Here is a 60,948-nt window from a genome sequence, read left to right on the forward strand (position 1 = left end):
GAGAAACAAATCCAAAAGGTGGTGAACGCACATAACATCTCAGGAGACCCATTGCATGGTGCAACTGTGCAGATGCTGATGGGACGGGGTCTCTATGGGGACGCCGCCACACAGCTAACCTACTCGATGCTCATGTATAATGCTTCACGGAAGCAGGCGCTGTTTTTAGCGCCGTCAGAACGAGAGACCCCATCATTTACGATGGTGAAGCAGGGATTGTGGAAGTCCTACGGAAATTTGGTGAATAGGCTCGTGCAATCCCTGGAGCAAGCTACTGATGAACAGACCCTCTGCAAGCTTTCGATCTGGTGCAGAGAGAATGGGTTCAAAGCCGAGCCCCACCTAGTATTCAAATCCGATGTGAAAGCCAAAAGCAAAGTGGCCGTCGGAGCCACGGCAGCCTTTGCGAGCACTTCAGGACCGGGACCGCCACGCCACCGAAAACCGCTGGTGTTCGGAAGATCCATCGCCAACCCCCCCACTCGTGCCTGCCTCTGTGCCAGCACCTGCGGCGCCTACACCGTCTGTGCCCCCGCTTCCGGACCCCGCCCCGTCACGCCAGAAGAACGTCCCGGCTGGGTCCAGGACTTGTTAGATTGCCTTGAAAAAAAAAAAAAAAAGAAGGGGGCGAAGAGAAGGCGAATGAGATCAAGGAGACTTACGTTGCTGAGGGCTTGACAACAGCCAGGGGGAAGGTGCAGGGGAATTTGATCTGTCTTGTAAAGTGGGGGTTGAAGAATTGTAATGCTTTGAGTGAGGACAGAAACCGTTATCGGGGCTATTATTTCTATTTGCTATGTTCATCTCTATTATGTGTTGTATCCTTTGTATATTGATGCTTACGCAAGGTATGGTTGAAAGGTGGAAATTTATATGATCCGTAGAGTCATAAAAATATTGTGCGAAGTAGAATCCAGACCCTGAGAAAGAAGATGTTTGCCTGCCCGGGCTGAGTGATAAGGAGCATGGAGGCGGCTGCTCAGCCAGGCTCACAGCCGACCTCCTCCAAAAGCAGTTGCAGGCGGCTGCTCGACTGGGCTTGTAGCCAACTTAACTGCAAACATCCTCTAAACTAGTTTGAAGGTCAAACACCCAAGAGGGAGGAAGATGAGAAAGGCAGGACCCTCAGACTGAGGGCTGGGACCCCTTACTGGTATGCGCACCTGCGCAGCCAGGAGGGAAGGTTATGCGACTGAAGGTGGAGTTTGTCCGCCCCCTGGTCTGCCTGTACTGGCCCTACGTGGCAGGATGCACCGGGCATAAACAGAGAGTGCAGAGAGAGGGGGGGGGGGGGCGAGACATCTAACCCTGAGGCCCACGTTGTCTCTGCGGGGACGCCCGCCAAGTTGGGAGCCTATCAGCAACCCTCTAATCCACCAACTTGAGAGAATGTTCAGTCTCAGTGTCCTGCCGACAACCAGTGGAACTCACTAGCGGAGTGCACAGCTATGTGAGGTTGTGCCACCGGATAGAAACTGTGTTTGTGCTGTTTGTGTGTGTGGTCTTTAGATCTTTATTGTGTAATATATATCAGCAGAGAGGGCTAAATAAGCACAAGAAAGTGCAGAATGTGAAAGCGGGAAAGCCAGGAACAACTCAGACTAGGGCGTTCCCCTCACCTCCCCCGCCCACCCCCCCCACCGATGGAGGACTGGGAGCTGTACTCCGACTTGTATCCTTGGACAGAGCTTAGGGGAATACTTAATAATTGATTTAAAAGATTGTTTTGTCACCATACCATTGCATCCTGAGGACCATGACATAGTGGAACATATGAACCAAATGCTGCAAGAGCAGTATATCTTTTAAATTTTTGAGGTTACCCTAGGACGGCCTAGTCCCTCTGATGGTCAAACACAGGGTTGGGCTAAAGGGAGCCCTGACAGAAGTCAAATTGGGTCCGTGTAAGGTGATGCTGAGAGACTGGAACACGGGAAAATGGACGGGACCTTTGGACTTGATAACCTGGGGAAAAGGGTATGTTTGTGTCGTTACAGATACTGGAACCAGATGGGTGCCAGCGAAGTGGGTAAGACCTTGGCTGGAAGCAAACTCGCATACATCAGACGTAGCAGGCAAGCAGCCGCTACCCTAGCAGTGGAAAGTGTGAGCCTGCAGAAGAACAACATGGGAGGACAAAGTGCTACTGTCATTATTAGCTGTATATTGTGGCTTTTAGGAGGTAATGTTGCTTTTAACGCTATTATAGAAGCTGATGCTACTTTTAACATTAATGGATATGTTATGCTTCTTAGGCGTATTGTTAATTATACCCAAATTAAGAGTTGTTGACTTTGTGGGACAGCAGATCAATTTGATGCACTGATGTTAGGTATTCCTCTAAGCAACTGGACAGACCTGAATCCATATAGCCTACTCAATACATCATATCAGTGCACACAGGAGAATGTCGCAATGGAAGGAATGCCCTGAACTCCCGATACACCTCATGGTCGTGTCCAACCCAATCTCGGTGTTTGCCCTCATCATGCAGTGGCTAAAGAAAAAAGGAGGAGAAGACTCCCTTGGGGTTTTAGAATGGATCTTCTCCTCAGTTCAACCGCGCAAGAACGTGACCCCTCGATTGGAAGCGGTGGCTCACATGGTCTGCCGTGGGAGAACTCGGGTGCTGGCAATCTCGGGGGGTGAGCCGGCGGCAATCCACCTTCCCCTGCAGGAGGCAGATTTGGAATGGGCCTTGTGGCACTCCACTGCGCTGCAGCTAGCGCTCTTGGAGTTCCCTGGGGAGGTGACTTCGGAAAGGCCTGCAAGAAAGCTTGGCCACTTCCTCACCAGCTATTCGTGGGTAGGAAGACCAAAGTGTGTAGAAAGACCTCTGCGCGATGGCCTCAGGGTATTCACGGACGCAGGGAAAGCCTCCAGAAGGGCAGCCATCACCTGGAAGGAGAAGGACCTATGGAAAGCCCACACCCTACAAGCGGTGGAAGGTGACTCATTGCAGACCTTAGAAATGGCGGCTGTCGCATGGGCGTTGATGCACTGGAAGGACATGCCGTTGAATATTGTATCGGACTCCCTGTACGTCGTCGGAGTAGTACAGCGAATTGAGGATGCTCTTTTGAAAGAAACTCATAACCAGCAATTGTTCCAGCTGTTTCTACAAATCAAAGGAGCCATGAGGTGGTTCTCGACGGTGTTCTGTGTCATCCACGTCCGGAGCCATCAATGGACACTAGGTTTGGGGGAGGGTAATGATCGGGCTGACCGGTTAGTGAGCTTGGCACGTGAGCATGGGCCACTGAGTCGTTTTGAAATCGCCCGTATTGCTCATGAACAGTTCCACACTAATGCCAAGGGCCTGACCCGGATGTATGATATAACTATATTCGATGCCCACGGAATTGTGCAGGCCTGTCCCCATGGGGACATCATGGGCAAGGTCTGGGCATTGGTGTGAACCCCAGGGGCCTGAAGGCATTAGAGATGTGACAAATGGACATCACACATGTACCTGAATTTGGACGCCTCAAGTATGTCCACGTGTCCATAGACACCTACTCTAAGTTTGCGTGGGCCACAGCGCAGACCGGCGAAAGGGCCCTACATGTCTGCAGGCATCTAACCACATGTTTTGCGGTCATGGGCTCGCCCAAGCACATCAAGACTGATAACGGTCCGGCCTATGTCAGTGAGTCTGTCCGACGCTTTCTGATGAGCTGGGGAGTAAGCATACCACCGGGCTCCCAAACTCTCCAATTGGTCAGGCTATAGTGGAGCGCACAAACAGGACACTCAAGGACTATTTGCAAAAGTTCAATTCAATAGTGGACCCAAGAGAGTGTTTGGTTAAGGTTCTATTTGTATTAAATCATCTCTGTGTCTTCGGGGACAATGTTGATCCGCCTGTTGTAATCCATGCCACCTGTGTTAATGCAGGCACTCCCACTAAAGAAATGATGGTTAATTATTGTAACCCTAGAACGGGGATCTGGGAGGGCCCTGCCACTGTCATATTCAATGGTCGAGGGCATATGTGTGTTTCTACACCCACAGGTCCACTATGGGTTCCCAGCAGATGGACTCGCCCTGCAAAAGGAGTCGCGGATGTAAGGGAGCGTCCTGTTGAAAGGAACATGCAGGAGAGTGGTGGACAGCAGCGTTGCTGATGTTCTGGGTACTGGGCTCTGGGACGGAAGGGGCTCCAGGATACCATCCACGGTTGTTTGATCCTCGACAGAACATCTGGGTGACCTTAGATCGAGAGCTAAATACCACACGTTTCTGCACTAGTCTGGCCACCCCTAGTACCCCCTTTGTAACATGTCTAGTTGGGGTACCTGTAAACGAGACCACGTGGAAGTATTTCTGGAATGCAGTAAAGGTAATGCCATCATTGGGGAATCCCCAAACTTTGAAAAGATTGACAGCACTCGAGAACTTGGCAACGGGAATCAACCGTTTCGATCTTTGGAGCCACAACCTGCCTGTAGGGCCTGAACCACAGGAGATAGAGTTATTAGACTCCCTTAATGTTGCGAAAGAATGGACTCAGTTTGGGATGTAGAGTGAGACAACTTTATTCTCAAACCAACTTCTTTTATACTCTCTTAACACAAGTGTTGCTAAAATTACAATCAATCAGCATCTTGCCAGCCGTGCAGTTGTGGTTATCTTCTTTTCCTTGCTTTGTTCCTCATCTGCTGACAAGACATTCCACATGCGGTTGTTGTCCTCCTCCTTTTCCTGCTTTGCTCCTTGCTGATAAGACATTCGTCCTTGTGGTCAACCGTCCACTACCAAGGCATTCAGCACTTCCGTCTCCAAAGCAGGCCTCCACATCTCCCCCTTCTTTATTTGTTTGTTGTATTGCCATAGCTGTTTTTAGCTGAACAGCCATAACTTGGTTAAAGGATCAATCAATCAATCGTTGAACACATAATAAGAAACAAAGCAGATAGATACACTAACAATAAGCAAAATACAGTTAGTACAAAATACAGGTAGTACAACAATTAGAAACTTTGTGTTAATATAGCTAAGCAAAAGATTGTTTAGTTTGTTGCATTTACTCCCATGGTTTGATTCCAACAACCATACCAGTGTCCTTTTCCCAAGGTCTCTCCACCAACACTCTCGAGTCTGTCCTTGAGATCCCCCGATCTCCCCCTTCTTTATTTATGAAGAATGCTTGTTTCAAGGCACGGTCTATTAAACACTGAATTTTTTTTAACAAACATGGGATACAAATTAAAAGGCAAACAAAGATTATCAAGCACATCAAACCTATTTGCAATGTTCCCTTAATCCACGCAGCTAATCCTAAATTCCCCAAAAGATTCCCAAAAGTTTTTGAAGACCATTTAAAGTTTTTATGTCTGTCTTTAGAGTCAATAATTGTGGTCGAATTTGATGATCAGAAATTCAGTTTCCTGTACTTTATCTTCTGCAATTTTTAATCCTGCAGCCGATGCTGCTCGCGTAATCTGACGCAGAGCCTCTTGTGCCGTTTCCTTTTGCTCTGCAGCAATCAATATGTCATCCATATAGTGATAGATGAGGACGTTGTCGAAATACTTCCGTACTGGACTTAAGACTGCTGCCACAAATTGTTGACATAATGTAGGACTATTTTTCATGCCTTGTGGCAAAACTTTCCAATGATATTTGTTATGGGGTACCATAGCATTGATGGAAGGTACAGAAAATGCAAACCAAGGTGCATCCTGTGGTGCAAGTGGAATGGTAAAGAAACAGTCTTTCAAATCTATTACGATCAAAGTCCATGTTTGAGGTAACATTGCTGGAGAAGGGAGTCCAGGCTGTAAGGCTCCCATATCTTCAATGACCTCATTGATTTTTCTAAGGTCATGTAGCAATCTCCAGGAATTATTTTTCTTTTGAATTACAAAAACTGGTGTATTCCAGGGGCTTGTAGTAGGAACTATATGTCCAGCTTGCAATTGTTCCTCTACTAACTTGTGTAACTGCAGCAGTTTATTTCATGGAAGGGGCCACTGATCCACCCATACCGGCTTGTCTGTTTTCCAGATCAAGGGTTGGACCTGCTGCTGGATAGTAGCCCCTAAGAAAAATCCGTACTTAACTGCATGCCCCATTGACTCAGTCTCTCCCCCACAGGGTAACGGATCCAGGCAATATAAACGGTCTAATGGTTGCGGTTCTCCCTTCCGGACCAATAATATTTATCAAGCTTTCGCTTTGCATTGGGGTACTCTGCCCACCAATTCCCAAAAGCAATGTATGCGCATTCACTAGGGGTAAACTGTTTGGCCATTGCGAGGCAGCGATGACTGTAACATCCGCTCCGCTATCTAAAATTCCTTGTGCATTAAACTTTATCGCTCCTGATTGTAGTGTACAGGATATCTGTGGGCAATTCATAGTTATCTGTTGAGTCCAGAAAATCTCTGGTTGTCCCGTGAACCCAAAAGAGCCTATGCCGCATTTAGTTTTTGCAGCATTTGGTGTCTGTGGTAAAAAGTATACTAATTGTGCTATTCGGCTCCCGGCTCCCCGCTGGCACAGTACAGGGTGGTATCGGACTCCATACCATTATCTTTATTTCTCCTTTGAAATCTGCATTGATAACTGCAGGTAACACAAACAGCCCTTGTCTCGTTGTTGAAGATCGCCCAATCAATAGTGCTGCCATTCCTCGCCCCAGGGGGCCATGGACACCAGTTGGAATTAGCACAACTGATGTATCAGTAATTAGCACTTCTATTGTGGTGGCCAGGTCCACCCCTGCGCTGCCGCTTGTGCTGGCGCACAGGTGGCGGCTGCTTCCCGGTGAGGCCGCTCTGAGGGGTGATTTGTTGTCACAGCGCGACCCCTTGTCACGCTGCGCTTGAAGTTTCCCGAAGGGGCTAGCGGTCGACCTTCCTTATCAAATTTTGATCGACACTGATTAACATAGCATCGTCCTTTGTGACAGCGCAGACATATTCCAGGCGCTCCTCTGTTTGCTTGCGTTTTTGGACAGTATTTACGGATATGACCAAATTGGCCACAAGCAAAGCATGGATTTTTCATAGACATTGTTGCAAACACCTCGGCCATCAGAGAGCATTCATACAGTTTAGAGCCAACGTTAATGCACGCCTTCAGCATGTCATCAATAGTAGGATCCTTTAGTGTTCGCAAAACTCTCTGGCAATCAGGGTTAGCATTCTCAATTGCTAGTTGTTTAAAAATGTAGCTTCGTGCTTGTTCATTATCAATTTGCTTCTCCAGAGCCTCATTAAGCCGATCTAAAAACTTCATGTAAGGCTCATCCGCATCTTGTCTTATGCTAACAAAAGGCTGTCGTTGTTTACCAGCCTCCAGGACGGGACGGCCTTAAGGGCGCGGAGAGCAAGTGCCTTAACTTGCTGCAGGCCCTCAGGGGGAATTCCTGCTTGTGCCGTTGTGGCACTGTGGTCACCCTCCCCCATTAGCATGTCCACAGTAACAGCCCGTAATGGACCTTTTTTCGACAGCCGCTGGTTTTCCTCCCCCTGTGCTCGAGCAAGCTGTCTCCATTTTTGACTCCCACATCGTACATTGCATATCAGTCATAATCAGGTGAAACAAATTTTTAAAATCGTGAGGAGTAAAAACCAAAGAATCACAAAGAGATTGTATAAGGTGGGTGTATATGGTGCGCCAAGGCCATGATCTGTCACCGTGCGCCGCACATCCTTAATAAGATTGTATGATAATCCTTCCCAGCGCGGATTCTGGTCTGGCGCATAGATAACGGGGAAGGCTTTCAGCATGCCCACATCCCCCGCCTGTTTTGCTCCTCGTTCTACTGAAGCCCATTTATCATGCAGATCCAGGGAGTATAGGTCTGGCTCCTTCTCAGGGTTAATAGGACCCGGGTCAAAAGGATCATCGTCCTGGTCATCAGGTGGCTGTACCGTGAAGGCTTTTGCAGCGCATTTTGTTTTCTGATTCTCATCAGGACATGATTGAGGTAATGGAGGCGCGGAGGGGATGTCAGGAGGCTCGACTCCGTCATTTGTGTTCAACTGCGACCCACTGTGAGATTTCAGCGTTTCGAATACAACTCGCCATTGTGGCAACAGGCCAGCAGCAGCCTTATCACCGCGAGTGGCACAGTCCCATAATCGGACCCCAATTTGGTCCCACTTCTCCATATCAAATACATTCTTACTCTTCACGGAGGGATCGTTTTTAGAAGCCCATGCAAGAACCTTTTGTAGAACTTCCTCATCTAATTTCTTGCCCTGTTGTTTTAAAATCTTAAGAAAGACTTCTAAAACATCTTTTTGTTCCTTCGTTAAGTGTAACCCCATAGTCCCCAGCTGCTTACCTCTTTCCTTTCAAGAGGTGTTGGTGTGCACGCAAAGGACACTTCCTTTCAGCGTGATCCTTACGCTTCCTTTCAGCGTGAATCCTGGGAGTTCAGCTAGGCGGTGCAACCGGAGAGACAGCTAGTCTTCGAGCCCCACGTTGGGCGCCATTTGTTGCACCTTGCAAAAGAACGGACTCAGTCTGGGATGCAGAGTGAGACAACTTTATTCTCAAACCAACTTCTTTTATACTCTCTTAACACAAGTGTTGCAAAGATTACAATCAATCAGCATCTTACCAGCCATGCAGTTGTGTTTATCTTCTTTTCCTTGCTTTGTTCCTCATCTGCTGACAAGACATTCCACATGCGGTTGTTGTCCTCCTCCTTTTCCTGCTTTGCTCCTTGCTGATAAGACATTCGTCCTTGTGGTCAACCGTCCACTACCAAGGCATTCAGCACTTCTGTCTCCAAAGTGGGCCTCCACACCTTAATGCTTCTATTTGCCTTTATCTTAATGCATCGCATAAGGGTTGCGCCTCGGGTTATAGTAATAATTGTCGCAGTAGCTCTCAGGCGCCCACCTGGTTGTATCCAATCGGCAACGGGAGTAGCTGGGATCAACGGTGTGGCAAGATGTCCCACAATTCCTCACATTCAGGATCCAGCCCTGTAACCCCTCAGACATTGCCTACAGGATACTTCCTCATATGCGGCAACCGGGCTTGGTCCGGAATTCCATCAAAGCCCATAGGGGGTCCATGTACGGTAGGCCAAGTAAGTATGGCTTTGCCCTGGGTCCATCCTAATAGCACCAGTGTCAAAAGAAGAACTCGACGAATGGCGCGTAGCATAACCCAGACGGAGGACTGTAACAACGAAGTCTGCCTCTGGTCCAAGTGGGAGGTAATTTTCGCATCCCTCTTCATACAGAGGGCGGCTGCGGCGTGAGCTCACAAAGTCTTAGACACCCTGTCCTGCTGGGTGGTTAAACAAGCAAATGTCACCAGTCATGTCCTCTCTAATCTTGCGCTAGATTTATCACAGGTGCAACACGCGGTGCTACAAAACAGAGCGGCCATCGACTTCCTGCTGCTAGCCCATGGGCACGGATGTGAAGACTTTGAAGGAATGTGCTGCATGGATCTGCAGGACCATTCCAGAGCAATCCACCAGCGAATCCAACAGCTGATGGAACACACCCAGAAGATACAGAAAGATGTGGGCTTCTTTGGGCTGGATGGGTTAGCTGATTTATTGAGTATTGGTGGGTGGCTAAAATCCTTGTTTAAGACAGGATTGATGCTTTTGATTGTTATGCTTTTTGTCCTATGCTTATTCAGCTGTGCCTTTGCATGCTTAAGGCAAATGCTATCCTCCCTTACTAATAAAGCCTGGCCATTGCAAAAGAAAAAAGGAGGACTTACAGAGGAAAGGCTTGGAGACCGGGGACACCTTACGGCTCCAGGCGGTGAGCACAACCCCGGCGTTGAAATGATCGAGAGTCCTTGAACTGCCCATCAGCAGATCAATAAACAACTGACGCTGCTCCGCAAGACGTCGGACTCTTCGGCTGGGAAGACTTTGCAGACCAACATGGACTTGGGAATGGGTGCATGTATTAGTAAAATCGAGGCTAACGTTGCTAGTTGTTTTATTGTTTATGCTTTGTATTTTTAGCTGTGCTTTTGCATGTATTAGACGTAAGGTATTTTCGCTTACCAGCAAGGCTCGATTAGTGCAAAAGAAAAAAGGGGGAATTGTAGAGAAATGCTGTGCTGAGGATCTGCACCACCTGCGCCTTGCTGATAATGTACAGTGGAGTGTTAGCGAATTGTCCTTGGCCAGCTGGGAATGAGGAGCTAGCTGGGAATGAGGAGCTAGCCGTTTCGGGTAAACAACTTTGCAGAGCTGAGAAGAGCCTATGCGGCCGGGACCTAGCAACCCCCCTAGCAACCAATCATAGCTAGCCTGGAAATCCCTCAGATGCTTGCAGGTATAAATATACGTGCACTTCGGCTAATAAACGGAGCAAGACCTAACCTCATATTGAGTCCGTGTCTTGTAATCCGGCTCAGCTCCCGGAAGGCCTGTGCAGTTGTCCTGCGCTGGTTCCAACAATCAAGGACACTCACACAAGGCATGTGATGGAACACGGGTAACAGGGCACTAGTCCAGGCTCTGGGCTAATCTGGGAGCCCCATGGGGACAAAATATATCTTAGCTGGCTAGGAAAGGCAGACAGCATACCTGGAAAGCACAGCTCTGGGCCAGAGCCAGCCCAGAAGGCCCGTGCAAGCCTTGCCATCAATAGAGACACCCAGCTTGCCGGCCTGGGGAGCAGCCAGCTGGAGATGCGGAGCCCACCCAGGGTTACTCATCAGCCCACGCCAGGGACAGGACGGCAAAGCAGCCCCTTCGGGGAAGGGACCGGTGCTTGTCCTGCTCCTCCACGAGCACCAGTCATGTGCAATGGCACCGGGCAGCAGGGTTAGGTGCCTGCTGTCTCTCTCCATTCGCAGAGCACTGGTATGGGTAGGAAAGGACGAGGCCCTTAATATTCAGTGCTGGGCACTTCGCTATGCAGAAGGCAGTCAGAGACCAGCAGCAAACCAAGACAGGGGCTGGTGCGATCGCTTCCCGAGGTGCTGCTATATCTGTCTAGCCTGGCTGAGCAATGACTAAGGGAAGGACATGAGAGCAGTCTGCAAATACAGCACCTGCAAACAGCCAGGCAGAGGAGAAACTATTTAGGCTGGAGTGTGGGGGTGACGAGAGGGGGATCAGGAGATGGGAAAAGGGAAGGTGAAGGCTGGGTGGGCTGGTTTGGCAGCTCCCCCTGTCAATGCATGGACACCAGATACTGGACAAGGAAAAGAGGTCTGGGAACTGCAGGACTGCTCCCCACACACCTTTACCAAGGTAGGGAGAGACTTCCAGCCATAAGCGCTGCAGAACAGCCAGCATCTCTGTCCAAAAATCCCAGCCAAAGGGACCATCCCACTACATGCAGCATGTCCCGAGCAGGTCTGTGTTGGAGGATGGAACCCAGTGCTGAGGTGTAAAAGGGCCACAGCATGGCCTAGAACAGAGAAAGCCTCAGGCAGGAGAGCCCTGCTGTATTGGGGGGTCCCCAGGCTGCTCTGAAGGGACCCAAATGGGCAAAACTGCCCCACCGCTGTCTGCCAGGGGCAGGCCCATGCACAGTCTGAGCGCTGTCCCGCATGACATGCAGGCAGCCAGACAGCAGGGCATTTGCAGCAGCTATTTCTGCTCTCTGTGGGGCTGTGCCACTCGCACTGCAGCCAGCTGGGTGCCTGCAGACAGACCACGTTGCTGTGAGAGGACAGTGGACTCCCAAGAATTCGCCTCAGTGCCTACAAAGCTCTTCTGGCAAAAGGGAGAGGAAGGTGCTAAAATACCCCCACTGTGCAGTGCCTCTCCCATGCCCCTACCTGACCCAGCAGCGCTGTTGCTTGAGCAGACGGTGCATAATAGAAATCCAAGGCAGGAGAGAGGGATGTTGAAATCTAGGTGCTCAGCCTCCTCCAGGGATGGATCCTATTCCCCAGGAAGGAAGGGACCCCCCAGGCTGAGCCACTCAGCCAGCTGGGACAGCTGGCAAGTACCAAGCCCAATCCCCTGGGGTCACCTCCTGCTTGGAGGAGCAACAGCAGGATGGGGAAAAGTACGTTGAGCACCAGTAGCCAGGGCCGTGTACTTCAGATGTCCATTCTGCCTCTTTGGCCTGCAGGTTGCAACTTTTCCCTGCTCTGCAAAGGTTTTGTAACACAGCTCAGGCAAAAACACTCCAAACCAGCAGCTGTCCCAAGCTGTGTGAACCTGCAAGCTGCTCTGCACATGGGGAGCCCAACACCACCTTGCTAAGGAACACGTGCTCTCTATCCTGTACAGCCTGGGAGGATGTTTGCTAAAGGGAGGATCATTTTTAACCCATTTTTTAAATAACTTGCATCCACAAGTCCACAAAGTGGTTATCAAGGATGTCTCTAGCTCGCAGATAAGTGACAGAGCTGAAATGCTTTAATTATGGTCAAAGAGATGGGATGAGGTAAGGTGCATGCCCATCAGCCCAACACCTACAGGCTACAGGGACAGGAATGTGGTCCAAGACCTTGCAGAAAAGGAGCTTAAGGAGGGGCAGATAACTCAGCCCCAGCTAGGGGGAATTCGGCGCCAGGGCATCGCCCCAGCCTCCTCTCCCAGATGCTCATCCTCCAAACAAGCAAACATCCTCTCCTGACACCCTCAGCGTAGCCTGGAAACAGCAGGGATGCCATGGCAACAGCAGCAGCTACAGGAGAGTGAAAATGTCAGGCAGATCACCCCAAGCACCACCAGCCTCTGGGCTGGGGCTTGTGCCAGCACCAAGGTGCTCCATTTCCCCTGGGTACTGGTGCTACCCCTGGAGGGCCGCTCCTGGGGTCCCTGGGCATGGTGCAGCCTGTGGGCCTGGGCACTCATCTCTGCTATTGCATGAGATAAGCTGGGGGAATCTCAGCCCAAGTGGCTGCATGCTGAGGCAGGGCGCTGGGGCTGGTGGCAGGCTGGACATGCCCACACTACTCCCGAGGATGCACCCGGGTTTAGCCACTGAGTGGGTCCAAGCCCCAAGGGCGAAGCTGCCCACTCGCTGCAAGGGGAGCTCCCTGGAGCCCCCAGCCCTGCCCTGCCTCCCACCGCTGGAGGAGACGGTCCGGGGCTCGGAGGGGACTCCAGGAGCAGAGCTCTTCCCCCAGCACCGCCCCCCGCCCCCCCCCCCCCCCCCCCCCCCCCCCCGTCCTGCCCAGCCTGCCCCAGGCTCTGCAAGGGGCTGCATGTGCAGACCCCGCCCCATTTTCTCCCCATCATCTCCTGCAGCAAGCACATCTGCCCAGAGAAGCACTAATTCAGCATTCCGGTTGCTCTGTTCCACTGGAGCAGGGGGGGCATCACCCCAGCGCCAGGAGCAGCCCCTTTCCCAGGGGAGGGGATGCGGCGGGGGAGTCGGAAGTTACACAACACTGCGCAGAGCCGCCGCAGTAGCAAGCACAACAGGGGCGCGTGGGTCCCCCGGAGTGAATCCCCTGACGTGGCAAACATCTCCTGAAGCCCCCCTCGACGCCCATGCACACATGCAGGCCCAAGCCCACTCGCTGGCACACGGCTGCCGCTAAAGGAAAAGCCTCGCCGGAGCCAGGGCTGGAATAGTGAATTGCCTCATTCATTCTGGCGCTCCAGAAGCTTTGCCTCTACTTGTACATGCAGGCATTCGCGCGGGGAGGCATGTGTGCCGGGCATGCGTGCATCCCCTGGAGCCCCCTGCACCTCCACCTTCACCACTGCCTTCTCCCCTGGGGGTGCAGGGTCTTGCACACTGCACAGGAGCATCTGGTCACGCACGTCCGTGTCCTGCAGCCGATAACCTGCCCTGGGTGCCACCGTCACAAGGGGCTCAGGGATGGAGGCAGTTTTTACAGAAAATTTTTACAGCATGGCAAGGTCACCCCACACATACCCCTTGCTATAGGGGATGCCGTGGTCACGGACCCCTTGCTGGGGCCTTGGCAAACACAGTTGGGTCCCTGAAAGGCACCTATAGATCATCCACATGAGGACCCCCAGCAAAGCTGAACCCCAAAGCTACCAGGAGAGCACAGCAGGACAGCACAGCAGCAGGACATTTCTCCAACGCAAAGCACCATGCCTCACAGCCAAAGCCCTTCTCTCAGGGTTGCCCCAAGTTTACAGCCCCTCCAAACCAGGAGACCTCCAAACCAGGAGAGTGTTTCCTTTCCCTGGACTGGTGACTTGCAAACCCCACAGTTCTCTCCTTCCTGCTGCCTCCACTGCTGGACCCCCCTGCCCATGTTTCCCCCTTGTAATGAGGAGCATTTTCCACTGTTATCCCCAAAATCTACAGCAGGACCTGCCAGGGGCTACACAGGGTCCCCAGCCCTGAAGTCCCCATGGGCAGAGGCTGTCCCTTGCTCCTGCAGACAGGTGCCTGGGCTCTGCAGGTGACACATGTGATGTGCCATGTGCTTGCATGCACAGCATGTTCACATGGCCAAAACACACACACACATCATGCTTGGAAATTCCAGCCTGGGATTATCACCTTCCTCCTCCTCTTCTCCCTCTACGGCAAACACTGTGAGCCACCACCTTGCAGCACATACCTGCATGCCACCCAGGACACAGGCACATATGCACACACGTGTGTGCCCAGGTGGGCACTCTCGGTGCTGCCCAGGTCTGCAGAGTCCTATGCCATCCCTGGGGTTTGACACACACCTGCAACACGATGCCATGCCCAGGGAGCAGCCCGGGCAGCCTGCAGCTTGCCTGCCCCGCTGTGACCTCACTCTGCCCCAAGCATCCTTATGTAACTCCAGCTCAGTGTGGGACAAGGCACCACACCAAGGAGTGAGAGGGAGCGCATTTGTCTCATTTCTTTTCCTAGAATATCTTTTTTTTTAAGCCTCATGAAGTGCCTGAGAAAACATCCCATCTCCACCTCCCGCCCCCTCACCTGGCAGCCTCCCAGCAGCACAGAGGGAACATCAACCAGTACAATGCACACAGCACCCATGGGTGCAGTGCCACATCCTGCTCATGTGGGCAGCCCTGCCTTGCCCCTGCACCAGAGGCCATCCCCAACCCTCATCCAGCCTCTCTATCCTGATCGCTGCGGGGCAGCACTGGCCTCTCCAGCCTGCAGGTACTGTGGCTGGAAAGTTCCCTTTAAGGAGAAAACTGTGGTCTTCTCCCTTGAAGCCAACCTCCAGCAGCTCTCCTAGCAGCCCACACAACCTTCCAACCCCGGCATGCAAGGACAGAGGGTATCGCAGCAGAGAGCAGCACAGGGGATCTCTGTCCTGCTCTCTCCACCCTAGGCTGGAAAGGAAAATCTGGTGTAGCTGGTAGGCATCGTGGGACACACAGGACAGTTGTGGTCCACTTCCTCCCGGTGCTGCCAGACAGGGACGTTCAGAAGTTCTTGCAGCAGCGACCCCAGCTCAGAGAGCAGCTCCTCACTGGGGTGGCCCAACAACAGGCACCTCAAGCACACAAAGGCATCAGCTCAATAGCTCAAAACCCCCAACTCTGTCCCCAGCCAGTCCATCATCAAATTTTGCTCCAATTTCACTTTGCATAATCCTTACTTATTTTTCTCAACCTTATCCAGACTTCGAGGCCAGATACATGGGCTTGTATTTGTCAAGATCACTTTTCCCTTCCATAAACATGGGCTCGGCATGTACTTTGCCCCAGCCTTTCAAAGTCACTCCAATTGGACGCATTAAAGAGTGGTTTGCTAAAGAGCAGACCTGCAATTGTGCCAGCATGTGGCAGCTCTCCCGGGGCCGGCAGCAGAGCTCAGCCCCTCTCTCTGAATGGAGCACACAGAGCACTCAGTTTTTGTTTCACTCTGGCAGCAGTGATTCCTCCTCCTTGTCTCCCTCCCACACTTCACCCTGCTTTGGGCTGTGCATTCAGTGCTGCTGCCCTCGCCACAGATTGAGGCAAAGGGGGAGCTGGGTTGAGGCCACATCTGCTGGGTCACCGATTCTTCCAGCCCTTCATCACACAGACACACCGCTGCTTTCCTTGTTCTCTCCCTAGCTCCACCACCCCGTAACATTTTTCCCTCTTGGCTTACTCTTTCAACAAGTTGGAGTATAACATTTGTCACGTCTCTTTTTAGCCCACTGCCACCCCTAACCAGGCTGAGATACAGCCCTGACCTCTACTTCCCTTCGTCCTTGCAGCCCTTGGGCTTTGGCTGGGGATCACCATGGACGTGCTGAGCGTCCCCAGCAGGCACGGCCAGCTCAGGCCCTGAAAAAGAGGCCATCCTGCCCTGCCAAGACGAAGCAGATGGTCCAGTCAGAGACAACCATAGCCAGCTTCATCTAGGCCTGCAGGGGCTTCCTGCAGCAGCTCTCTGCAAAGGCCACCAGGCAGGTGCTCAAGCTAACACCCTGGCAATGGGATGTGGCTTTGGGAATTAGCATCCCAGGGCTCCAGATGTAGCCCCACAGCTGGACAGCTGCACAAGGCCCCCCATCCCCACAGCATCTCAACTCTGGTGAGCAGAGCCCAGGCTGCAGGGCTGCTAGAAAGGGTTGGTGCAGGCTGGAGAATGGCGCAGGCTGAACTCCCTGCTGTCGGGCTGTCTTCTCAAGTCAGTGTTTCCAAGGGGACTGGAGCAAGCCCAGAACCATGAGCACAGCCAGATATAGCCCAAGCTCTGCCACAAGAGCCTGCGGGACACACACACACACACACCTAGGAGCCTCCCTCCATTCCTTTGGGAAAGGCTAGTGCCAAGTCACACATCCAGCAACTGCCAGCTTCTCTTTGTACATTTTCCTGGCCTAGTGCTGGCTAAGGGCCACCTACCTGGGTTGCAGGAACATAAACAGGGTACCTCAGCATCCTCCAGCACTCTGGAGGCAGTGCTTGGAAATATCCCTCCTTCCCCTTTTCCTTCTGTAAAAAGGAATCTTTGGAGCTTTAGGAGCTTCTAACTCCTTCCTCCTGCTCATCCTCAAAAGACCAGGGAGGCTCTGATGAGACAGTGCTATAAAGACACAGAGGAAGCTGCTGGAGCAGCCTCTCCTAGTGCTGTCTCTGTCCTTGGAGGTTTTCAAGGCCAGCCTGGATAAAACCTTGAGCAATCTGGTCTGATCTCACAGCTGGCCCTGTTTTGAGCGGAAATCTCAACATAAGACCACTCAATGATCCTTCCCACCTGACCCATCTCAGGTCCTAGCGCCCAGAGCTGAAGAGGCACAAGTTTGTCTCACACTGGGGACAGTGCCAAAGGCAGCATTACCGGGAGCTAGGGAGAGTGGCTCCAGTTGAGGGGTTCCCTCCATGGACGGGTTAGAGTTGGAAGTGCCCGGAGGTACAAGGTCACCATGCCCATGGGAAAGGACTCGCCTGCACAGATGAGTTTCTACAGGGATGAAGGCTTGGAAGGTGACCCATCAACATCACCTCAGAGTCACATAAACCCCAGGCCACAGCCAGGGCACCAGCAGGTGGGAACACAGTGTTAATCCCAGAAAAATCCTGGGCATTGATATTTCGCAGCTCTTCCCTCATCCTGCAGCTCCTGGTGAGGGAAAAGGAAGGCGGTATCTCCAGGGACAGGAACAGGCAGGAAGGAGAGACAGCACCGAATCAGTGGGCACTGCTCTAGCTGTGGAGAGCTGACTACAAACCCTGCTGCTGCCAAGCCCAGTGTCCTCAGATGAATCTCCAGCTCACCAAGCCACGATTCCCAGAGACTTCCCTGGGTGGTGTTGTGGCAGGAGAGCAAGCAGGGCTGTGGACACCACACGGGTGCGAGGGGACTCCCTGCGTGCAGGACTGAGTCTTGCTCCTGCCCTGGCTGTTGACCCAAGCCAAGCTCTGCAAAACCCAGGCATCTGCCAGGTGCGCTCCGCAGGGGCGGCAGAACCAAGGGCAGCATCACTGCCCAAGCCAGCAGCACCACTGCTGGTGCTGACCCAGCTTTTCTGGGCTTCCTTTCCAGAGATTTGCTGAATTGCCTTCCAACCCCAGGCAGTTTTTTCCCCCCATGCGCACAGGTTAATCCCATGCGGCTTCGAGGAACATGCTCCTGCCCCAAGGTGCCTCTGCCTATTCCGGCACGTGATGCCAGGCAGGCTCTTTATGGGAAGAGAGCTCAAGCAGTCTCTCCGCTCACCTCCCCCCAGCTACACATGACTATTATTCTCCGTTATGCCTCCTTCAGTCATCTCTTCCATCTGGGGGAAGAGAACTAGTTTATGTAATTGTTCCTTCTATGGAAACTGCTTCATACCTTTAATTATTCATGTCACCCTTCCCTGCACTTCCCTAGCTCTTCTTTAAAAGGGAGCCGGATGTCCTGGGAGATGCAGGCTGTGAAAGAAGAGTAGCGTTGGTTAAAGCACCTGCAGGCAGGCACAGCACCCAAAGCACGAGGCTGAGGTCTCTGCTCACCCCTCTCCCGAGGGGCTCCCAGTGCCACAGGGGGTGAATTCAGCCCCCAGCACAAACCACACGCTCTCTTTGCCCTTTTTGTCTGTCTCAGCTCACAAAGGCTGAACACCAAGCAGATACAGTCAGTACTGGCTTCATCCCAAAACCTCCACTGGATTTAAAAGCCTCTACCTATTAAAGCTTAGGAAGTAGCACAGGAAGGCTTTGCGAGACCAGGATAGTGCCTGGGATGAACAGCACACACCCTTGGAGATGAGAAGAGCAAACCCTCCAGCTGTGCAAACAGCCAGGTAGACAGATAACTGATAACACTAAGTAGCAGTTTTATATCACAATGACTCAGACACTGTGCAGAGTGTACAGTGAAAATATTGACTCTTTAGTTCAGAGATGCCTCATAAACACCCCATGGAAGGGAAGGAGGAGCCTCAGGGGCTACTTGCATCCCGCATGTCAGGGACCAGCGGCTCCAGGGAAAACACTGCTCCGCAACTAAGCTGGGGGCAAAGAACAAGCCAGGAGCCCTAAAGTGGCTCCAAAGTGCCCAGTTCAAATATTCCAATCAAGGGCAAGTATAGAAGCATGGCACTCTAACCATGGCAATGCCATATTAATAGCCTCATTCACACCATGTCTCCTTCAACTCCAATATCAGCAGCTTTTCAGATCAAAGTCGGGCTCTCGCTGTGCGTGGGCAGCATTGTAGCTCCAGAGACAAGCCAAGTACTCCTCTACAACCAGACTGGAGTAAGTCACAGCGATTCTGAATAAAAGCTAAGATCTTCTTGCCTGGAACAGGGTTCAGTCAGAATGCCCAAGAACAACAGCATAAAGGAACAGTACCTAAGCCCTGCGAGTTGGTACCCAACAGCAAGGAAGGGAAACACACGGGTAACGAGTCCCAACTCAGACCCAGCACACAACAACCTGCCTCCTTCCCACAGCCTGAGCAATAACACCAGGGCAGAAGAGCCCAGCAAGGACCAAGTCCTGGTGCCTCCAGCAGAGCCAGAGATCACCGCCTACAGTCACAAGCTGCTGACGCTGTCCCTGGAGGGATCACTGCTCTGTAGCTATGTTGCACCTCCACAGGAGCAGGAGATGGGCTTTTTATCCTGGAGATCAACAGGTTTCCCAGGCCAAAAGCAAAGACACTGGCTCCAGAGAGCTCCTAATGGCTGGTGTTTCAGTGCAGCCCTCCCTTGCCTCTAGCCCACAGCAACCCCCAGTGGGTCACCTGCCACCATCACCCCATGCATCACCTGTCACCAACACAGGCAGGCCAGGCCACAATCAGCAAGGCTGGTTGGACTCAATGATCATTTTCCAACCATGATTCTATGGTTCTGCAGAGCAGCCCCCATGTGTGGTCACAGTGCTGCAGCAGCCGCTCACCTCCACCCTGGGTTTAACCCCAGTCAGGGCTATGGAAAGATCAAGGGGGTGACTCAGACCTCAGATAACCCAAGCACTCCTCCCTCCACCAAGAAGCACGATGCAGGTTTGCAGAGGGACAGTGCTGACTGCTTCTCTAGCTCAGCTCCACAGCATCTCTGCTGGCTTCCCCACACCTCACTGCACAGCGGGGACCCCCACTCAGAGCCACCCCAGGAGCAGGACCCCCCTGTCCCCCAGCTGCAACTCCCCACAAACTCCAGCCCTATAGGAAGGGAGAGCTGCCCCCTGCACACCCCAGACCTGTGGGTCCCCCCCCAGCCCCACAGAGGGACCGCCCCCCACCCGGGGTGGGGTGAGCCGACCCCCTCACCCCCACGCGGAGCACGGGACCCTGCAGTGACGTCAAAAGCTTCCAGAAGATTCCCAAGGGAATTCCGCCGCGACCGGCATTATAAAAAGCCACTGAGGCGCGGCCGGGGGGGGGGGGGGAGGCGGAGGCGGGCGCAAAGCGTCGTCGGCCAATGAGAACGCGAGGAGAGGACGGCACCGGCTTAAACAGTCCAATGAGCCGCCTCGGGAAGAGGGCTGGGCGAGCTCGGCGGGCGGGGGACGAGTGGCTCCGCCTCCTCTCGCTGCGCGCGGCCAATGAGCGGCGCGGTGCGACGTGACGGGCATCCGCGGAGACCAACGGGACGCGGCGGGGCGGGGCGGGGGAGTGGTGCTGGCGGGGAAGGCGGTGCGGGCGTGACTCCCCTGACGTCACGGAGGGTGGGGGGCTTGGCGAGTGCGCGGCGCCTCGGGACAGTGCGAGCGGTGAGTGTTGGGGGTGGTGGGAGCTCGCGGGGGTCGCCCCGTCCCGCGGAACCGGCACCGGGTCTGCGCAGTGGCCTCCCCGCTCCATCCCGTGGGGTGGCAGCGGGCCCTGAGAAGCAGCCCCAGGGGTTGACAAGGTGCCCCCGTGGCGTTGAGGGGGCCTGATGTCCCCGTGGGGCTGTCAGCCCCCCTCTGCGCCAGGGGTGGACAAGGTGCCCCCGTGCGGCTGGGGCGGGAGGGAAGCTAATGTGCCCCATGAGGTGACAGGCTGCTCCTATGGGGCTGGGAGTGGTTAGTGTCTCTGTCTCTGTGGGGTGACAGGATCACCCAGTGGGGCTGGGGGGATAACTCCTTGCTCTATGGGGTGACAGGGTACCCCAGTGGGGCTGGGTGGGATGGGGAGAAGGAGTTAATCCCTCTGCCCCTGTGGGGGTAACAGGATAGGCGAGTGGGGCTGGGCAGGGGGTAGCCCTGAGGGCCTGGGATGTAGTTAACCCCTTCTTTTCCCCTGCAGTGGGGCACTGACATGTGCAAATGGGGCTGGGCGGGTGGCAAGGTGACAGTTAACCCTCTGCATCCCCCTTCTGCTTTGGAAGGTGATGCTGTGTCCCCATGGGGCTGTGCAGGATGCTGAGGAAGGGGTTAACCCCCCATGGGGAAAGCAGTGGATCCCAGCGGGGCTGGGTGGCTGAGGGGGAAAGGGTCGACCCTTCTTCTCCCCCCCACCACCTTGGGGGTACCTGTGTCCTAGTGGGCTGTGGGGAAGACAAGAAAGGGGATAACAGCTGTCCCCATTTGAGGGGCAGTGTCCCTCAGTGGGGCTGGTGGCGGGGGCAGGTTTAACCCCTCTCCCCCATGGAGCTAGCACAGCATTCCAGTGTGGGGCTAACAGTGCATCCCCATGGGGCTGGAGACGGATGGGGCAGCCTGTCACCTCATCCCCACACAGGAGCCAGCACCCCAGTGGGGCTGGCAGTGGGGCCTGTGCATGGGAACACAGCAAGAGGACAGTTAACCCATCCCCACAGGCTGACAGCACCAAGTGGGGCTGGAAATGGGGGTTCCTGTGCACAGGGGAACATGATGGGGGATAACCCATCCTCATAGCGGTGCCAGCACCCCAATAAGTGTGGGAAGGGGGGGGGGTCACTGTGCACGGGGGAGCACGATGGGGGATAACCCATCCCCACAGTGGTATCAGCACCCCAGTAAGGCTGGAAGGGGGGAGTCAGTGCCCGGGGGCGTGCAGGGGAGCACCCCGTGGCAGCGCGGCCTTCCGCTCCGTGCCGCGGGGGCCGCCCGGCAGCGGCAGCGCGGGGAGGGTTAACCCCGTCCCCACGCAGGTGCCACGCGGTGGGGCCGGCGGTGCGGAGGGGGGCGGCGCGTGGGGGGGCCCGTGGAGGGATGATTCACTGCGTGTAGTCATGACATCGCTGGCGGCTTCCCTGCGGCTCGCAGCCAGCGCGGGCAGCGGTGCTCTGCCTGCCCGCCCCGGCACACGGAGCCTGCCTCGCCTCGCCTCGCCAAACTCGGGCTCGCGTGCCCCGGCGCTGCTATGCCAGCCATCCTGCTCTTCTGGAGCCGCGCGGAGAGGTATGCGCCCGCACCGCGGCGCCATCGGCCTTCCCGGCGCTTCCCTTCCCTCGGGAAGGGCGTTTGCGGCGCCACCGGACCCCGTCTCCGTGGGGACAGGATGGCTCTGGGGTGGGGACTGCCACCTCTCCGGTGCTGGCTCCCCCGGGGATTGATTTTTCCCTGTGGGAAACCTGAAAACCGGTCGCTGGCCGGGGGAGCCTGGTGCTCCCTGTTTCGGGAAGGCTGCGCGTGCGGAGAGGATGCTCCAAAGTTCCCGTGTGCTGGGGGAATGCGGTGGCACTGAGTTTCCTTGGCGCATTTCGGGCGCTGTGTGCGCATGAAGGTGACTTCTCAGAAGTGGGTTTTGTTGCCGGGCAGGTGGAGGAGGCACTGTCCCAGTGCCCAGCTCCAGCAAGGGGGGAATTAGGAGCATGACTGGGGGGTTGCTGGAGTCGCTCGATGGGAATGTGGCTTTGAGACCCCCTCTGCGGAGGCGCAGGGGATCAGTGCTGGCACCCGGGAGAAACAGAGGCTCCTGCGAGTCTGAAGGAGAAAGATGGGAAGGTACAAAGTGGTTAACGTTACTTTTTTCCGACTCATGCATCATTGCCGTCCTACTTTTCTCCCTCTCTGATTTGCCTTGCGGGTACAGCAACCTTGACACAATTGAGGCAGTGAGCAAATAATTTCTGGTGAAGCCCAGGGACCCTGGGGTTCTTGTCCTCACTTGCTTTGCCTGCTTTACTGCAGGAGGTGACCCTGCTGGGGATGTGAAGGTAACAGGGTTGCTGAGGGCAGGCGTCTCATGGCGGCTGCAGCTCAGGAAGTGGGAAGGATGCCCGGGCTCCCTGCAGAAACCTCTGCAGGGTGAGGGGCAGCTCGCGGCCCCACTCGAAGAGCCCAGCACTCCTCGATCCAATAAAGCATCGAGACGGCAATTAGAGGAAAATTACTGCTTGTCAAGCGGCTTCCTGAAGGGTCTCTTCCCTGCTCGCTTGGTGGCAGGGAGGGGGTGGTGGAGCGCCGTGAGGACACGTACAATGGAGGGCTGGATTCGCCAAGCGCGGAGCTGCTCTGGGAGCCCCTCCTTGCCACCACTGCCACCTGCGCCAGTGCTCCAGAGCTGCCTCGGCCATCCTCGGAGCCGCACTCAGAGCCGGCAAAGCTCCCTTGGCTGAGCTGCCAGTGCTGGGGAGAGGCTGCCGGCCAAGTGCCCACAGAGCATCGCTCACTGCAGCCACCTGTGCTGCCGCACGGCCCCCTGGCCGCGTCCCCTGCCAGCCAGGGCGCGCACGAGCTGCCAGCACTGAGGGGGTGAAGAGCCTGTGGCCGGCGTGATGTTTAAAATAAAACTAGAGCCTTTAAAAATGTCAGCTTTGACTCTCAATGTGTTTGTAAAGTTGCGGTAAGTGGGTTTCTGTGTCTTGTGCTTGTGTCCCCGTTGCTGAAGAATAGCGTGTCATGAGCCGAGGTGCCCGCTGGTGCCTGTCCTTGTCTCATGCATGTCCCTGGCATCGCCTCTCATCCCGCGGTGACCTTACCCCCTGAGATGGAAAATCTTATTGAGGGCACTGTCTGTGTGGGCCCGTTCCCTTACATGACTGTTAAGTAGCAGGATTATGTCAAGTGATCGCTATTCAGCTGGCTCACTGGTCCAGGGGCTGCATGGTCTGATGTCATGTGCAGGGCTGGTACAAAGTTTTTTTTCTTTTTAAGAAGCAAATAAATGTCGGCTGGTCTCAGCAGAGTGCTCACCCACTGAGAGATGCCTGTGGCTTTCGCCACGACTGGACATCAGGGACTTTTCCGAACGTGACATGTTTAATATAAGGTGCCGCAGGCTTGGAAGGTGAATGTAGATGCTCAAGTCACTTGCCTGTCTGCAGGCCCTGGTTTTGCAGCGTCTTCACCCTGCTCCCTTGAGGATTAAATGGGAAGGCAGAAAAGGATGATTGAACAGCACGGGAGAGAGGAGTTGTGGAAAGGCGCAGCTGATCCTGGGGAGGTGGGAGGAAAGCTCTGCAGGGACAGAGTCGTGTTTTAGCATTGCACATGTGAGCGTCGCCTCCGGAGCACAGCTTAACCTACCGGGTCATCTGCGGGACCTGACTGCCCTCAGCATTCGTTGTAGTGAATCCCAGCGCGGGGCTGCTTCCCGGCTGCTGAATTGGAGCCAGCTGGCCCAAGAGGCTCCCCGCGCCCACCAGAAGCCACGCAGGAAACGTCAGCGCTCCCACAGTTCCTGCCCGCTCTCTCCTTCCTCCTCGAGGCTTTGGCACGGCATGGGCTGCTGGGAGGACGGCATCAGGTGACTAGACCGCGACATGAGGTACTGTGTGATTTAGGATCCGGCAGTGCCGGGGCACCGGCTTCGCATAGGAGCGTATCTGGTTCCCTGAGGGGATCCCCCGTGCCAAAGACCTCTCCAGAGTGGAGACCAGCGGTCTGGAGGGAGGAGATGCTGGTTTATCTGGACCAGACCATCCTTTTGTGAGCGGTGCCGTGGGGTCTCGGGGGGTAGGAAGGACGGACGGGTCATACTGTCCAGTAGGCAGGCGCCGAGCCCCACACGTTTGGCCAGCTCACGGGTGTCGCTCTTGCTGTAACAGCAACCTGGATAAATCTGATGTTTTTGATCCCAGTGCCTCAGGCCGTGATCTGCTTGTGGTGCAAGGGGAGGTTGTCGTCAGCACTGCCTCCTTTGACCTTGCTCGGGAGGACTTTTTTTCACCTGGTTATGCAGAAAGGGGCTGTTGTCAGGGCAGCCTCTGGCTCTGGGGCTGCTCTCCCGTGATTTGCCCAAGTGCCGAGGGGCTGAGGAAGGGTCTGACCCTGCTTGGAGCTGAGCAGAGGTGGCAGCCCAGGGAACCAGGACAGGCATCTTGGAGCTGCTGTGCCAAGGCCAGGTCTCTCGCATGTACCATGGCACCAAGGTCGCTTTCTAAGCATTTGTAGGGAGCATCTGCGGACACAAGAGGCTGTTGTGAGAAAGGGAGGAGCCAGGAGGTGTTTGAGGAGATTGAGGAAGCCCCGGGGGGAGGATCAGCAGGTGAGTGCCAGCTGCAGCAGTGGACAAGTAGCTGCTGACCTTGACTGCCCAGCTCAGAGTGAAGCTGGGTTTACTCACATCCCCTTCTATAACAGTCATGGTAATGACTTGTTTTTATGGTTTGGTGCAGAAGGGGAGCTGCGCGGAAAGGGGGGCAGAGGTGTGTGGCCCCAGCGAGAAGATGACTGGTGTGGCAGCGCTGTGACCATGTGCAGCTGCGCTGGGTGCTGAGGGTGTCTCCCAGCATGTCACCCAGCAGGGAGCCGGAGAAGAAAATCCGCAAAGCCGGGTTGTCTGGATGGCGTTGATTGCTTGCCCTTAAGAAAACGACCTTTCAGGCCAATGTTAGGGGCTTCTCGCAGTCTTCCCATCACATGGGAAGGGCAGAGCTCCAGGTGTCATTGGAACAGATCAGTGGTGGGTACGGGGTAGAGCATCTTGTAGCGCCTGTGTGGGCTTGTTAAACACGTCTGCTCTTTGCGCAGAAGCTGGAGGGCTCCTGCTGGAGGCTGTGCCAGTACAGAAATGTGCTGGCATTTAAAAGCCTGGATCTGGAGATGCTGTGGGATGCTCTTTACGCCTGCGTAGGCTTTCTCATGCCTCCAGCAATAGCGCGGCACTGCTGCTGTGCCGGCTGTGCCACCGCTTCTTGCCTCTGCAACTGCCCCTGAGGCTGCAGGGGCAGGTAACCAGCAAGCACCCGGCATCCTGCTGGAATAAACCACCCTCCTGCCCTCATCTGTGTGAGCTTCCCTCTGTCCCGGTGGGCCTGACCCCAGCCGAGCCCTTTATTCATCTCCCCTTGCTGTTTCCAGCAGAAGTTCACAGGCTTGTGAGCTCTTCACAGAATACCAGAATGGTTAAGGTTGGAAGGAATCTCTAGAGATCATCTAGTCCAACCCCCCTGCTCCAGCAGGGTCACCTAGAGCACGTGGCACAGGGTGGCATCCAGGCAGGTTTTGAAGATCTCCAGAGCTGGGTGCCTGGTCTTCCTCTGGAGCTAATGTAAAGTGACTGTGCTGTGGCTGGCACAGAGGGAACGCAAATTGGTGACTCAGATCATCATAATCAATGGGACCATTGAGACAGCTGGGACAAAAAGGTGCACTTCCAGGCTCTCCCAGCAGCCCTCTGCTGCAGAGTGGCTCTTGCCCGAGGCAGGCTGACTTCCCGACCCTGGGTGCCCAGGGCTCTCTGGAGCACTGTCCACGTGCACGGCCAAGGAGGGGGCATGGTGCCCTGTGGCGCGCCTTGGAGCTGGTGGTCGCCAGGAGCATCTGCTCATGGACAGAATCGGGATAGGAGGGATCATTGGGTAACCTGCACGACCTCAAAGGAAAGGCAAAGGCTCAAACCTTCACCATGTAGAAATCAGTCTGCTGGAAGGGCCCAAGAGGATGGAGCTGCTTAGCACAGCAGCTGGTGACAGGCTTGGTCTGCCCAGGGCAAGACAGGGCAGTTTGGAGAAAGGATGAGGTGGGAGCCCCAAAACCTGAGCGTTTTGTGAGCTAGAGAACGGGATGTGAGCATGACAGCTCAGCGGAAAGCAGCCAAGGGCAGAGGACAAGCTGGGGGCAACCTCTGGAGAGCAGCCTGGCGTTCAGTGAGCACCAAGCTGGGCGCTGTGCAAGGCAGGGCAGGGCAGGCCGTGCCTGGGAGGGACAGCAGTGCACAGGGCTGCTGGTGGTGAGTGGGTCTTGCTCACTTTGATTCTGCTTGGAGTAGCTGGTATTGTGTCTCTCTATGAGCACTACTGGTTTTCTATGACTCTGTTGGCTTTTGCTGCTCCAGCAGCATGCCTATGGAGTGAATTAATTGCTCATCCGTTTCCTTCCTGGGGTTATGGCCACGGCGTTTCCAATGACTTAGTATAGGCATGGCTCTGTCCTAAGCCACCCACATGATGGAGAAAGTGAAGCCAGGGAGCTGCTTCTCTCCTCTGACCTCACCCTGTTGTGTCACGCTATGACGCTTAACTGCCTCTTATGCCACTTAGTATTTCTGGCTGATTGCAGCACTTAGCTGAACACTCAAAGGGAATGCAAGTCAGGCTAGAAAGTGTTTTTAATAATTTTTTTTAAAAAAAACCTCCCACCATCGCAAGATGTTTCTGTCTAACGGCTTCGTTCTCTCTCTGCTAAATACAAATTACAGCTCTGACATGCTGGAAGCACTTATCTCCAGCTGAATGCCAATTACTTGGAGGAACAAAATGTTTTAAGTTCCTTTAAGGTGAGCACGGCAGCACAGCCTCTGGTGGTTTTTCTGCCTGTGCTGGCGCTCCCCGGTGTTGCCTTCAGCCCGTGTGGCTCCCTCTCCTCGCCGCGTCCCCAGGGGCTGGGGAGCCAAGCTCTGCCCCCGCCCCGCCCCGCCCCCACCCCGTGCTCCGTACGGGCGCTGGCAACGCCTCTGGGCGGCTCCTATATAACAACTCGTGGCGCTGCTGTAGTGCTTCTGTTCCTCGGCGCGCTAGCGTGTCTGCTCTGCGGCACCCCACTCGACTTCACTGCTTGGGAGGAAAACGTGGGCTTGAAGTGACCGCCGCGATGCAGGAAGAGGCAGTGCCGTGACAGGCGCATGCTGGTGCAATTCCCGGTTGCCGGCGTGCGGTGCTTTACGTTACAGAGAGCTGTCTTTCTGCTTTCAGGAACAAATACTCAGCTCCAGGCAGCATTGCTGTCATGGGGAAGGACTATTACAAGATTTTGGGCATCCAATCCGGAGCCAATGAGGATGAAATCAAGAAAGCGTATCGGAAAATGGCCCTAAAGTACCACCCTGATAAGAACAAAGACCCCAACGCCGAGGAGAAATTCAAGGAGATTGCAGAGGCCTATGATGTGCTGAGTGACCCCAAGAAACGAGCTGTGTATGACCAATACGGGGAAGAAGGTAAGGTGACCAGCACTCCTGCTCAAAGGCAGGGCTGACCTGGGTGCAGAGGCATCCCGGGTTGCTCTCCGTTCGGACCTAAGTAGGTTTTTATAGGCAAAGGAGCGTTTTTATACCCTCCTGTGTAGCAGGCATTGAGCAGCGTAGCCAGAATTCTCCCCGTGATTCACCCCTGCCTCCGAAATGAGGTTACTAGTAGCAGAGATGGGGAGAACAAGTGCTCTGCCACGGCTGCTTCGCCCTGCACATGGAGATAATCCCTCGACCCACTTCTCCACTGGCTGCTCCCGGCAGGTCGTGGCCACCTCTGTGAGGCCGGTGCAGGCAACACGAGCTCTCCCTGCCCATGGGGCGGGCAAGGAGGCACCTGGCAGGGACCCAGCCCCAGGTGGGCAGCGCAGACTGCCAGGGAGCCATCTGGCACTTCCAAGCTCTTTAGTGATGCCTCCCAAGGCTGAAGCACTTGCTGAGATAACAGCAGTGAAAGGAGTTCGACTCCTGGGTCACACACAACGTTTTTGTTGACCTGAATTTTCTAGCAGATAACCTTTCCTTTTGCCTTGATTTCCCCTCCGCAAGGCCCTTGTTAGCATGCTCTGAGGTGCCATTTGTGAGTTGTTCCCACTTTTTTCTCTGGTACAGCCTGACCTACAGGATTCAAAGCCTTTCCCAATTTAAGTAATAGGTTCTTGTTTTGAAACCAAGTGGCTGCTGTTGTCTCCTGGTTGGCATGGAGGAGGAGAGCCGCTCCGCCACCCACAGCCTTATTAGTTGAATATGGAAGTCTGCAACTCCATTTGCTGAGGGTGAGGAGAGCAGTGAATAGCATCTGCATTAATCAGCCAAGGACTTGGGTGCTTAAAAGATCAGGTCTAGTATAAACAGGCAGCTCAGTGGAAGATGCAGCCCCTCCTGCAGGCCCAGCAAGCGGGTGCCTCCCCTGTGAGACACCAGCAGACACAGGCAGTGCTCGGAGACGCCTTCATCAGCCTGGGCCTGCTCCTGGCAGGCACAGACCCTGCCCCTCGTAAGCGCGCGAGGCTTAGGAGGATACAGACACTCTTGCCCCGACTGATGTAGTTATATTCACTGCCTGCAAGTTTCTGGGGAACTAGAAACATCAGAAACTTAAGGGAAAAGCTGAAGAGCTCCATGGAGAAGTTGCCAGAGGCTCCTCATGCTGTTTGAAAGCAGCCTCCGGGGTGTGAAAGCACAGGCAGACCTGGAGAAACTCCTTGCTGAATCCTGCTTATCTAAGCAAAAATACAGGGCTGTGGAAAACTTTGGAAAATCTTTGCCTGGCAATCCACACTGTCGCTGTTGCCTTATACCAGTTGCTTAGCAAGTTAATATATCACTGCTGCGAGGGGCTCGCTGAAGCACAGTGATTTGCAGCTGTCTAAAATTAGACGTGGCCATCTCAAGCAAGAAACTGTCTTTTCCTTGGAGGCGCTGTCAAAATCAGACCCTGTTTTCCCATTGGTCTGGCTAGTGCCTCGGGAATAAAGTGAAGGTAAACAGCAATTGCATAAAAACTGAGACCTCCTGGCTGTACAAACTGTTATGGACAGGGGCTATCTGAGGACAGGTGGAAACTCCATGACCAAAGGCAGCTAAAATAAGTGAGTTGAGTAGTGGGGAAAAAATCATAGAATGCTTAAGGTTGGAAGGGACCTCTAGAGGTCATCTAGTCCAACCCCCCCTGCACATGCACGGTCACCTAGAGCACGTGGCACAGGACTGCGTCCAAGCGGGTTTTGAAGATCTCCAGAGAAGGAGACTCCACAACCTCTCTGGGCAGCCTGTTCCAGGGCTCTGGCACCCTCACTGCTGAGAAATTTTTTCCTTAAGTTCCTGTGGAACTTTTGGTGCTTCAGTTTGTGGCCATTATCTCTAGTTCTATCAGTGGCCACCACTGAAAAGAGACCATCACCGTCCTCTGCACTCCCTCCCTTGAGGTACTTATAGACACTGATCAGGTCCCCTCTCAGCCTTCTCTTCTCCAGGCTGAACAGGCCCAGCTCCCTCAGCCTCTCCTCATAGGGCAGATGTTCCAGGCCCCTGATCATCCTCGTGGCCCTGCGCTGGACTCTCTCCAGCAGCTCCACATCCCTCTTGTATTGGGGAGCCCAGAACTGGACACAGCACCCCAGATGCGGCCTCACCAGGGCTGAGTAGAGGGGCAGGATCACCTCCCTTGACCTGCTGGAGACGCTCTTCTTAACGCACCCCAGGATCCCATTGGCCTTCTTGGTCACGAGGGCACACTGCCCTCAGCAGTGTGAAGCAGAATACAGCAGAAAAGCACCTCTAACATCAGGAGGATGGGGAAGCTGAATGGGGATGAAATTGGCCCTTCCTGAGGGACATGGTTTTGAATGAAAAGATCACAGCACTTGTGCCAGGCCTCATGTACCAGCAAAACCAGCACTTGTGTGTCTTTGCTATGTGGTAGTGGTTACTCAGATTCTCTCTGCAGTGTCCTGGGCAGTGTTAGTGCTGTGTCCCTTTCCTGCTGCACGTGTGGTTGGGGTCACTGTTTTCTCTTCTTTTCTTCACAATGTGTCAGGTACCTCTGGGCTTTCCATGTTGGCGAGCACAAGCAAGGCACGGATTTCCTTGTGACTTGTAGCTGTTCTCTACCAATTCCTGGAGCATATGTTTGTGCTGCTGCCACCGCCACTCTCTCCTTGCTCGGTAGCCTTTCCACGTTGACCCATAATCAGCTGTGTTGCCTCTTCCTTTCATGATTCCTCTTCCAATGCAAAGTGTGCTCCATCCCTGGGGCAGGGAGAGGCCAGCCTGCCCCACAAGAGCTTCTCTCTAATTACAGCCCCACGAGCAGGCGGTCGTGGGGCTGAGCTCGCTGTGCCTGGAGAGCCCACACGGAAACGCGAAGTGTTGAGTCTGGGCCACAGGGAGATGAAAGACCTGGAAGGCTTCGTGGCTGGAGGGAGGGCCCTGGAGATGCTGACGAGCTGGTCCCAGACCCGTCACGGGACAGGTCACAGCCTGTCACCAGTTGCAGAGGTTTTGTCCTGGATGGTGACTCCACACCAGTTGCTTGCTCCTGTAAAAGGCCCACATGCACTTTTGTTTTCCAACTAGCTCCTCTTTTTTTTTTTTTTTTTTTTTTTTTTTTTTTTTTTTTTTTTGAGTGATGTGGCCTGGTGGTTAGTGTTTCAAGGGGCCTCTGGGTCCCACACACTGACCTGAGCCAGCTGGGCCCTGTGGGCTTTGCTGCTCCTGCCCCATGGCCCAGATCCAATGAGGGAACCAGGCTGGGGAGGGTGAAGCTCCCAGAATGGGGCCTGTGCAGCTGGGTGCTGAGGTATATGGCAGAGCTGTCATCACCCTCCGCATCTCTCTAGCCTTGGGGTGCCAGCTGGTCTCCAACATCCCCTTTGCTGTCAGCCAAACTGCTTGGCCCAGCTGCCTCCTCGACAGGGCTGCTGTGGCCTAGGCCCTTCTCCTAGCACGTGGCATAGGCTCCACAAGAGCACACACATTTGTCTGGCGGGGCAGGAGCAGAAAGACAGGGTGCTGCAGACCTCCTGAGAGCTCATCCAAGTGCTGCCACCTTTCAAGAAGGCTGAGAGCCCTCCAGGCAAAGAGGCTCCCTGCTCGAGTAAGAGCAATGAAGCAGAAGCCCTCTACCCCACAAGATAAATTCTTCAATCAAGGCAAGCAGAAAAGAGCAGCAAATTTGTCTGCTCTGTGTTGTCCCCCTCTTATCTCCTGCTGCTGGCTTGGATTGTAGGGGCCTGACACAAGGGACAGCCCTTCAGAAATAGCCCTTTACAGTCACTGGCGTGCCCCCAAAATAGTCCTTGAGCTAGGCTTGCTTTAACCCTTCCCTGACCCTCCTAGTGAGGAATAGTGTTGCAGAGTATATGGCCACGGACCATCTGCCCACCACCCCCTGTGTTCTGCTGCCTTCCTCTGTGGTCCCTCTTCAAGGGGACCACAAGCATGGCTTCTTTTGGGGGCTGTTTGTCTTGTGCATCAGCTGTCTGGGACTTTACGGAGTGGACAGTGATGTAAGGCTCTGCTGAGGATCCATCCAGGAGATTTCCATGGGAATAGCTGCCATTTGGTGTTTTATAAAGTCTCCCTTTAAGCTGGGAAAAACACCACTGTTGGATTTCCACTCCAGTGGCGGCAGCTGAGCCCAAGACCTTGTCCTGCAGAGGGGAGGACGGCACATGCGTGTGTTTAAACTCTGCCTCCAAACCCCCCCAGGCAAAAGGGCTCTCCTCTTAAGCAGATGTAGCAGGGCTCTGAGAGTGCTATCAGGATGCCAAACCTTCACTCCGTTTGCAAATCACTGCCAGCACCTCAGGTCAGACTTTTTGATCTAATGCAGAGAGCTCTGTTTCCCTCCCGCGCACCTTGCTGTGCCAGGGGGATTAGCTAGGGCAGGTCTGCTGACCTCCATGTGCCTTAGCAACAAAAGTCCTCCCCGCACAGTGGCTTCTTGAGCTCAGAGCTTTTTCTAATGTGCTAGATGTGCTGCTCTTAGCCGGTGACTGCCTGTGCAGCTCTGGCACTTTGGGCAACAGGCAAGAGCAGGTAGCTCACCCAGAGGTGGGCTTTGGGCAGCAATGACTGGATGTTGAAGATCTGATACACTGGCTGCGGTGCCTCAGCTCCATGTGCAGCTTGGAGTGGCTGATAAAAGTCTGGTGAGATCCTTCATCCCCAATAACGTGCAGGATTTCTCTGAATAGGCTTAAATCCTCACTACCAGGAAGCGAGAGCCTGCAATCAGGCCTGTTCCTGAGGCAGCTAGTTCTTGTGCTCACCTCCCAAGGCCAGGCCGCTGACAGTTTTATCAGCCGTACCCAGTTTCCTCTAAGGAGAAGATGCTTTGCTAGAGTTGTTGCTGGTATGTTCAGAAGAGACGAGGCTGTGGTATGAGACTGGAAGAGATTGGCTTGCTTAGACAAGGAAGACACATTTAGAGGGGTAGAGCTATTTGACCCAGAAGGAAGTTTGCCCATGGGCAAGAATGCAAGTGGAGAATGTCCGAAGACATTTTAAATGAAAAGGCTGTACCTTAAGCAGAGAGAACCAAACAGGTCTTTGAGTAGCAGAACAAAAACCCAGACAGTTTTTAAGATGGAGCAAGTGGACACCATCCTCCCAACCACATTCCCACCTGGGAAGCACAGGTGCCATGGGTTCAGCATAGCCTTATATCCACTGTGCAGAGCCAGGCAGCTTTCAGCAGGGAGGCTTAATGTCTTGTCTTCCCTGTTCTCCCCTAGGTCTCAAAACAGGAGGTGGCTCCTCGGGTGGCTCAGGGAACACTTTCCACTACACCTTCCATGGAGACCCCCACGCCACCTTTGCATCCTTCTTTGGAGGCTCCAACCCATTTGATATCTTCTTTGCTAGTAGCCGCTCCCGAATGTTCAATGGCTTTGACCAGGAAGATATGGACATTGATGACGATGATGACCCTTTCGGTGCCTTTGGCCGATTTGGTTTCGATGGTATTAACGGGGTTCACCAGCGGCACCAGGAGTCCCTGCACACGCGGAGGAAGGTCCAAGACCCACCCATCATCCATGAGCTCAAGGTGTCCCTGGAAGAGATCTACCACGGCTCCACCAAGAGGATGAAGATCACCCGCAGGAGGCTCAACGCCGATGGCCGGACCATGCGGACAGAGGATAAGATCCTAAACATTGTCATCAAAAGGGGGTGGAAGGAGGGAACAAAAATCACGTTCCCCAAAGAAGGGGATGCCACCCCGGACAACATCCCTGCTGACATCGTCTTCATCCTCAAGGACAAGCCTCACTCGCACTTCAAGAGAGATGGGACGAACGTGATCTACACTGCAAACATCAGTCTTAAAGAGGTGGGTGTCAGTGGGAAATCCCATGGGGTGGGTGGTGGCACTAGGTCATTGCACATGGGGCCAGACCTTTCATCATCCCGGTAAGGAAAGGCATGGGAGACACGAGCAGAGAGCTCTGCAGAGAGGAGCTGTAGAGACTCGCCTGTGTCTGTTCTGGAGAGCTGCTCTGTCTTCTTGCTGGATCTAGGACATGGGGTGCTGCAGTCCCTACCGAATGTGCCTTGCTTCTTGAGCAAATAAATGCAGTACTTATCCATTTTCCCTGTTCCCCATATGTTCCATCCTTCTATTTCAACGTTGGGTAGTCACATATGGAAGACAGCCCTGATCCTCTGTAGAAACAAGAGAAGAAACAAGTTACCAACTTGTGTTTGCGTAGCTGAGTCTGCCGCTGTTGTTGTCCTGGATAGGGCCTGGTACCTCCTTGCATGGACAGAAACCAGGGCCGCACAGAGAAATGTGGTGCTGGACATCTCTTTAACCAAAACCAGCTGTTTTCTTTGGTTCTGGCTTCTCTAGATAAAGGGCGATAAATAAACTATTCTGGAGAGCCTGGCTGTGAGCAAAAGGCAGAACACTCCAGCCACCAGTCCCGGAGGTCACAGTGAGACTCAATGCATCAGAGCCACAGCGGCTCTTTGCAAAGGTGGGAGATGAAGAGAAGATTACCCAAGTACAAGATGTGCCGTTCACTACTCCTGTCTAACTACCTTTTAATAAATGCCAGCTGGCAGCTGCATTTAACACTGACATTTTTGGCAGCTGCCATTTGCTGTTCCTTTCAGACTCTAGACACTGTCTGTCTTCTTAATGAGTTGATTTTTTTTTAAGACAGATTTATGCTTTGAGGTGCATTTAATGGAAATCAGCTCAATGGGCCAAGAGCTGAGGTAGGTAAACGTGAGCTCTATAGAGTGCCAGCAAGTTCAAAGAGTTTTGGGATGGCTCTACGTCTTTGCTGGGACTATGACTTTGCTGATGATACCAAACTGGGAGGAGTAGCTGATACCCCTGAGGGCTGTGCTGCCATCCAGAGGGACCTGGACAGACTGGACAACTGGGCGGTAAAAAACCTCATGCAATTCAACAAGGCCAAGTGCAAGGTTCTGCACCTGGGGAGGAATAACCCCAGACACCAGTACAGGCTGGGGACTGACCTTCTGGAGAGCAGCTCTGCGGAGAAAGACCTGGGTGTCATGGTGGATGATAAGTTGACCATGAGGCAGCAGTGTGCCCTCGTGGCCAAGAAGGCCAATGGGATCCTGGGGTGCATTAAGAAGAGCGTCTCCAGCAGGTTGAGGGAGGGGATCCTGCCCCTCTACTCAGCCCTGGTGAGGCCACATCTGGAGTACTGTGTCCAGTTCTGGGCCCCACAGTACAAGAGGGATGTGGAGCTGCTGGAGAGAGTCCAGCGCAGGGCTACGAGGATGATCAGGGGCCTGGAACATCTGCCCTATGAGGAGAGGCTGAGGGAGCTGGGCCTGTTCAGCCTGGAGAAGAGAAGGCTGAGAGGGGACCTGATCAGTGTCTATAAATACCTCAAGGGAGGCAGTGAGGAGGATGGTGCTGGCCTCTTTTCCCTGGTGGCCACCGACAGAACTAGAGATAATGGCCACAAACTGAAGCACCAAAAGTTCCGCAGGAACTTAAGGAATTTTTTTTTAACAGCGAGGGTGACAGAGCACTGGAACAGGCTGCCCAGAGAGGTTGTGGAGTCTCCTTCTCTGGAGATCTTCAAAACCCGCTTGGACGCAGTCCTGTGCCACGTGCTCTAGGTGACCCTGTGTGTGCAGGGGGGTTGAACTAGATGACCTCTAGAGGTCCCTTCCAACCTTAAGCATTCTGTGATTCTATGACTTGTTGTCCCGGGACAACGAGGAACCACATGGGTCAGGAAGAGCTGGATGCAAAACCTAAACTAAAGCAGACTCATATCAAGTTAACCTGTAGACTTGGGAGTTGAATTTCCCTCACAGCGCAAAAAGGGATTCAAAAGGTTTATTCCTGTGGTGGCTGGCTCTGCTGGCTGCTCCAAAAATACTCAGGAGAAGCTACATTATTTATGGAGTCAGGCATGTCATATCTCAGATGTTTCCTTCTATGCATTCCTATATCTGTAAAATTAACCCCAAGCCGGCTGTCCCGATGTCCAGTCCATGCTAGTCCAGGTTCATTTGCTGCTCGGGTAGAGCACAGGGCTTGGAAGGACCGTCTGAGCTGCCCTTTGGGCATGCAGCCCTGTGACCACGCTCCCGGCCCCACCTGCTGCCACGGCGCCCTCACAAGCTGCTGGTGCTGGGGCCGGCGAGGTACCTGCTCTGCCCTGCCAGGCAGCTCCCTAGTGACATCTTGCCCACAGGATACTTGTGATCTCTGTCCAGCTGCCCATAAACAGGGCGTGTGTTGGCATTTGCTTTGCATGATGCAGTCACAAAGAGAGACTAGTGGAAATTGCTGGTCCAGGCAAATTCCTCGTCTCTCTGAGCTGGAGTTCCTGTTCTCTGCACATCCTCACCGCGAGCTGAACTCACTGGAGATCCTCAGAGCTGCCAGCCTGGCTGCCAGCCCCATCCTTCTGCTTGCCAGGGCAGGATGATGCTTTGCTGCTCCTATCTTCCTTGAGAAGTAGTAGCTCAAGTGCTCTGAAGCATGAGTAGATGCCAGGATCTCTCCGACTCCATATGCCACCATCTCGGTATGTGACAGAATAAATCACAGACCTCTTCATCACCTAGCCTACAACTGTAGCCTTGAGTGCTCTCCTCACGATGTTCTTCCTTGCAAGCCTGTCTTTTTTTAGCTTTAGCCTTCATCTTGTCAGCTGCCACGAGAGAGCAGCACAGCATGGTGCCAACCACGGCTCCAGGAGGCGTTCAGTGCTGGGAACTGACTCACAGATCTGCCGGAGAACCCGGCTCTGCTCTGTGCCAAGGGGAGCAGCGCTGCCCGCCGTGGCCTGCGTGGGAAGGAGCCCTCCGTGCCCATGAGCAGCACAGGGGTGACTGGAGCACTTGGCAACATCCATTTGGCAGTGTTTCCTTATGGGTCCTCCTTGGACCCAAGCACGAGCAGGCAGTGCTGAACCTGGACTTCTCTGCACTCTCTGGGAACCTTGAGACCAGACCATCCTCCTACTCTTTGATCCCATAGACCCCTCCAGAGCCTGGCCTTCCAGCAGTCACTTGACCTACAAAACCTGGCAGCCATAAACTTCTCACCCTGGAGTGCCTCGAGCTGTGCTTTGGGTCAAGGTGATGACAAGGAGACCTCGAAGGAGAAGCTGGGCCAAGGTGCGGCTCTTCCAGCCTCTGAGCCTGCACGCTTCCAGAGCTTGCGTACTCATCCCATTCACCACCACATTCCCGTGGGATAAGGGACCCTTATGGGGATGCGCTGCCCACCAGGCTGCATCGCAGCGCCAGCCCTGGGAGCTGCTTGCTCTGCATCCTGCACCAACCTCACCTCCCTCAGAGCATCCGTGCATGCCTGGGTTGCCCTGCAGCCGCTGGCAAAGCCCTCCCGAGGCTTCACTGTGAGGGAGAAGGCCCTCCTGCTGACCCAGATAAATCTGTGCTCGTAGCTCAGCATAGCCTTTAGCAATCGAGCCCCCTCCGACTTAATACCCAGGGATAAACTGAGCCTCTTTCTAGGATGTGGTGCAGCTGCCCACGCTGTGGCTGAGCTCTTGCTTGTGGTCACTGGTATTATTTCAACAACCCATTTCTTAAATGCCAGTGAAGTTGGGCAAGAAGAATTAAAAACAAGACCATACGGTGGAGAAGAAATTGTCTCTAATTGGTGTGTCTTGGCTCTCGGGAGGAAACATTAAGATCCCGCCTGTCTTCATGGCTGCTGCCTGTTTCTGCTCCCATCCCTGCGCTCCCAGACGCCCTCACCGTGAGCCTGGTCAGGAGCGCTCTGCATCGCTGTTTCCAGCCCTGCTCCTTGGGAGTGGGTGCAGACATCCCAGTTGCTTCTGCTGGCATGTTCTGCTTGCAAATCTCCCTCTGGAAGCCCAACTGGATGCCCAGCTAACAGGTCTAATGGCTGTGCCTGATCCTCCACCCACTCGTTTTTCCCTTTCTGCTTCTTATTTTGGAGCCAGAGACCTCTTTTCTCTAGCACAGCTGGACTTGTGCAGCCCTCCGTGGTACCTGTGAGCACCCCAAAACAGCAAATCGCATCCTCCTCCCTGGACGTTGCAGGGTGTCCGGGGCGGCGGGGGGGCATTCCCGGCACCCCTCGGAGCACCGTGTGGGACCAGCCTGTGCCCACTCCTCTCCCAGGATGCTCAAGTGCTGGCACCCAGAGGCTTCATCCCCATCAAATCTGCCCTTTCCAGCCTTTCTCCCTCACCGAGAGCCTGGAGATGGCCCTTGCCCATGGCTCCGGCAGAGCTGCCTGAGTTATTTAAAGACACCAGGATTTTCTTGCTGCATTCCCACATCACGTGGCTCGCTAATGCAGCCTGGCTTGTGGCCACCCAGCTGCTGCAGGAGCAGCGCCCGGTGCAGGGATGGGATACAGGGAGCCCAGGGCCATTCCCCACCTCTGGAGAATCGGTCACAGGGAGGCAGGGAGCAGGTCTTGCTGCAGCTTCCTTCTTGGGCAGATAAAAAAATAGCCAGCAGGGAAAAATAGCCATCGGCAGCGTAGGATTTTGTAACTGGAGCCGTCGCCCGCGTGGGGACCGACGGCAGGGAACAGGCCCCGCAGAGCTCCGGCTTCCAGGAAAGCGCCGCAGCCCCGCGGAGCAGCTTGGAGGCCATTCCGCTGTGGATCCCTGTTCTATAGATAACCCCAGCACCGCATGGAGCTGCCAGCCTCACGGGTGACAGCTGAGGAACCGCAGAGGCATCCAGTGACCTCAGCTGGATTCTCGGCACCCCTGTGACATTGGGCACTGAGGCCAGGGGGCTAAATTTAACCTGCTGGGGGACTCGGGGGCTCTCTCAATAAATCCCCAGGGGCCATGGCCAGCAGGTCCCAGTCGCAGGGGCTGCAGGGCGGCAGCCCAGCTCATGGTGTCTCTCTCTCTCGCTCTGCTCCCGCAGGCCTTGTGTGGCTGCACTGTGAACATTCCCACTATCGATGAGCGGGTGATCCCACTGCCCTGCAACGACATCATCAAGCCGGGCACCGTGAAGAGACTGCGCGGGGAAGGGCTGCCCTTCCCCAAGGCCCCCACCCAGCGAGGAGACTTGATCGTGGAGTTCAAAATCCGCTTCCCTGACAGAATAGCCCCCCAGACGAGACAGATCCTCAAGCAGCACCTCCCGTGCTCCTAGAGCCCGCGGACTCTTCTCCAAGCAGCAATACTCCAAACGCACATGCTACAGCACCCACCTGCGCTGAGCAGCGGTGCCGCAGCACTTTCAAATGCAAAAAAACCCACTATCCTGCCCCAAGTCCTGTCCATCCCTCCCTCACTCCTGCCCCTCTTGGCCTGTTTTCCACTCTGGCAGTGGAGGGGCTGCAAGCGGGGGCTCCGGCCCAGCCCCTCACAGCGCTCTCAGCTGCTGGCCCCTTTTTGGTTGTTGTTTTTCCCCAAGGTCTAGCTTCTCTGCCTTGCACCAGCGAGTGGCACGGGCTGCTTGCCCAGGGAGGTGCAGCACTTTGCGGTTCTTACGTCACCTGCTTTTGAAGCCAACTTTCCGACTAGAGGATGGACTTGTAGGGATGTCAGTGCAGTGTAAATAAATAGGACTTCACATAACCCGCCAATGTGAGTTTCCTCTTCCCCTCTTTGATACTTGCTGCTATCATCTGGGGTCCCGGCTGTACCGAGGTGCCAAGGAAACAGAACGTATAGCAAAGGGATCACGTCTGCACACGGCGGCCACTGTTGCCGGACTGTTTCTAACTCGGGACCATGGTACCTAGTCCTATTGTGGTCCACTCTCCTATGCCAAGGCTACAACCAAGCATCATCTGTGCCAAATGAGAGCGCGGAGCTGAGAGCACTTGGTGACGGTCCCCCCCGTCCCCCTGCTTGGGCTGCAGGGCTTGGCTGGGTCTGTCCCACATCCCCACGTGGTGCTCCGCCGGTATCTCCCTGTGCCGGCTGCCAGGCCAGACCCCAAGCAGGAAGGAAGGGGGAGCCCAGGTGGGAGCTTTCTTGTTCAAATGTATTGAGTTTGCATTGCTGTTTTTTTTTTTTTTTTTTTTTTTTTTTTTTTAGTACATATACATAGATATAGATATAGATATAGATAGATAGGTTAGCTCCATAAGGGTTTTCTCTGCCCATTTTGGGTTTCCTGGAGTGGGTCATCCTGCCTTTCAGAGGCTCAGTTCAGCCATACGAACATCATGCCTGTGAGAACATAGTATGTGTGTAGCACAAATTCAGGTGCAAAAGCAGAGCCAAGTGTGAGCACAGCTGTGGTTTTTCACTAGTGTTTGAGTTCAACCTTAGGGATTTTCATAGGAAGAGAAATGCACGTGTATATATTTTTCTACAGGGACGATGAATCCAGGAGGTGTTTGTGGGCATTATGGTGAGGCTGGGAGGAGCATGAGGCAATCTGCTTGGTGGTTTTGTTTTTAAACGCTGTATTTTTTAAAAAAAACTTTAAGTTTCCATCAGGAGATTTTATATATATATTTCTTACCTCTGTCAGCCTATTCTGCCTCTTGCCAGTTTTTCCCGGGAGGGCCCTTTGGAGTGGGAGGCACCCCTGACCTGACGTGGCTCCGCATGTCTCGGAAGCACCTCTCCCACCACGGCAGCGCCTTCCCGCTCCAGCCGATGCCAAGAAACCCCCGTGCCAAAAGGATCCCCTGGCAATCCCAGGCTTTTATTTTTACAGAGAAACCGCTGACTTGAAACAGGAGCTTTGAGGGCGCTGGCGCAGGGTGCTCAGCATCCTGTGTAGCACAGGCCGGCAGGGGGTGAGGGCAGCACTGAGCTCCGTGAGGGGGCACTGGGAAGGGCCCCGTGCGGGTTTTATCGACCAGTTTGAGTGGTTGGGACACGACGCCTTTGCCCTCCGCTGCTCCCCGGTGAGTCCAACACGCAAACCCTGGTGGACACTGATGGAGCGAGAAGACAGGTCAACATGCAGACGTAGGCTCCTTGGTTTCTCTCAGTTGCAATGAGACCTGAATGTTTTCTAGTGTTTTTTTTTTCTTCCCCCCCCCCCTTTTTTTTGTTTTTTTTTTGTTGTTGTTTTTTTTTGTAATGTCAGTATTGAGAGGAGAAATAAAGTATTTTAAAAAATACACCCCGATGGCATGTGTCGTTGCAAGTGACATTGGCGCAGCCGAAGATGAACATGGAGAGGATGGAAAGCCTCCACCTCTGCCCCAGTGCTGCCCTTCATGTCCCTGTTTCCCAGCTCATCCCAGACAGAGCTCCTGGCCCAGCACGAGAGGGTCCCCAGGGCAGGGAGCACTGCAGGGACAAGCAGGGATGTGGGATGCAGCAGTGAGGGTGGCTGTGGGGTGAGCATGGCCACCCCATCACCAGCGAGGCAGCAGCAGAGCTGGGGAAGGGCTGTCCCTGCGTGGGCCCTGGGGACACCTCACTGGGGCACCATGGCCCAGCGGGGACCCCAAGGTGTGAGTGACATCGAGGGTGGAGGGCTGGAGTCAGTGGTCAGAGGCTGGGCAGTATGCGGTCAGAGCTGAACCAGCACTGGGGCAGCACCACAGGGCTGGTGGTACCCATGGGGCAGGGATGCCTGTGGGGCAGGAATGCCCCAGCTGCAAGGGATGTTCAAAGGCTGGGGGTGTCTGTAGGGAGGGGTGCGGGAGGCCAGACACGACTCCTGAAGGCTTCAATATGAGTCTAACAGAAATTGCTTTATTCGCGTTAAAGCACTCTATGTATCTACTACATTTCTGCTAAGTCATTTAGCCACGCGTACACTTACATTGTAATTGGTTACATACTACTGTCCACGCATCTTCTACCGTACTAGGTTGGCTGTAGATATCGGGGCACACGTTTACATGATTGGCCCGCACACAGTCCTCTATCCTGCACTGATAAGCTTGTTTACAGGTTCTTCCTCTCCTACTTCTGTGTTCTTGCAGCTGGTGACTTTCCCACGATCTTTTCGCCTTGGTCTTAGTCCGGCTCATCGTATCCGTCTTCTATCGGGAAGCCTCTGTTACTTAGACATCCTCCCACAGAGGGGGTGCCTGTGGGGCAGAGATCCAAGAGACAGGACTGTCCACAGCACAGGGATAGCCACGGGAAAGGGATGCGCACGGGGTGGCTGCGTGAGTCCTGTCACCTGCCCTCCGCTGGCAGGTGAATCTGCCGAGCCTGGGGATTTTCGGGGTGCTGCAGCAGGGCCCCAAGGCCCTGAATCACAAACCAGCCCCTAATCCCCAACCTCAGGCTGGGGGGGGGGCCCTGCTGTCCCCACAGCGGCTGGGCTGGGCCCTGGGGGCTGTGCTGCCCCTTTATGCCGTGCTTGAACAGGGCATGGAAATAAGTCAAGGGGAGCTGCATAGACAGACGTAGCCATTTATTTCCTGTGCTTGGCCAGCTTGAAGGAAATAGGTCAAACATAAAACAACTCCTAGCCTTGCCTTGAGCTGCACATCAGAAGAAATTATTAATAAAATTAACAGAATAAAAAGTATAAATAGAGCAACCTCTGGGGTGAGGCTGTAGGGCCAGGCCTGGGACCATCTCTCTGGGGCCAGGTGGTGCATTGCAGGGGGTGCAGGCAAGTGCAAAAGGCAGCCACAATGCCAGGGGCTAGGCACAGCAGCCCCACAGTTAAAGCAGCCCCTGTAGGAACGGGCAGGGGAAGGAGCTCCTGTAGGCACTGTCCTGTGCAGAAGCCATCGCCCTCTCTGGGCAGGCTGGGGGAAGAGAGATGAGGGTTCCCCTTCCCTGGGTCCCACATGCTGTTTCCCCGCCCCCGCCCCCGCCTTCCTCCTGCTCCAGTGCTGCTCCAGCAGGGGCCGATGCGGAGGCAGCGCCCGCAGAGCACAGGGAGGGCTGGTTGAGCTCCCCCGGGGCAGGGAGCAAGAAACCAGGGGCAGCCAGAGGCGGAGAGGGCTGGTGCGTGGGTGCGAGAGGGGCCAAAGCTGTCCCAGCCCCTCTGGGGGGGGAAAGCCGGTGTCTCAGGACCACTGCTCTCCCTCCCTGCTCCTTTCTGCTCTCCCAAGGCCTGGAACTGCTTCTCACACCTTGAGGCCTTGACTCGTGAGGCCTTGCAGTGCCTCATACATGAGTGAAAGTGGACCCAGCAGTCATGGAGGCTGCCAGGTCCCTGCCGGCTGTGCCGAGGAGGCAGAGCTGGTTCAAGCACCTCCAGCCGCACTCCTGCAGCAGGGACAACCGCTGCTTTCTGCAGCTGCAGGCACGTACAAAGAGCAGAGCAGCAGCACTGACCCTGCCCACACAAACAGGCAGCTTTTTCTTTGCTGGTGAGTGGCTTCATGCTGTGAGGCCAGGGCAAGAGCACCCCAGCAGCAGCTCTGCCAGCCCCTAAAACCAGGCACACCACAGGCACCTCTGGAGGAAGCTCTGGCTCTTCACACAAAGTTTGCTCGGGCTTTTGGCCTTTCTCCTGCTCCCTCCCCACACCCAGGCCGAGGGAAGGAGCCCTTGTGCCCTGCTGCTCCCCTCCTGCTACTGGGAGACTTCCCTCTCCTCTCTCCCCCTACTCCTCCCCCCACAGGTTTAACTGCCTCGATGGAGCCCATCTCCATCTACTCATCCCCACAGCCCAGGCCCTGGGCACCTCATGTGGTAGCCGAGGCTGCCATGGGGGAGGTTTCCAGAGGCCAGCAGGCACCTCAGCACTCTCCTTGCCCCACAACGTCATGCTGCAGCTCTCACTTTTTGCAAAAATCTTTGCAGACACCTCAGTTCACAGAGCCCTTCCCAAATCCAACAGGGCACCTCCCAGCCAAGCCCCTCAGCTCAGAGGGCAGCTGCCCCTTGCTCTCAGGAGCAGCCTCACTGCTTCCTGCTCATGCAGCAGGCTCCCTTTTGCTCACTAGTCCCTCCATTACAGCAAACCTCCCCCTGGCCACTTACACAAACCCAAAACCACTAATACAGCCCCAACATGAGCAATGCAGAGCCACAGGCAGGCAGGGACCCTCCCCAACCACAGGGCTCTCAGCTTGCTGAAAGGAGAGGCTGAAGCAGCCTCGGCCAAGCAGCTCTCACCCAGCCTCCAGCTCACCTTGGAGGATGGGCACATGTGCTGGATTCACACACGTTGGCAAGGACAAGCAGTGAGGGGCTGAGGTGAAGCTATGGCCTTTGCAGCAGTGCCCTTCACGACAGGGCTCCTGCCAGCCCTCAACCCTCCCCACCTGTTACCTCACAAATGGGAGGCACAAGTGCAGGCACCCAGGGCCCCTGCTCATCCGCAGGGCTTCAGGACAGCACTGGCCCCAGGGGCGAGGGGGACAGCGCAACCACGAGCTGTCAGACACAGGGCTTCTCTCCTGCACAACACCAAGAATCACAGCCGTGGCACGCTTCACATGTTAGAGAAGTATGAAGAAACCGAGGAAAGAAGAGTAGGTACAAGGACCACCATCAAAACCTGGTTCCTGCAGAGGGGAAGGCAAGGAGGGTCAGCAGAAATCCTTCATCAGGAACCCAAGGACTCATGTGAATCGTTTCAGCTGAATGGGACACTCATCTTTCAGCAGAGCCTGAGGATCATCAAACTGCTGACCTAGGAGACTCTGCTCCTCCCAGCCCCACTCAGGGCACGCTGCAGCAGAGCCAGGCGCACCCCTAGAGCCCTCACGCACCTGCCTTCAAGCAGGACAGAGGAAACTGCCATTGCTGGAGTAGGGTTCCCACCTGCGAGAGTCCAATAGACCCCTGGGGAGGGCACCAGGCTCAAAGTGCACAGAGGAATTTGGGCTACACTGCTACACTGCTCCACAGCAGCCAAAGCCAGAGGAGACAGGGCAGCTCACGGCTCCGTCAGAGAAGGATCACAGAGGTACCTGCCACAGGCAGCAGCGCTCTCCTCTCTGGGGCCTACTGCCAAGTACAAGAGGGGAAAGAGGCTGCCAAGCCAGTACCTTTCTTGGGTTAACACGAACCTAAAAAGCTAAGAATATAGAGCAGTCTTGTTAACTAGAGAGCTTTCACAAAGGAATGGCCAGGACCTAGCTAGAGTGGGGTTTTATTTATTTATTTATTTTTATACAGGCTAGTGTTGTACCCTTTGCTAAAGCTGCTGATTCTGCCACATAAACTAGAACAGAAATTTCTCAGAAGTTAAGTCGGTTTCCCTCCTGGTTAATGCACTGTCTGCCTCCCAACTGAACATCGGTGTGGATTTGTGTTTGCAGAAAACATTCCCTGTACAAAGTCTGACACGCAGCTACACTGGTTCTGACTGAGGAATGAAGAAACTGAGAGTCCACTGAACATCGAATTTTCCCTGTACAACGTGGCCTGATTTGGAGTTTGGTCCACCAAGGACAGCGAGTTAACCGTAGAGATCGTCATCGTTGTCTTCACTGTATACGTTGCCCCCGCTGCCACCTCCCGTGCCTTGGCTGGGACCAGCACCTCCCTGGTTACCTGACGGGAACCTGCGGTGCAGAGAGGGAGAGAAGAGATGCGGTTCAGACACCTCCTTGCAGCTCGGCGTGCTCCCCTCCCTCCCCACTGGCACCCAGGCGCCCGCTAGGGCAGAGGGGTGAACTGGGAAGAGTGGCAGATCATGCTAAAGGCTTGCATCGCTGCCACATGATTAAAGGGAAAGGACTCTTCAATGCTGGTGGCCTTCAGGAGTACTAACAGAGCAGCCACGAGGAGCCTGCAGTACAGCCCAGACCGGCCCTGTGCTCAGGTAGTTGCTGCGGGCACCAAGAAGGGGAAAGGCGATGAGAGACAATTGTTCTGCAGCATCCAGCTGGGGAGCTGCTCTCCACACACTGCTCTTGAGGCCAAGCCAGGCTGCCCTCTCCCCATCCTGCCCGGCTACCTGAAGCTGCCGAAGCCACGGCTCTGCTGTAGGGTCTGTGCAAACATCTCGTATTTCCTGATGTCATTGTCGCTGACGGAGCGGCGAGCAAAGCGCATGGCCTCCTCAAAGTGATCCCTGCGGATCTCGGGAACCGGGTCGTCCTCCTCCACTTCCTGCGTGGGACAAGAGGGGCCAGGTGAGCCACTTCCCTGAGCTCTGCAGCCAGGCACCTGCCCGCAGCCTCCCTTGGGGCCGGGATGCTCCGAGGGCAGCCAAGGCAGGGGCTGGGCAGGACGCTGCAGCGCACGGTGAGTTACAGCCGCTGCAGGGGCCTTCTGAGCAAGGTCAACAACGAGGCGCCCGAGCAGGGCCTCCCACAGAAGAGGCCCAAGTACTGCAGCTCAGCGCTCTGCGCCAGGAGCCCCCTCAGAGCCTGCTGGCACGGGGGGTTGCTGCCCCTCCAGGCTCGTGGAGCTGCACTCACCATGGCAGAAGGGTTGGTTTGCCTCTCGCGCTCTCGCCGGATCTCGCTCTCGATGGACTCGCGGATGGCCAGTTTGCAGGCACGTTGGCAAATCTCTGTCAGGTCAGCTCCTGAGAAGCCGTTGGTCATCTTAGCTAGGAAATCCAGGTCGACGTCCTAGGGAAAAAATAAAATCCAGCAGGCCACACTCCTCAGGTGCTCAAGAAGACTCTGTTAAGAGCCACAAGTGCCTCTGCACTGCTCGTGTTCAAGGGGAAGTGAGCTGGCTGCTGGGCTCAGGGTGCCATGCACCCAGGTGTCAATGGAAATAGCGGCAGGCTCTAGCACCCCAGAGTCGCTAGCTCAGGAGGTACCTGCAGGTACACTTTGCACCACCAGCGAGAGGTCCTTCTGCCACCCCAAGCAGCAACACTTCAGAGGGAAGCACAGGGCACAGGCATGTGGAAGAAGGGACATAACACAGAGACAGGACCAACAATCCTCCTCCTTCAACTGATGCAGTAGTGCCATGGCCTCCTTTCGAGCTTTCCTTCCTGACAGTGCCTGAAAAAGTAAGTTTGACATAAAAGAGCCTGAGCTCTTGCTTGACACTGCCTCTTCTCTGATTAACGGCACTGTCAGGTGTGTTCTCACCTGTTCCCCAGGAAAGGGGCATAGCTCTGGCCTGTGATAAATTTCAGCATCAATTTGGGGTGATGACTCCTCTTCAGCTTCCATTTTCCTTCCCTGCTTTCAACATCTACTTTTATTTTAAATTACAAGAATCCTCCATAACACACCGGTTCAAGGCTTTCCTGTTCCTGCACCAGGAGCGGAACTCTACTACATGATTAAGACTTGCTGTGCTACTTCACGTGTGGACACATACAGTAACTGTGCGTCACTGGCACCTGGTTTCACCACTGTCTAGGTTTACAGCTCAAGCCTCCCTTCCATCTCTTCACTTCCATCATTCAGGCTAAAGGGTTCCCAGCTCTGTACTGCGTGGATTGATCACCAGCCCTCTGCTTTGTCACAAACTTGTGAGGAGCATTTGAAACACGCACCAAACTCAAGTCAACCACAGCCAGGGCACATCTCCTACCTTGGCAACAGGCGATTTCCTCAGGTTGGCTTTAAGAATAGCCACCCGGGACTTCTCGTCAGGCAGGGGGATGTAGATGAGCTGATCCAGGCGGCCGGGGCGCAGGATGGCCGGGTCAATGATGTCCGGCCTGTTGGTGGCACCGATGATGAAGACGTTCTTCTTGGTGGACATGCCGTCCATCTCTGTCAGAATCTGGTTAATGACACGGTCTGCAGCACCGCCGCCGTCTCCGATGTTCCCACCTCGGGCCTTTGCAATGGAGTCCAGCTCATCAAAGAAGAGCACACAAGGTGCAGCTTGGCGAGCCTGCAAGGAGCAAAGAGGCAGAGTTCCTGCACAGGAAGTACCACCAGACGAGAAGGACACCCGTCTCACACTAAGCCTGCCCTAAAAGCAGCTCCAAGGAGCACTAGAGTGCTGCTACCTCGTGGACAGCTTGGAGAAGCTGCTCCGCAATAACCTCCTGCCTTACAAACCCCTGTGTTTCCCCAAAGCGGGGAGCACTGTGAACCAAACAGAAAGGTGGTAACTCCAGCACCTAAAGGCAGAGCCAAACCCATTTTGCCCAGACCAGAGCTGTCCCTGCAAGATCTAGGGATGTCAGTTGGCTGTTTAGGCAGTCAAGTATCAGTGATTAAGACAGACACATCAAAAGGGAGGGAGGATCCAGTCTCTGCCTTCAGCTACCTAATGGGTGGTTATGGGGGAGAGGGAGCCAGATTCTTCTTCAAGGTGCAGTGAAAGGATGAAATGCAACTGGCACAAACTACTGCAAGGGAAATTCTAGTTAGAAATACAAAAAAAGAAAAATTATTCACAAAGAGAAGCCTCAAACACATATACCAGCCAAAGGAGGTAGAGGATTCTCCATCCTTAGCACATGCTCAGAACTAAACTACACAAGGTCCTGATCTAACTTCCAGGTTATCCCTGCTCTGGGCAAAGAGCTGAACTGGATGGCCTCTGAAGTTCCCTTCCAAACAAATTATTCTCCTTCCAACTTTCCTCCCGCAGCATCTTTCCTGGTCATAAGAATAAGGATTCCCAAGCTGATCCATGCAAGTATCTCCCAGAACAGGAGCAGGCAGTGGGAGTGAACTTCTTCCCAAGCCAAGTTTATTGCAGTACAAGAATTTTTAGGACATTTTGCAGGTCTGCAAAAGGTGATGACTCATGAGGTTTCAGGACACATTTTCAGGGATTTGGAGGATATCTGCCCCATCCTAAACTCACCCCACTGCTAAGGGGCTTAAACATTTAACAACAATGCAAAAGGTAGCAGGAAGAAAAATTTTAGTTATATTGCCACAAGGATTAATTTCTTAACATCAGGAAAGCAGCATGCAGTCACAGAAGAGATAAGGAAACACCAGACACAACAAACAGGAAACAGGCCAGTAAGGCTCAGCAGAGTCATGTTCTGGGGCATATGAACACACACAGCACGAGGAGCAGAAAGAGTGCTCACCTTGTCAAAGATCTCACGCACGTTGGCTTCAGACTCGCCAAACCACATGGTGAGCAGCTCCGGCCCCTTGATGGAAATGAAGTTTGCCTGGCATTCATTGGCAATGGCTTTGGCCAGCAGTGTCTTCCCACAGCCAGGGGGCCCATAGAACAGAACCCCTTTGGATGGAGTCATGCCAAATTTGAGGAACTTGTCTGGGTGCTCCACAGGATACTGAAAGAAAGAAGGGTCTTGTGATGAGCCAAAAAGGACCTGGAGCTTGCCCTGTACCAGAACTGAGAGAGACTGAGACTTCTGATGGGTTAAATACACGATTCTGCCTCTGGGAGTTAATGTAGTAGTCATTTGAGTACTGCCTTGAAAAGCACCACAGGTGAATTGTAAAACTGCCTTAAACATTCAATTTACCAAGTATCATTTTCAGTAGTTTCCCAGCACACTTAACCCCTGCTGAGCAGCTTCACTCTGACCTTCAGAAGCAAAAGGGAACAACTAATTATCTCATCTATTCAGCTCTGCTCCCCAGAGACAGCCAAGGTGTCTTTGGGGTGGGCACATATCCCCAGCAACAAGGTCAGAGCTAAGTGATAATTTTAATACCAGAAAATTGAACTGAATAAGAAAGGAAAATAGATTATTTTTTTCATAGATAGAGTGTTCCTACAGCAGTAACTGAAACTTTAAGCAAATCATTCTTGACAGTATGCCCCAGCCTCTCCCTTCATGGAAGGCTTCCCAAATGCTTCTCACCTGTCCCTGTGTAACACTGATGGAAAGCCCTTCACAAGGTCACTTGAAAAAGCTGCATTCACTTTCTAAAATTACTTAACAGAACTCTTTGCAGTGTCCCCACTGATGGCCTCCGTGCAAAGCAGCAGGAGCGCTGTTCCGACCGCTCCTGCGTGTAGCGGAACGTCTATGAAGGAAGTCAATGCAGATCCAACTGATAACAGGACATTGCCTTCCTGCACCAGCACCCTGCCCTATTCACTGAAGACAGACAGCAGGGAATTTCCAGTCCATAGCCAGCAAATACCATCAGAACTCTGAAATTACCCTATTCCTAACCCAAACAGGAATCTGAAAAGGTTCTGCTTTTTATTATTATAGCCTAACTGGGCAAAGATCCATGAGCGGCTCTCACCTGTACAAGCTCCTGGAGTTCTCTCTTTACATCTTCTAGACCACCAATATCTTCCCAGGTAACTTGGGGCACCTCCACCACAGTCTCCCGAAGAGCAGAAGGATTGCTCTGGCTCAGAGCCCACTACCATGGGAAGAGAAGGCATTACATGGGTTCTGATGTGCTGTGGTCACTTGTTCCACACATGCAATTGGGCATTGCACCTAAAAAAGAGCAGCCCTCCTTCCTTACCCTGAAGTCATCCATGGTCACAGCCAGCGAGTTCATCACTTCGGCATCAATGGTTTCATCTTCTAAGTCTATGAGATCCATCTTCTTTCTGATAGCCTGAAGAGCAGCTTCTGAGCAAAGAGCAGCCAAGTCAGCACCAACATGGCCATGGGTCTCATTTGCCACCTGAAAGCAGAGTATCAACCATGACTCACAGGGACACAAGCGATCTGCAAGGGCAACACGTGTTCTGGTCACTCACTCAAAGGTACAATAAACCCTGGGGGACAGGAAGATCAGTGCTCTGATTAAAGACAAATGCTACCACCCATTTACCAGCAGAGACACTGCTGTTGTACCTGAGATCAAAGCTGCAAGTGGAATTCAGACAGGATACAGAAAGACTATCCCCGGAGGACTAAAGAACTTAATTCAGGACAGAGATGACAGGAACCATCCAGTTTACATGTGTTCCACCCTCACCATGATGCACACCTAACTCTGTAGCTTGTTTCAGGCTTGCTTTTTATTTATTTATTAATGAGAAGGCAAGCAAGCAAACCCAGAAAGACAGTGACAAGGCACTTCCGGGCTGGACAGATGTTTGTTTCCCTGAGAAATGCTATTTTAACTAGTGCGTGAGGACTTTTGGTCACTTATAAACTGGTTGAAGGAAGACAGAGATCACACATTCACCCATTTTCATGCCCTCTTAAATGAATTGCTCCTTTTCCACGATCAAAGCATAACTTTTCTACTACAAAACACAGCATAAGGAGTTTCTGTTTGCAGAGACAAACTTTCCCAACTGCAGGTTACTCACCTGTTCCAGGTCCACATCATCAGCCAGTTTCATATTTTTTGTGTGGATCTGCAGGATCTCCAGGCGTCCAGTGGCATCTGGGATACCAATATCTACCTCTCTGTCAAAACGACCTGGGAAGTACACATTAAGCACATGTTAAGCTGCTGACTCTGAACTAAAGAGGCTGCAGTTGCTGCCTTTGTCCTGCTGAACCAGATAATGACAAATCACAGACATTATAATTCCAGAAAATGACAGAGCTTTAAGTTTCTCTGCAGTGTATATAAGCAAAATAGCAAAGTGAGATCAGAGAAGGAAGAAAGGATTTAGACACTTAAGAAAACTGAGACTATGGGTTTAACTAGAGCCCAAGAGTACAAAACACAGTCACTGGTTCAGTAATTGTTTTCAAGTCTCATTTATGGGAAAATTAGCTTCCCATAACCAACATAGCATGACACATTTTTGTTCATTCCTACCTTTTCATCCTCAGCACAATAAGTGTCTGCAAATACTGAGACACAGATTTTTCAGAACTTTGGTACTGCTCAGAGTGCTGTATAAAGTGGCAAAAAGCACAAACAGCTCCAATAATTGGGGGGAGGGAAGGAAGCCTATGTGTTACAGCAATATTATGTACAGTACCTGCCATTTGCCTCTAGTCATAGCTATGTTTTCAAATGGTCAAATGGCTAGTTATACATTTAAGAGGTTACTCTTCTGTAAGCTTGACTGGTCTGCTCTTTTATTCTTTATAAACTGCTCATACATTCACTCACATTGTGAAGGTTTGAAAACCTGGACCTCAATTTACTTTTATTTCTGAGAAATACAGTTTGAGAAGTTGGACACTTCAGACCCCACTGCAACTTGAGGCATAAACACCCATTAGGTAGCCAGTTACTCCTTCAGTGCGTCTTGGACAGCCTCATGCAACAAAGGCGAGCACACCGTTTGATGTCAAAGTATTTCACTATTTCTACAAAAACTGACCTAATAAAACACAGAAATTAATAGCAAAAGCTGGAAGTCTAGAAACAAACTCCAAACAAGCCATGGAGAGACAAGTCAATAGTATATGAAGCTGTTCAGCGTTAATTTCTGCTGAAACTTTTCAAGGCCCCCCAGCATAACCTGTAAGAAAGCATCAAATACACAGAAAAGACAGCAATTCTGGTTACCAAAACGCCTGAGTGCTGGGTCAATGCTGTTAGGTCTGTTGGTAGCTGCCATGACAATCACATGCGCTCTCTGCTTCAATCCATCCATAAGAGTCAACAGCTGGGACACTATGCGACGTTCCACCTCTCCATGTGTCTGTGGAGACACAAAGCAACAGTAGGACTAACTACAGCACGGCACAACATCTAGCACCGCACCACGACAGATGGATGTCACAACCACAAGCCATCATGAAACCTACTGATCTGTATCACCCCAGGTGCTGAATCTGTCCAAGTCTGAACTGCTAAGATAAACTCTGCTTTATCCTTATGCTCAAAGGCTGAGGTTCACATCAGCCACTCCCAAAAAAGACCTAAGGCCACAGCACTTTATTTACCTTCTCTCTCTTTGGAGCAATGGCATCCAGTTCATCGATGAAGATGATGGCAGGAGCATTCTTTTCTGCTTCTTCAAAGGCTTTCCTCAGGTTGCTCTCAGACTCACCAGCCAGCTTGCTCATGATCTCGGGACCTGCAGAATACAGCATGAACTCAGCATACATCTGATTTTTTTTCTTTTTAAGTGGAAAGACCACATGGGAGTGTCTATATCTTAAGCCAAAGCAAACACTAACAAGCAAATTCTCACTAAATTAGTATTTGTAAAGGTAAGGATAGGATGTATTACCAGCATTCTGGTGTTCTCAGTTTATTCCGTCAGAATTCAGTGCTAGTCAGTGAGCTACCTTTAGATGCCTCTTTCCTTACTCTGTTTCACACTCAAGTGACCTTCTCTGCAATGTGCCATCGCACACTGTTAATGCCTGTCCTTTCTTTCAAGAGAAGCAACTAAATTACATGGTGATGAACTTTTGGGAAGGAAAAAGCTGCAAGACATTGACGCTATTTCTAGCCTGCACTATGTGGGTATATATTCCCCTCTATAAGAGCCTATAAATATTTAAAAGTATTAAAAAAAGTTTTTTTTCTCAGCAAATAACAAAAGGGATTCTCTATGAAAATATCAAACCCAGAAGGAAGGGCAAGAGTCCCATGAGATCTCTCCTACAAGTACTGAACACAAGTGCAGACTTACAGATTTATTCTCCTGTGATGATAGGGGTGGTAATGAGAAAAAAGTGTCTTCTAAAAGATCCAAGAAAAAGTAATCTGACCCTCAGGAGAGCATAGATGGCAGCTGACTTCAGCTAGCTGCAGAACCACTGGTGCAGGCCTGTCCTGAGAGTCTTACATTAAAAGTAACTCACCAATTCACACCAGTCCCATGCTACCACACTGCCTGAGGCTCCAGGTTTGGGACTAGCAGATAAAGAATATATCATTAATTCTGACATAATTATTTTTATTATACCACAGAAGGGCAAGTCTCTAAAGAAAAGGCTGGCTCATCAGCATGCAGTGGTCCCTTCTGCACACTTAGGAAGCATATTTCAAGGACTGCATATGCTTGAAAACAGCCCGCTTGCATCCTGTGCCTTGAGATCACCCCTGCAATGTGTAATACACTCCTCAGCTTTTGCCCTAGCAGGTCTATACAATTAAAATTAGAGGTCTATGTAACTGAAATTAGAAAGAAAGTGCAGGTATATCTTGACTGCAGCAAAGTCATTTCAGCACTGACTATAAAACAAGACAGAAAAGCAGTGAGGAGAATTTAGAATCCAGTCCTTACTGGCCATAATCCAGCACCTATCTTATCTGCTACAAAGGCGATATAAGGTTCTCTCACTTGCAACTAGCACCAGGGCACTCATTGCAGCTTTGAGGGAGGTTCCTCCCAATTAATATTATGGGAAACAGAGCAGCTCTTGTGCTTTATTTGAGGGAAATAAAATCCAGTACAAATCATCTTGTGCGAATGAAACAAGTTGGTAGTGATAGAAGAGGGTTCTGCACCAATATACATAGAATAATTTCAACAATTCAGTCCTAACTCTCTCTACAACACCCAGGCAGACAGACTCCAGGTCACTGCATTACAAAGGTGCCTCAAGGAGACAGCATGTCTCAAAGTCTTATTATCTCCATTCATTATCATGAGCTACATGGGTAAGTCCAAAGAAGATTTAGTCAAAGATTTGTGGCCAAAGAAGCCATAAAACTTACCGTTGATCAGGAAGAAGAAAGCCCCAGTTTCGTTGGCCACTGCTCGGGCAATCAGTGTTTTACCAGTGCCAGGAGGTCCATACAGCAGAATCCCACGGGGAGGCTGAGGACAAAGCCAAGGGATTTAGGAGGTGAATTAATATCTGAGTGCCTAAGTAGCTTCATAGTGAAACTGGAGAGTGTTTGATAAAGCAAACCCAAAATTCTGATGTAAGCTCATGCAACAGTTGCCATTCCAGTATTACTATCAACATCCTTCCTAGTTTGCATGACACAAACAAGCAGCTTGCCAATAACCGACAGTGCTGATTCAAAGCATCACTCTGCTTCACAAATTTCTAACATTTTATTCCACGTCTAAAGCATTAAGAAGCTATTGCCTTCAATATCAGCAAGAAAAAAAAAAAAGGGAAAGGAGGAAAAATAATCACAGGTTATTTATTCCTATCCCCCCAATACCTCATAATCCTCCTACACCAACAGTCTTGAGCAAAGGCAAGACGACTCACAGGGTGCACACAGGACACTTTACCTTCACCCCTATCGCCTTGAAGAGTGCAGGGTGTCGCAGGGGAAGTTCCACCATCTCTTTGATCTGAGCCAGCTGCTTCCGGCAGCCACCAATGTCATCATAGCCCACTTCGTTCAGTGACTCTTCCTCATCCTACCAGGAAGGAAACATTAAACATTCAAGGGAAAGAACAATAGTTCAATCCCTCCCAGAACACAGAACCCAGGAATCTCTAGAGAGTAGCGCAGAATGACAAAGTGCTGGCTTAGAAAGGGGACAAAGGCCACAAGTTTTGCCTGTTACCATTTCTTTGTTACTCCGCCATTCCCATTTTTGAGTCTTTCTGCAGTATTCAGCAACTCTCAACTCTGTCTTTCCAGACATACAGTGGGGACTAGCTGCATGCACCCAGCTCTAGGCTTTTACGAGACTGAATGAAGCCCACTCTCCTGAATGATGGTCCATGCTGACAGGTCTGTTCTCTAGAGATATTAGTCAAAGCTGTGTGACCTTCTAACATTCCTAACAAAGTTAAAAATGGACAATGAAGCCCAGTAGGAAATATCAGTTATGGTTTAAGGAATAAGTATACTTCAGTCTAACCGCTCGAATGATCCTAGCTACCAGACAGTTCTCATATATGGCGCTTTCTTCAGGAACTGACTTGAATACAGTAGCTAAGATTAAGATCCAGACATGCACATAAGACCAAGCTTTTAACTAATACTTTCAAAACTGCTCTACAACACCCATTCATTACATGGCTTTGCAAATCTCTACTGCAATATTAGGCCTCCCAAAATCATAAAATCACCTAAGGAGGGACCTCAGGGATGTCAGTCCAAGACCTACAAACCTGGAACTGCCTGGCCTCATCAAGGCTGAAGGCTGCTCTCTCCAGACCCTGCTCCAGGGTTTGACAACCCTTCTGTGGAAATATTTTTCTATCTAATGGGAATTTCCCTTGAAAAAAATCACTTTCTTTTCTGAAGGAATGAAACTGTAGCACCATAAACTCTTGCTATTATGGCAGAAGGGAACTTCTGAATTAAAAGATGCATCCAAGTCCATCATCAGCTATCTCAAAGCAGATGCAAAACCATCACATCACCTCAGAAAACCAAAGCATTAATATTATCTCAGCACCTGAGATCAGGACATTGGAAACACGCTTCTCCACCTAACTTCAGGAACTCATATCCTGACACCAAAGGTTTCTAATCATCGCATTCAATAAGCAAAACGCCAAACCAGGAATCACAAACACTGCTCTCTCCAGGGCTATCAGAGAAACAGGCATTTTTGGGGGATGAAGTGGATTCGGTGGAGCGCTGCACGGCAGGATTTGCTCACCTCTCGTTTGATGGGCTCTCCCTCGCAATGGATCACGGTGTCCGGAGCTACTATGCAGTAAGGACTCGGATCTGTCTCCACCACTTTGAACTCCACTGCACGCATCCCTCCACGCACCAAGAAAATGTCGCCTGTAAAAATGCCATATTTCAGTGACCTGCTGCAACTGGCATCTGCAAAACGTCAAACTTTGTTCTACCAGCAATCTCAGAAGATAAAAAGTAGGTTACACAAGCATATTCTGCTGGTGTTTTACCACTAGTCTCTGCTTTATATTCAAAAACTGCATACAGCGTGACTACCAGAGCGCTGTGTGGCTCTGTAATGGGTGAAGTTCTCAAATTTCATCCAGAACAAAACAAACAGCAAAGAGGAAAAAAGAATTATCTGCCTTGATACCAAACACTGTTGAAGGCAAGGAATCAAGTCTAGCTTCCATTCATTTTCAATTTAACTGTTTTGCAACTTCTTTTATTTTTTATGGAAAGAAAAACTTCCTAAAAATAGTTCAGGTAGAGCTTAAGAAAACAAAAATTTTCAAGTTGTTTTGCAATTTGATTTTGAGTCATCTATTTGGTCACAGAGTGGCAAGCAGGCAGTCTCAATAAAGGAACTAAGTATATGAGCCAAGGCTAAAGTGCCAACATCTCTATTTTCCCTGTCTCCTTTAATAATTGGCTACTGATTTAAAGGAGAGCTTCCTGCTTCCAGTGGGCAGCAGAGACACAGTAGAACATGAAATCTCAAATGAAAGTCACAAGTGAGACAGGAGAAACCAAAGCCAGGCTGAAATGGTGAGTTGCCATCAATAAAATAAAACTATCTCGTGTGGGTTCCCAGCGCTCTCTGCTAACAGGAGGTAATTGCTGGCTGTCTCCCTTGAGAAAGGCACTCTAACAACTACCTGCCTATGTTTTTGTTACCATTGTACCAAAGATACGACTTCCAGGTGGCTGTTCCAGCCTGCACAAAGCCAGGTAAAGGGAAGTTCAGCCCTGGATGTCCTAGCCTTCTGTCTGGTGCACTCTGCAGCTCCTGGCTATTTTGGACTAAAGCAGCTTGAAAACTTCAACTTCCTTTGTTAGGACCTATTTGTTCCAGTAGAAGCGCTACAAGCACAACTCTAAAAAGCATACCTGGCTTTCCTACACACTCAGTTATTAATTAAATTACATTGAGGAAGTGAATTTACTCAGGGTGCCAGCTGGTATATTTGAACAATTGACTAATACAGAGGCAAACACCCAGATTTTGTTTTGCATTCTGCCTGAGCCTTTTATGACACTCTCCCATCTTATGTTACAAAAACAGTGAAAGGAACAACAACAAAAATCCAGGAGAGTCATCAGACTCCTGTATCAACAGCAGATATCACCATTTTCTCTGACGGCTGGGAGAAATTAAACGAGCACCAGCAGAGTCCTGTTCTACAGACACCAGCGTAATGCTACACAGAGATCTGTGCGTGGCTGTAGAGCTTCTCTTTAACCAGTCTAGGACTAGACCAGAACCACTGTCACAAGGACCTCCAGAGCAGATGCCATTACCTTTCCTGATGGGTCTGTATGCTTCCAAGAAGTACGGTTTGAGGTAGACCTCAAACAGATTTCCTGTAATCCCCTCTACTGTGTCATCAATCGGCAGCACATGGATACGTTTGCCATACTTCACATCTGGGCAAGGCTGGATGCTGCAACAGAAGAAAACTCTAGTTAGCTGCATCACGCTGGTCTTGCACCTCAGCTAGGAAAGGCATGGGATACCTCTTCCCACACCAGTACAAACACCAGTAAGGTTTCTCCAAAGCCTTATTAAGACACTCCCTGCCTGTTTGAGATCCACAGCAATACGCATCCCTGTGGCAGAACAAGTCTTCATGCTCTACATTTCCCTTCATTCCCCTCAGCACTCCCCACAACTGCTGGAGATTCATACTCCTTTTCCTACATCCTGCTCTTCTGCAGCCTCCCTCTCCTTATCAAGATAACATTTACAAGTTGACTAATGCATCCCAAACAGCTTAATGCATCCTGAACAGCTGGGAAAGTCACTAGTGACCTTTTATTTCTACAAGAAGCTGCTGTTGGACCAATTGTCAGAGATAGGGAGCTAGGAGAAATTCTCTTTTTTCTTCATCTCTCTCTTCTCTAATAGTCCCCCTGCTTATGAGCAAAGGCTTTCAGTACCAGTCATTGGTAAGCAGCTTGCAGTTAGATACCTGTCAATCTCACTTTGCAGAGGCTCCCCTTCCTCCTTTTCTATTAAAAACACTTCAGTTATTATATTATAGTGTGGGACAGCAGATTATCGTAGTAATAGCTCAGAGTAGCAAATTGCTGCAAGGAGGCATAAAGCTCAAACCAGCTTTACCAGCTAAAAAAAAGTTTGCAGAGAACTACAACTGTGCGTGCTGCTTTTCATACATTACTTTGTTAGACACTCTTAAGAGAGCTTTTTAGCACATTCTCTCCTGAGAAGTTACAGCAAAAGGGGGTAAAGAAAAAACAGACCATTTCATAAGGAAAACAGCTGAGAATCACAAGCAGAAAGTGATTAAAGCACAAGCCTGTGTTTTGGCAGAAGACAAGCCATGGAAATAAATACAGTAAGTAATTAGATATCAGCAAGGAAAATCTTGAGGGCAAGGAGGTACAAAAGATACCTGACCCTTGTAATACAGTTAAGAAAATTGGTAACACACCTGGAAGGCTCAGAACCACTACAGACACAGTCCCAGCAGAGGAGAACACACTAGAAATGTCACACTATAAATGACTCCCAACAATAACCAGTTCCAATGAGTCCAACAGCAACCAGTTTACATCAGTTTAAAGTAAGAATTTACCTTGATTTTAAACCCACAAACATAGCCAGTCTGTCTCAAAATACTATTCTGTTCCGGCTACACTAGTGGTAGTAGTGTAGCTACTAGTAGTACACTAGCAGCTAGTGGTAGAAATAGTGGTGCAACAGCCTCATTCACCTGCTCTATAAAGCTCACATGAAATGCATTTTGCATTTAAAGATTTTTCTTCACCTCACCCTAGGAATTCTGGGCACCAATTTTCCCAAAACGTGCGGAAGGTTCCAGATTAGAGGTAATACTCAGAGGTAAAGCCTTCTGCAAATCAGAATTTCCATGAGTAAGAAATGCTCACAAGTCAATTGCACCCTGCTTCCTCACAGAACAAAGCCTGTCTCCCATGAAGAACATTCCCGTTGATTTAAGACGTGGATAATTAAACTACTTGATTTAGTGACAGAATTTAGGCTTGTGAAAGTGCTGAAGTGACTTCCAAGAAAAATTAGTACCTTTTTTCAGTATTAATCCAAGGGTGTACACATGCAACACATACAAAAGTAAACTGCATTTAAATCCTTGATGCAAGACACACACAAAAGCCTATCTGGAAGACACAGGAGTATTTCCTGTTTCTGTTACTGAATCGATTCAGACCCTGTGCAAAAATTACTTAGGCAACCCAGGGATAGGCAACAGTTGGCAAATTCATCTTCACCTGATCACATCCCCTAGGCGCACTCTCAGGTTGTTGCGAACAACCCTATTCATGCGAATCTTCTCATCTGAGCAGGTATCATCTGACAGAACAATGCAGACTGCTTCTCTCCTCTTCTTGCCTTTTAGCAGGACAGTGTCTCCTCTGAAAAGCTGCAATTCATCCATTTTTGCCTGTAAACAACAACATTAGCACAAGCTTTTGACAAAGCAAAAAATCAAGTATCTGAGGAGAGCTACTTGACTTTGGAGAATTACATCTTGAAAGTGAAGGATCCTACTGCACTGGACAAGAGAGAGTCCTGAAGGCAGAATAAAGCCTCAAGTTTGACTAAACACTGAAAGCTCAGAATCAGAACATATTTTTTCATGAGTGTTAGAAAACAAATAACTCATCTCCCCCACTTGTAACTGCTGTAGTTTCTTATACAAACACTTAGATTCACGTAGCCAAGTTACGTTCCAAGGTAACGCACAGCAGCAGCAGCTTGCATGTTGGCCACATTTAAGGTTTTGCTTTGACAGCTGACGCACCTGGGACAGCGACACAACACTGTTGTCTTCATTGATGGCTTCATCAACAATTAACCGATTGGGCCTGTTCTTCTGCTTCAGAATGGCAGTCGATAAGTCATCTGCTTTAGAACTGGAGGAGAAAACAGAACTTAGGAGTTAGAGCTATATGGGGAGTCCTAGACACCGCTTCTCCCTCTTCCCTCCTGAGACCCCCTGTTTTGGTCTTCATGTCTTTGTTATCTGGTCTTTTGGAAACTACAGCCATTTGTAAGACAAAGGAGAATGTTCTTCCTGAGCAACAGTCCCAGGAGTTCAAAAGAAAATGTTTTCTGAGAGTAAATACTAGCTACTTTACTAGCCTCAAACAGAAATAGCCATGAAGCTACCCACGAAAAGAAGTGGTCAGTGAGATGTTGCTGACTGTAAGATGCTTTGCCTAAAAGAATTAGCTAGACTCATCTGAAATCACATGTAACCCCTGCCATTGTAACCATAACAAGAGTTTAAGTCTATTTGGTGTCAAATCCCAGATAAGTAGGGGAATTAAAGCACAATGCTGCAGCTCCCCAGACAGGAAGAGTTGTAAGAGTTTAGTCTGTCGAGGTCTATTAGTTAAACCTAGCAATTCAGTAGAAATAGTCAAGTGCTCGTGAAAAACAAGAGGACTGGGGAAGTTTCTGCAAAAACTGCACAGAAGTCACTGTAGCTCTAGCTCAGTAAACCACAGCAGCCAATTCATTTACCTTGATCAAAAGGAAAAAAGCAAAGG

At 52.1% G+C, this 60,948-nt stretch overlaps 2 protein-coding genes across 3 annotated transcripts; one reads left to right on the forward strand and one right to left on the reverse strand.

Annotated features, from left to right (window-relative positions):
• Window positions 1-22,037: 22,037 nt before the first annotated feature.
• LOC104569428 (dnaJ homolog subfamily B member 5) lies at window positions 22,038-39,187 on the forward strand. 2 transcript variants are annotated; one of them, XM_088538605.1, is made up of 4 exons: window positions 22,038-22,084; window positions 27,763-28,007; window positions 33,278-33,876; window positions 38,931-39,187. In XM_088538605.1, exons 1-4 carry the CDS (start codon window positions 22,047-22,049, stop codon window positions 39,162-39,164), a joined length of 1,116 nt encoding a protein of 371 aa, XP_088394731.1. In that variant the 5' UTR covers window positions 22,038-22,046; the 3' UTR covers window positions 39,165-39,187. The 2 variants fall into 2 exon arrangements, with proteins under 2 accessions (XP_088394731.1, XP_088394732.1); XM_088538606.1 differs by lacking the exon at window positions 22,038-22,084 and adding an exon at window positions 23,870-24,071.
• Window positions 39,188-45,000: 5,813 nt separating this feature from the next.
• On the reverse strand, window positions 45,001-60,309 carry LOC104569429 (transitional endoplasmic reticulum ATPase). Its single transcript, XM_010216390.2, has 16 exons — window positions 60,198-60,309; window positions 59,665-59,837; window positions 57,694-57,836; window positions 56,147-56,277; window positions 54,815-54,946; window positions 54,283-54,385; window positions 52,554-52,687; window positions 52,174-52,309; window positions 51,011-51,123; window positions 50,209-50,373; window positions 49,978-50,100; window positions 48,834-49,046; window positions 47,363-47,671; window positions 46,279-46,434; window positions 45,813-45,967; window positions 45,001-45,417 (listed from the first exon to the last, which is right to left on the reverse strand). Exons 2-16 carry the CDS (start codon window positions 59,829-59,831, stop codon window positions 45,312-45,314), a joined length of 2,286 nt encoding a protein of 761 aa, XP_010214692.2. The 5' UTR covers window positions 59,832-59,837; window positions 60,198-60,309; the 3' UTR covers window positions 45,001-45,311.
• Between the last annotated feature and the right edge of the window lie 639 nt (window positions 60,310-60,948).

This window comes from Tinamus guttatus, unplaced genomic scaffold (assembly GCF_059628265.1).
Source record: "Tinamus guttatus ecotype Peru unplaced genomic scaffold, ASM5962826v1 Tinamus_guttatus_pri_ptg001096l, whole genome shotgun sequence".
In the NCBI taxonomy this organism is placed as follows: Eukaryota; Metazoa; Chordata; class Aves; order Tinamiformes; family Tinamidae; genus Tinamus; species Tinamus guttatus.

Coding starts and splice junctions, on each gene's coding strand:
- LOC104569428 (XM_088538605.1), top strand. CDS start 22,047: ATGCCAGCCATCCTGCTCTTCTGGAGCCGCGCGGAGAG. Junction 22,085..27,762: donor TTCTGGAGCCGCGCGGAGAG/GTATGCGCCCGC, acceptor TTCTGCTTTCAG/GAACAAATACTCAGCTCCAG. Junction 33,877..38,930: donor CAAACATCAGTCTTAAAGAG/GTGGGTGTCAGT, acceptor CTGCTCCCGCAG/GCCTTGTGTGGCTGCACTGT.
- LOC104569429 (XM_010216390.2), bottom strand. CDS start 59,831: ATGGATGAATTGCAGCTTTTCAGAGGAGACACTGTCCTGCTAAAAGGC. Junction 46,435..47,362: donor GGAAATCGCCTGTTGCCAAG/GTAGGAGATGTG, acceptor TTTTTTCCCTAG/GACGTCGACCTGGATTTCCT. Junction 45,968..46,278: donor AAACCAACCCTTCTGCCATG/GTGAGTGCAGCT, acceptor TGTCCCACGCAG/GAAGTGGAGGAGGACGACCC.